This window comes from Vulpes lagopus, chromosome 11 (assembly GCF_018345385.1).
Source record: "Vulpes lagopus strain Blue_001 chromosome 11, ASM1834538v1, whole genome shotgun sequence".
Taxonomy (NCBI): Eukaryota; Metazoa; Chordata; class Mammalia; order Carnivora; family Canidae; genus Vulpes; species Vulpes lagopus.
In genome coordinates this window covers 38239276-38311364 of record NC_054834.1, presented here as the reverse complement: position 1 = coordinate 38311364, position 72089 = coordinate 38239276, and the positions used below count along the sequence as shown (strand labels likewise).

The 72089-nt window shown below is 38.0% G+C and overlaps 1 protein-coding gene across 4 annotated transcripts; it reads left to right on the top strand.

Annotated features, from left to right (window-relative positions):
• Positions 1 to 12578: 12578 nt before the first annotated feature.
• KCTD3 (potassium channel tetramerization domain containing 3) lies at positions 12579 to 68438 on the top strand. Of its 4 annotated transcripts, none has more exons than XM_041722482.1 (18): positions 12579 to 13230; positions 17671 to 17724; positions 18182 to 18227; positions 20266 to 20339; positions 24930 to 24988; positions 25270 to 25350; positions 26305 to 26445; positions 26908 to 26998; positions 31805 to 31995; positions 41668 to 41783; positions 52030 to 52117; positions 52235 to 52351; positions 54369 to 54539; positions 58093 to 58248; positions 62410 to 62506; positions 65365 to 65549; positions 65634 to 65766; positions 66767 to 68438. In XM_041722482.1, exons 1-18 carry the CDS (start codon positions 13148 to 13150, stop codon positions 67323 to 67325), a joined length of 2442 nt encoding a protein of 813 aa, XP_041578416.1. In that variant the 5' UTR covers positions 12579 to 13147; the 3' UTR covers positions 67326 to 68438. The 4 variants fall into 4 exon arrangements, with proteins under 4 accessions (XP_041578416.1, XP_041578415.1, XP_041578418.1 ...); XM_041722481.1 differs by having other exon boundaries at positions 12581 to 13230; positions 65628 to 65766; XM_041722484.1 differs by lacking the exons at positions 12579 to 13230; positions 17671 to 17724; positions 18182 to 18227; positions 20266 to 20339 and having other exon boundaries at positions 24943 to 24988; positions 25198 to 25350.
• The last annotated feature ends 3651 nt before the right edge of the window (positions 68439 to 72089 follow it).

Below are 72089 nucleotides of genomic sequence, written 5' to 3'. Positions count from 1 at the left end.
ACAGGTAATAAATTATAGCTATTCCTCTATTCATGGTGTGTAGACCATGATTCCAACCTAGTTATTTTTTAGACAGCATGAGAGAATTGCCATCAATGTATGAGATAAAGGAGATGATACTGAACACCAGAGATCTGCAGTCAATGTGACCATAAATCAGGATGATATGTTGCTAAAACAACTGTCTGGGTATGATGGAAAGCAGGTTATGACCACCTGCCCAGAAGTTAGCTGTGTCTGGAAATCAGCTTGGGAAGAGAACAAATCTCTGAATAGTTAACTGAATAATGACTCTCCTGGAGCACCATTCCCTATAATAATGCTGGTAGTGAGCTTGTTATCCCTCACTTGGGAAAAATGGTTGGATATTTTAATCACTATTGAATCTTCTGTCTTAAAGGTCAGTAGCCAGTTTTGGTAGAAATCAAGGTAAAGAAATGAGTCTGTATGTAAGCTACAATGAACATTAAGTATGACAGGGTGTGTGACGGGATGGTGAGGCCCTTAATAATGTTCTCTAATGAACCAACTGCCGGAGATCAAAAGAGAATTTATCGTCCCTGAGGTGTAAGCTCATTACATAATGACACCTGGAACCTGCATCTGTAAAGTCTTTACTACGATAGCTGGCATATGGTTCTGTCCACAAACCATATGTGGTCCAGAATTCAGGATAATGGTGGCCTCTAGTTGTTACCTTGGTCAATGGAGACTGTAGTATGTGAGAAAGGTCATTTCTGTTGAAAAAGAATGGAGAATCACAGCGTAATTTAAACTGTGATTGATGGGATGCCTGGGTGGCTCAGTGGTTGAGTGTCTGCCTTCGGTTCAGGGCATGATTCCAGAGTGCTGGGAACAAGTCTCGCATTGGGCTCCCTTTGGGGAGTCTACTCCCTCTGCCTAAGTCTCTGCCTCTCTCTGTGTCTCTCTTGAATAAATAAATAAAATCTAAAATAAATAAACAAACTGTGATCAATGTGTTCTTAATCCCTGCCAAAGCTATATGGTAAACAAATAATTATTATTTCATTGATTGAATTAAATAAATTCATTTAATAGTCACATAAGTAACAATGTTACATAAACAATTGTTACATAAGTAAACAATGGTCACCAGGATGAGACAGTATTAGTTAGATTAAAATCTACTTGGGCAGCCCCGGTGGCTCAGCAGTTTAGCGCTGCCTTCAGCCCAGCGTGTGATCCTGGAGACCGGGGATCAAGTCCCACATTGGGCTCCCTGCATGGAGCCTGCTTCTCCCTCTGCCTGTGTCTCTGTCTCTCTCGCTCTCTCTCTGTGTCTCTCATGAATAAATAAACAAAAATCTTAAAAATAAATAAATAAAATAAAATCTACCACTTGCTAAAACTCATAGAAAATTTTGGGCAAGGTTTCTTTATATATTATTTGCAAAATGGCTTTTTATGGCTTTTAGAAACCTCAAAAGAGGAACTTTAGTTCTCATACCTTAATAAATTGTTGTAAAGTAATATTAAGCCTGAGCAATTTGATCAACCAAAAAAGAATAATTAGGATTGCTGGGTGGAGAAAAGTTTGAAGTAATACCCTTCTCTGTACCCAATGGTGCTCAAAATAATGGTTATGATAAAATATGATGAAATTTTTCCTAGACCAGCCTTTCAGATTCTATGGTTAACTTTTGATGTTCTATTTGATATCTGTGTCACTCACTTTTTCTTTTTCATTATATAAACTCAGTCTGCAACTCAATGAAAGAAATTTCTGATAAAAAAGATGACAGTTTTAAACTACAGAGATATTATTTCTTATTTAAGCCATAGATTTAGAAAGCACTGTCTCAATGTTTCATGTATAATTGTATAGATTCTTGGTCCATATATTTTCTACAGTATTATACAATTAAGTACAATAAGGTGGGTTTTTTTGTTGTTGTTTGTTTGTTTGTTTGTTTTAGATAGTCCTCATCACAGAAACCAATTTTGGTTAAAAATCTTACTGAAATGACGTCCCTCAAGTTACTCTGCCTTCTTTTTATTAAGATATTCATTACTCTAAGACTCTCAAACTTTTAATAGATAAAAGAAGAAAATGTAGTACCTCTGAAAATAATGCAACTTGTTAACATTTTTCCAAGAATGTGAAGCAGAACTAATGCCCTATTAAATGATAAACAAGGAGTAGTATCAATTATAGAGGAGCTGCTTCTGTATTTTGTGCTTTTGTAAGAATACACTAAATCATGGGGCATAATATTATAATTTGAACACGTGATGAATTGTTCTTTTTAATTCCCCCTTTTTTCAAACCTGTGATGATGGGATGGGATTTGGATTTATAGTTTTCAAAGCACTTTCATATAATTATTTATTAACTTTTTATGAAAATTCAATATATATTGTCTAATGGTTATGAGAGGCTTTTACTCATTAATAATGTAAGGTTTTAAAAAGTGCTTTACTGGACATATTAATCAATATCACCATCAGAGAAATTGTTCCAAAATAGAAGTGTTAGTGTAGCCAAAGTAGTCTGTTTTAGTTCTTCCTACACGTTACAGAACTGTTGGTACACAATTTTGTATAAATAAGAATCATATATTTATATCTGGTTGTATCTAGGTTTCTAACTTTATGAGAAGTCACATATTTCAATTTCAGTAAATTTCTGATTTAAAGTTGCATAACATCAGGGGTAAATGTAAAGGACAACCAAAGCTCTGGGAATTTCCTCTGGATTAGATGAAAGAAAATTATTATATTGCTCTCCTTCTACCTATGGTGATAATGTGGGAAGATAGTCCCGCCTAAAAATTTGATTGCAGGGGGGAAAAAGCTAATCTCAAATCTTTTGCTAGTTATTTGTCTAAAGGTGATGATTGTTATGGTCTTTGGAAAGTTACAATAATGGGTCTGGTCTACGAAGCATTGGTAGGCACTGGGCATGGTCTAGGTTGAGAAACTTTCTCTATAAAAGGCTAGATAGCAAGTATCGTAAGTTTCAAAGGCCATATGATATCTGACAAGACTACTCACCTCTGTCATTGTAGTGCAAAAACTGCCATAGACATGGCTCTGTCCCAATAAAACCATGTTTCCATAAAACTTTATTTACAAAGAAAAGTAGTGAGTCAGATTTGACCTTTGGGCCATAGTTTACCAATGAGTGGTCCAGAAATAAGAAGATAAAGAAAGGAGAATTGAAACAGCTCTACCTAGTAATTGTGGATTCTTCCAATGTGGATGCGGGAAATTTTAGCAAATTATATTATCATTGTTAGGAGTATTATCACTGAGAACATCTTGTTTTACCTTAGGAGGGGTGTGTGTGTGTGTGTGTGTGTGTGTGTGTGTGTGTGTTGTATGAGAGAAAGAGAGGGGAGGAGGGAGATAGAAATATATTAACTAAAGAGTGTTAAATAAATGTACTCTTTAGAGAAGTGTGGGCAGATTTCAGGAATCCAGGAAGGGATGGTAAAGGACCAGAAACTACCGGAAGCCACTTTACCTTTTTTAAGGGAAGACATATTTTACTATGGGTCCTAATCAGAGATAGACCTCTGAAAGAGGGATAGCTTACATGAAATATGACCGTATAAGAACACAGACACTTCCAGAACTATGGAAAAATGGGGGAAAAATAAATGCCCGGGCCACTGTCTCCCTGTGTCCTGAATCCCTTGCCAGGAACCCCCTTTGGCTAACACCAATGGGAAGTCAGAGGGCAAAGGAGCCCAGGTAATGCAGTCCCTAATTTAAGTGTATCAAAGCACACAGGAATAAAGAAAAAGGCAAAAAATAAAATAAAATAAAATAAAATAAAATAAAATAAATAAAATAAAATAAAATAGGAGTGCTAGGGTGGCTTAATATTACTTCTAGGAGTTACCGTAGATGATTAGGTATTGCTGAATCCACAGAAACATTATTCCTGACAACATATTTGAGGTATAGTTAAAATACGATGAACTACCCTTAGTAAAGTGTTATAGTTTATTAAGTTTGGACAGACATATACATCCAGAAAATCATCACCACAATCAAAATGATGACCATAAGCATCACTTGAAAAGTTTCTTTGTACACTCTGGTAATTCTCGCCACCAAAATACCTTTTCATCTCTCATGCCCAGACACCCATCTGTCCACTTTCGATAACCAAAAACTAGTATACATTTTCTAGAATTTTACATAAATGGAATCACACAGTACCTACTCTTTTGTTTGTTTGTATGGCTTCTTACAGTTATATTTACATTCATTTAGTTATTTTTACACTCATTTAGGTTTTTCTCTGTAGTATTTCATTTCTTTTTTTGCTGAGTAGTGTTCCATTATAATGGAATGGAATTTGTTTAGCCTTTCGCCTGATGATGAACGGTTGAATTGTTTCTAGTTTTTGGCTGTTACAAATAAAGTTGACATAAATCTTTGTGTAACAGTTTTTATAAGAACATGTAAATGTGGATTGAATGATGGTCCCCAAAAGATATGTCCAAATCTTAATCCCTGGAACCTGTGAATGTGAGTTTATTTGGAAATAGAAATTTTGCAGGTGTAATTAATTTAGGGAATCTTGAGATGAGGTCATCCTGGATTTAGAGTCAGCCATAAATCCAATGATTGAATCCTTATAAAAGAAATGAAAGGGAGATTTGACACACAGAGAAAACCTGCATTCCTGGGAAAAACATCACCTCACTGTAGATATATTACTCTGTTTGCATTTTGTTGGATTCAGTTTGCTAATATTTTGTTAAACATTGATACATCTAGATTTATGAAAGAAATTGGTCTGTAGTTTACTTGTAATCGCCTTCTGATTTTGGCATCAGGGTAATTCTGTCCTCAGAAAGTGAGTTGGACATTCTTCTCAATTCTTAAGTTTTGTGGAAAGGTTGTAGAAAATTGATATTATTTCCTCTTTAAATATAAGCAGAATTCATCAGTGAAGCCATCTGTGCCTTGAGTTTTCTTTGTGGGAAGATTTTAAACTACAAATTCAAATTCTTTCACAGAAACAGAGATATCCAGGTTACCTATTTCTTTGTGAGTCTTGGCAGTTTGTGTTTTTTGAGGAATTTGTCCATTTTATCTAAGCTGTCAAATGTATTGGCATAGTTGTTTATAATATCTCCTTATTTTCCTTTAATAACTGTATCATCAGTGATGATGTCACCTCTCACTCCTGGAATTCATCATTTGTATCTTCTCTGTTTTTTCCAAATCAGTCTGGCTGGAGGTTCATCAGTTTAATTGATCTCAAAGAACCAGATTTTGGTTATTTTATTTTCCTCTTTTCTATTTCATTGATTTCTACTTTGATCTTTATTTCCTTCCTTTGGCCCATTTTTAGTTTACTCTGGTATTCTTTTCCTAGGTTTTTAAGGTTGACCCTGAAGTGATTATTTTCTAATATGTAAATTGAATGGCAAATAATTCAAAATATTGCTTCAGCATCATCCCATACATCTAGATATTGCTCCAAAACATCCTTACTTTGAATAATTTTTAATTTCCTTATAACCCACATATTATTTAGAACTGTGTTATGCAGTTTCCAAATATTTGAGGATATTCCAGATATCTCTCTCTTTCTTATTTATTTCTTACATAACTGCATTGTCACTGGAGACCACAATTTGTATAACTTGTATCTTTTTAAATTTACTGAGACTTGTGTTATAGTCCAGAATATGGTCTATTTTGGTAAATGTTCTGAGAGCACTTGAAAAGCATATGCATTTTGCTATTGTTGAGTGTAATGTTCTACTAATATCAATGGTTAGGCTAGTTGATAGTGTTGTTCAAATCTTCTATGTCTTTACTGATTTTTCATCTACTATTCAACCAATTATTGCAATAATAATTCTGAAACATCTGTTTGTAATTATGGAGTTGTCTATATCTCCTTGCAGTTTTATCAGTTTTTTCTTTCTGTATTTTTACATTCAGTTATTAGTCACATAAATGTTTTTATTTGTTATTTGCCTTAATGACATAGCTCCTTTATCATTATGAAATGATCTTCTTTATCCCGGGTAAATTATGGTCTTTGTTCTAAAATCTACTTTTTCCGATATTAATATATCTATTCCAGCTTTCTCTTGACTAGTTTTGATATGATATCTTAGTTTGGGCTACTATAACAAACTGCCATAGACTGGGAAGCTTATAAACAACAGAAATTTCTGATAGTGCTAGAAGTTGGAAGTATGAGATGAGGGTATTAGCATTGTTGGGTTCTGGTGATGGCTCTCTTCTGGGATGCAGAGTGCCATCTTCTTATTATACCCTCACATGGCCAAAAGAGAAGAAAAGACCTCTTTGCTGTCCCTTTTATAATGGTATTAATCCTATTCATGAAGGCTCCATCTTTATGACCTAGTTTCTTCCTAAAGGCCTCCCCCTAATACCATCATTGGGGGTTAGGACTTTAGCATATGAGTTTGGTAAGGGACACAAACATTTAGTCCATTGCATATGGTTTATTTTTAACTTGTGACTTTATATTTTAAAACATTATCTTTTAGATGGTCTATAGTTAGGTCTTGCTTTTTTTATCCAGTCTGACAAACCTTGTCTTTACTGGAGTGTTTAAACCATTTACATTTAATGTGATGATTGATATGGCTGGGTTAAAATCTGTCATCTTGCTAGTTGTTTTCTATTTGTGTCATCTATTCTTGCCTTACTCCTTTTATACCTTCTTTTGGATTAATTGAATATATTTTTTATGGCTATTTTGTTTCCCTCGTTGTCTAAGGAGAAAAAACCCTCTCTCTGTTAAGGTGATATTTGAGCAGAGTCCTGAAGAAGTGAGCCCTTTGTATCTCAAGGAAAAACTTCACAAGTAAAGGGAAAAACAAAGTGTAAAACCCTGAAGCTGGAGGATATTTGATATTTTGGAATAATAATAATGTGGCCAGTGTACCTGGAATGGAATAGGGAGGTAAGAAGGAACATGGCAAGAAGATAGCAGAGGAAGACTGAATGCTGATAAGTGGTGTATGAGATCATATTAGGCCTTAATAGTTTTCTGGGAGCATTCATTGAAATTTCTTTGCTTTAGGCAAAAGCCTTTGCTGTCATCCCACCCCAAAATTAAACAAAAGCTTTTCTGAATCACCACCACAATCTGCCTAAGGGAACCTCAAGACTAATCTGTTTGTGCCAATTGTCCCATTTTGTATTGTTCTGTATGAAAATCCAGCACTTACAGGTCATTTCTCATTCTCCACTCTTCTCCCCCCAAACACAATTCCAATATGAAATTTGGAATTTATGGTCCCTCATAAAGAAAACTCCCTTTACCCTCACCTTCTTTTTCAATGTTCCTGGCACAAACTAAAAGTAGGTTCTCCTCTGCAGACACTCACTCCCTTGCTTCCTTCTCAACTGTAGGCTACTTTCTTTCCCATAATCTTCATCCCACAGGCCTGTAGGATACATGTCATTCGGTTCATACACCAATCTTTCCAGATTATTGTCCTTACCTCTTCCCCTTAAACCACAACTTTGTTGATGAGTTTGCCATCAGATTAGGAATGTGCTTTATTTGTTCAGGTTTGAGGGATGGGATCCTGTGAACCTGAGTCCTCCTTTTTCAGTGGCTTGCCTTTCGATATTGAAAGTTCTGTGGGATGAAGTTTTCCCTATTATTGTTTGTAATCTCAAGCCTATGGTTTTAAAATCTGATAATAGAGTACATCAGTAGAGACATACTCAAATAGTAGGTGTATCTCTACTTAGAGTGGCTCAGAAGGTAACAGTAATAACAATGGCAACAGCAAACACTGGGCAAATTATCCTCCTTGTGGCTCAGTTTCTTTATCTTTGCTTATTGGCTAGATATGGTCTTCCTTAATCTACATAAAGACATAACTCTAATGATTATCTTCTTCCTCTCTTGAATTACCAGTTTTTGCTCTCTACTAACTGGTTTCTATCAGTACATAGTTATTTCTTTTACCACCTTCACAAAGCCTTCTCTTGACCTTACCTCCCCTGCTTATTTACAGTCCACTTCTTTATTCCTCTTTCCATTGAAACCCCACCAATCATACTGTTTCTTCTGTAGCTGCACTAGGACTATCCTTTCTTAGAAAATCACCAGTTTCCCTCATGTTACTAAATCCGATGGTCAAGTCTTAGTTATTTTACTTGACCTATTATCTCACTGGATCCCCTAATCCCTTGGTTTTCCTCCACCTTGCCAGAATTTCTCCTTGGCTGGAACTTCTTCTTCTTCTAGTCTCCCAATGTTGGATAGTCAAGAGCTCCTTCCTGATCCTTATTCTTATCTCATTCTTTGCTCTTCTGCCCCGTGATCTCAGTTAGTTCTATGGATTCTAAGAGCCATCTCAATAATTCTAATTCCCAAAGTTTTATTTTGGAAAATATTAAGAGTATTTTCAGTTTGAATCTCCCTTCCAAATGCCCAACATCTATATACATCTGTGTTTCAGGATTTCTTTTCCTTTAGTGCCCGTGGTTCTTAGTTACCTTGCTTTGAAAAATGAAGAGATAGACCAAAGAGTAGTGGGCAGCAAAGCAAAGTTCTGGGTAATAGTACAAAGCTCCCAAAGAGGGAAGAGGCCTGAGAGGGTTGTCATTTTGGTGTTTAAATCTAGGAGTTTTGGGCAGCCCTGGTGGCTCAGCGGTTTAGTGCTGCCTTCAGCCCAGGGAGTGACCCTGGAGACCTGGGATTGAGTCCCACGTCGGGCTCCCTGCATGGAGCTTGCTTCTCCCTCTGCCTATGTCTCTGCTTCTCTCTCTGTGTGTCTCTCATGAATAAATAAATAAAATCTTTTTAAATAAATAAATAAATCTAGGAGTTTTTATGGGCTTGTTGGCAGGCTGCTTTAATCTGATTAACTTCCCATGCACCTGTCACCCAATCAGGTTTTTGTTCACGTGCTCATTTACCTATCAGATAGTTGTTCACGTGGGACAAGGTGGAGGGCTCCTTCCAAGGTGGTGTAGAATAACAGAATGGGGTCTTCTTCCTTTTAAGGGTAGTTACTTCTCAGGACAGGGCCCCTTTGCCCTGCCTTTCTTCCACGAATCCTCCTATAACTGTCTACTCAACATCTCACTTGAATGCCTCCTAAGGGATCCTACACAAAATCCCACTGTGGGGAAAGGAGGGGTTCACCTGCCACCATGAACCAGTTTTCTGGACACCATTTGGGGATTCTACAATTCAACTCAATTCTGACACTATGTACCTGAATTCCATAGCTTATGGGCTCAGTCCTACAAGAGTGTCCTCTACTTCAGATGTCAGTCACAAGCATAGGTTGTTACCTGTGCTTCTGACTGATCGGCTATAGAGCAGAGGTTCCCTCAACTCACTCTTTGGACTTCAGACAGCAGTTGCAACTTGAGATTGTTACCTGTGCTTCAACCAATGGCCACAAATCACAGGTTCTCAAAACTCTTTCCTTGGATTTGATTAATCTGCTAGAGCAGTTCACAGAACTCACTAGAACATGGGTGTATTACAAAAGGATATATCTCAGGAATATCCAGTGGAAGAGATCTAAAGAGCAAGATATGGGAAAAGGGTACAGAGATTCTATGCCTTCTCAAGATTGCCACCATCCCTAAATCTTCCATGTTCAACAACCTGGAGGCTCTCTAAGTCCTGTTGTCCCTTTGGGATTTTACAAAGGCTGAATTGATTAAATCATTGTCCATTGGTAATTGATTTTTCCTAAAGGTGGGAGTTGGGGGTGGTGAGTGGGTGGGTAGGTGAACCACTAATCAACCCACTAATCACAGGCTTGGGTCCTTTAGCAAACAACCTAAAACTTAGGTTACCTAAGTGCTTTCCAAAAGTCACCTCATTAACATAATAAAAGAAACATTTATTGCTCTCATCACTTAGGAATTTACAATGGTTTTAGGAATTCTGTCCCAGAACAAAGGATGAAAACCAAACATATATCTTATTATAAATCACATATAACAGGCCTTAGTTTAACAACATGTTGCCTCTTGAATTCATTAAAAGCAACAATCTGTTAGTAAGTCATCTTTTACATTATTCCAAAGTATGGGCCTAGGAAAAATTAAAAGGCCCTTTTTACCACCTAATTCTATCCTGCAAATTTGAAAGAAAAGTTTTAGATTCTGGTAGGAGCAGACATTATGGGTTACAGCAAAGATAGCTAACAGTGTTTAAAGTATGAGGGATTCTTAATTTAATCTAAACTGTCACTCATCTCAGTAAAAAGTGAAAGTTTAGGGTACTGCAGAGAGGCCCTGCAATTAATTAACTGCACACCTAGAAATTCCTGCTATGCCACTTGCCAACTTTTTGATTTTAAGCAAGTTTCCTAATCATTTTAAGTCTCTTTTTTTTTATTTTAAAAATAATGATAATAACAGTTGTGAAGGAAAAAAAATGACAAAAAATACCTAAGCCCTCTAGCATGTGATAAAGCCATAATAAATACTGTTAAAAAGAAAACCACAGGCCCCAAATGGCATCACTTAGGCCAAGTCTGAGCGCCAGCTGGGTAGGCTTAATACCTAATCTGACTGCAGTGTCAATCTCCCCAGAAATGTAAGTTTTAGCCAGTCAGTCAGGAATTTTCTGACCAGCACCAATAAAATAATTTGTTACATGGGCCTTTTCCGTGCCCCAAAACGATGAGGTAAGTTGGATAAGACACCTTGTCCCTTGTAGTAAGGGAAGATGATCTTGCCTGAAACAATCTTTTCTTTTCTTTCGGTAATAATTTCCGTGCCCCACCTTCCTTCCTATAAAAACTTTCCATTTTGCAAAAATCCTCAGAGACTCCCTTCTATTGCTAGATGGGAAGCTCCCCATTCATGAATCCTTTAATAAAGCCAGTTAGATCTTCAAATCTACTCAGTTGAATTTTTTTAAAACAATACAAATTAATTATTATTCTTATCATCATCGTTAATTGAGGTAAATGATATTTATCTTGCAAGTAGTGCTATTCTCTTTTTAATCAAATTTGGATAAAGTCATGTTACTGGTATATTTTCCAGCAGTGTTTTTTTAAAAATTATGACAATGAAAATAAAGTCATAACACCATGTACGTCTTCAGTTTGAATTCTTATTGGTAAAACTATACAAAACCAACAATTCATGCTAAGAATTGCTAAACAAAATCCAACTGAGTAAAACTGAAGATCTAATTTGCTTTTTTCAACGGCTCATGAATCGGGCAGCTCCTAAGAGTGGTACAAAATAAAAGGTTTTTAGAGGCGAAAGGAGGGTAGGACTCAGAGGCTAAAAGACTAAATTATTTCAGGCAAGGTTATCTTCCCTTAGAGGAGGACAGGGGGCTGGACTGGCAGGTTACCTCACTAACCCTGATCTGGAAATTCCAAACTAATTGGTTTAAATTTCCACTCCTAGGAGATGCTGGAGCTGCAATTAGGTAGGTAGGGCATTAAGTCTTTTTTTTTTTTTTAAGATTTTATTTTTAAGTAATGTCTACACTGAAGCTGGGGCTCCAGCTCAGGACCACAAGATCAAGAGTCCTAGGCTCTTCCCACTGAGGCAGCCAGCGCCCCAAGTCAGGCATTGAGTCTTGATGGGGCTTAGCAAAGGTGACTCCATGTTGGGCCTGTTACCTTTCAACGCAGTTCAGTACTATGGATGAGTGAGCTCTGAAACCTAGTGCACCGCCTTTGTTAGCTAACATCAGGTATTACAGTGCTAAGATTTTTTTTTTTTTTAAGATTCTTATGTATTTATTCATGAGACACACAGAGAGAGGCAGAGACACAGGCAGAGGGAGAAGCAGGCTCCCTGCAGGCAGCCCCACGTGGGACTCTATCCCGGGTCTCAGGATCACAACCTGGGCGGAAGGCGGGTGCTTAACCGCTGAGCCACCCACGTCCCTATAAGGTCTTATTTTTGAAAAGGTTCAATTTTTAAGTAACCTCTACGCCTAAGGTGGGGCTTGACCCTGCAAACCCCGCAGATGAAGCGGTGCCTTGCCCTTCGACCTAGCCAGCCAGGCACCCCTCCTTGGGTTAAGATTTTTTATTTTTTTTTATTTTTATTTTTTTTTTTTTATTTTTTATTTTTTTATTTTTTTTTTTTGGGTTAAGATTTTTTAAATCACGCTTCAGCAGCCTCCACGTTTTCAGGTTCCACTACATATACTATTGAAAGCACACATTTATTTTATTTATATATATGTGTTTAGGTGTGTGACCTACTTTGGACGCTTACTGTATTCCAGAAACGCATAGCCCGGCTACGGGTCGTTGCTCGCTTGCCCTTTGCTTCCCTTCCCTGCTTGGCAAAACAACAAGCAAAACTGTTGGACCGGGGTTGACACTAAGAGAGTAACACGGTGAGGAATTATCTCAGGTAAACGCTGTTAAAAAAAAAAAAAAAAGTCCTCAAGCGCCCAGGTTGCGTTGGCTTTGCCCTGGCGCTCTCTCCGCAGGTCTAGGCACCGAGCACTGCCTCCCGGAGACCGCCTCCACGTCCGAGCCGCGTGGGGCCAGGAGCGCCGCCGGGCAGCGCGGAGTCGGGCCGAGAGCCAGCACGTCCGAGCCCGGGCGGGGCGGGGCGGCGCGGCGCGGCGGGCAGGGAGGGCGGGCGGCCGGCGGGGGGCGGTGGGCAGGGCGGGGGGCCGGCGGGCCGCAGCTCGTTCCCCACGTCCCCGCGCGCCGCAGCCGCGAGGCTCCTCCCCGCCCTTCCTGCCGCCGCCGCCGCCGCCGCCGCCGCGGGCGAAGCGGTGAGCGCGGCGGTGTTTTGTCCCCAGCGGCGACCCCTCGTCCCGCGCAGGCTGCGGCTGCGGCGGCCGCCGTGGCGGTGGCGGTGGCGGTGGCGGCGGCTGCCGAGCGCTAGGACAGGCCCGGGCCGGCCCTGCGGCCTGGAGGCCGTGAGAGGCGGAGGCCGGGCCGCCCCCCGGCGCCGCGGGAGCGGAGGGGACCAGGCGGCCGCCCGGGAGCTCGGCCCCGCCGCCGCGAAGGTGGGGGAGGCCCCGCGCCCCTCCCGCCCTCCGGCCGCCGCCGCCGCCGCCCCGCTGGCCCTGCCGCCCCCGCCCCCGCCGCCGCCGCCGCCCCCGCCGCCGCCGCCTCGGGCTCCCGCGGCCTCCGCCTCGGGCCCCACGGCCCCGGCCGGGGAGGGCGGGCGGCGTGCGCGGCCGGAGCCGCCGGAGATGGCGGGAGGGCACTGCGGCAGCTTCGCCGCGGCGGCGGCCGGCAGCGCCGAGATCGTGCAGCTGAACGTGGGGGGGACCAGGTGAGTCGGCGGGGAGGGGCGCGGGGCCGCTAAGGGGGGCGGGGACGGGTGTCTGGGGGGACCCGGTGTCGGGGGGCCGGGTGTCGGGGGGACCGGGTGTCGGGGGGGACCGGGTGTCTGGGGGGACCGGGTGTCGGGGGGGACCCGGTGTCGGGGGGACCGGGTGTCGGGGGGACCGGGTGTCGGGGGGGACCGGGTGTCGGGGGGACCGGGTGTCGGGGGGACCGTGGGGGGGTACCGGGTGTGGGGGGGACCGCGGGGGGGGACCGGGTGTGGGGGGGACCGGGTGTCGGGGGGACCGCGGGGGGGACCGGGTGTGGGGGGGACCGGGTGTCGGGGGGGACCGCGGGGGGGACCGGGTGTGGGGGGGACCCGGTGTCGGGGGTACCGGGTGTCGGGGGGGGACCGCGGGGGGGTACCGGGTGTGGGGGGGACCCGGTGTCGGGGGGACCGCGGGGGGGGTAACCGGGTGTCCGGGGGACCCGGGTGTCGGGGGAGAACCGGGTGTGGGCGGGACCCGGTGTCGGGGGGACCGGGTGTCCGGGGGGACCGCGGGGGGGACCGGGTGTCGCGGGGACGGGGACCGGCGTAGGTGGGAGGCGAGCGGGTGGGGAAGGCGGGGGCGCGGGGCGGAGCGGAGGTCTGTGCCCCGGGAGGGGAGGGGCGAGCGGGGCCGGTGCGCCGGGGGCCGCCCTCCTCGGACGCCAGCCCTTGCCCCCCCGCCCCCGCCCCCGACCCGCCCCCTCCGTTCTGAGCGCTCAGGCGCAGGCACCGGAGCGGTGTACTTGAGCGCGTTCTGCGGAAGCCTGGCCTTGCGGCTTGGCTCTTGCACCTGAGCCTGCCTCCGCCCCGGTGCCCCCTGACGCGGGGGTGCGGGGTCGGCGTGCTCAGGGTCTGCGCGGGGCATGGAAGGAGCCGGTCGCGAGCTGCGGTGGCCGCGGTTGGCCCTGCGCAGCCTGGCGCGCACGTGTGGCCCCCTCCTCCTGTCCCGGCCTTCCGCCCCCTGCCTCTGCCTTTTATTGAGCTTGGGGGGGGGCGGGGGGGGTCAGTTTTTGTGGATTTGCTATGGTTTATGACTCACCCTTCTCAGAAATGGGACTTTGCCAGCTCTGTTGGAAGGAAGGGGTTGGTGGAGTCTCAAGCTTGGTAGGAGATGAACGACGAGGTCCTTCCAGAATATCACGGGGTTTCAACATCCAAGACCTGACCAGTATTTTTTTTTAAGCGCGGAACAGCAGCAGTGTGAACCGTAGGAATAAAATGTGTCGTGTTTTAATCCTAAACATTCAGTCATTTTCTAAGTGTGCTAGAGAATTCAGTGCAAGAAACAGTAATTCTTCATTCCTTCCCTGTTCTTTCTTTTCCCGAGCACCGGGAAGCAAAACTGTTTAGCAGTGTAAGATGGGACATTACCGTGCCATATAGATACCCATCTTCTGAAGGTTTATGGCTCCCGATGGAAGAAAAAGAAAGACTTTTTCCCCCTAAAATCACATAACATTTTTGCAAGTTTGGTCATTTCTGGATGCAAAGAATGGAATACCCCACGAGAGCTGGCGTTCAGTGTTTGTTAATGCTGAGGAGCAGCAGTGCAGCCCCTTAAAATCCCTGCACACAGCCCTAATTTCTGTAGACTGCCGCTATCTTTTCAGGTATTCTAAAGGACGTACACCATTATGATAAAAATTAAATGTATTATTATTTACTGTATATTGAGAGTGGGTGATTTAATAATGAGTGAATTCTTGTTAATGACTGTAGAATTCAGTTTATACTTTTAAATCCTAAAAGGCAGCCATCTTGGAGCTGGAACATTTTATTTTGTTTTACTGTGTATGGAACTTGATGGTAACAGGTTCTAAGTTTCCTAAGTGATGATATTAGCAAAGAATACAAAATAAGGTGAATGTATTATTAGATTGAGCAATTTAGAAGGCATGAATGTTGTTAGATAGGAATGAGAAATAAAACCACAAGCTTTAAATTTGCTAGGATAACATAGTTTATAAAAAAAAGTAATGACATGGCCTTTACAAAAAATAGAACATAGGACTCCCTGTATGCTGAGGATATTTTCTTGAGTTACTTTGAATCATATACTCTTGGAGTGTTTTAGAGCTGGAAGGGATCCAGAGGTCATCTCTGTGTTGTACAAAACATATTAACACAGTCACTTAAACCATTGTAAAGAAAAAAAAAAAAAAAAGATCCTGATTTCATTGTCATTAAAGTTGAGGAATTGCCACTGGGAGAACCACCTGTGGCCTAGAATGGACCCAGGCTCTGGGGTGATAGAATAAAACTCAGGAGAGTATATTGTGAGCAGAGAAGCATATGCTACAGGGTAAGGTCTTTCCCCTCACCCACTCCAAGAGAGGAAGGATATGAAATTGGAAATACGCGAATTATAAAAATGAGCAGTTATTTTTTATGATTTATTTAATGCTTTGTGAGTGATTCAGGAAGCGGAGGAGATGAGCTTGCATTTAGGATTGGCATTGTTTACAAAAAAAAAACACTAAAGAAGTGAAAGAAACCTAATATGACTCTATTTGTGATTAATTCTGTTATGAATGAGTATGATTTGAGGCCTCACGAGAAAGGTTTGGGACCAGCTAGTGGGGGACTTAGAGACAAAGGACTTTGGAATCATGCAGATATGGGTACCAGTTCCCAGGCTTAAACTCTAACTCAGCAACCTAGGACAAGTTATTTTTTAGTGCTTAGTTTTCATAAGATGTAAATGACAATAATAACACCAACCTTATAGGATTGATAAAGGAATTTGAAGTAATAAATGAGAAATGCAAAGGTTGGTGGCATGGTAACATTGCAGAATAAATAATTTTAATTAGATTGCTTCCAAGTTAGAGGCAAATGGCAAGAGTCTAAATGTGGATATGCTAATGTTTTTAGTGACATTTTTGCTGAGAACAGATGGACATCGCCCTTTACTTGGCCCACTGTGGATATGCGATAAAAAACATTAGAAGAGGTTTTCATATATGTTGCAGAAAATTATGCTTATCATATGTGATTTTAAACATCATTTTTATAAAGTCATACTTGGAACTTAGTTTTGAAGATCTTTGAGTTTTTTTTGTCTTTGTTTTTCCGTATTTGCCTTCTTCTTGTTTGAATAAAGAAAAAATCGATGTGGGTGAAGATCTAGTTGCTCTGCCCAGAGATTTCAGATTACTAAACCTACCCAAACTGCTGATTATAATTGAAATTGCTAATAAACTGTAAGCAGACCTGTGTAATTTTCTAAGTAACACAAAATTTGAGTTATCTGGCAAACAATTTGCTGAACAGTCAGTAAACATGAAAGATCACAAATTATAATGACTTTATTTGGAAATTAATTTGTTAGCTTTCAGAATACAGGGTTTTTTGTTTTTGTTTTTGTTTTTGTTTTGCAGTGGATCCTTGTATCCTTCAGTTTGCCATTTACTGGACTTGCTTTTATTTATTTGGCCAAGTCAGTTTACCTTGGCTAGTTGTAATCTGTTCCTCATTTTTTAAGATTCTGCTAAAATATGCACTTGGGAAAATTTGCCATGGTTTCTTGAATAAACTACTTAGATCCTTTCTTAATTGATTAATGGTTAGAGACTGCTTTAAAACAGTCATATAATGCTAGATAATGAATGTGGAGAAAAACAAGTCTTTTAGGCTCTCCTCTGTGTGAGGACACAGGGTGATGGCAACAGAGAGTAAAATAATGCATAGGTTGTTTGTTACCTAGTCTGTGATAAAAGTCCCCTCCAGAATTGGTGGTAATAAGACAATTTGGACTTGATCAAATGGCAGTTAGCCTCAGGACAATGAGTTATTTACTGAGCAGTTTTTGAAGGAATGAATGCAGTAAAAGCTCAAAAAGCTACTATAGGATAGAATATTTGGAAAAGCCATTAAGGAGAAGGTAAAACCTGAGTGGTATCAAGAAAATAGATGGAATTTGGAAATGAAGAGGTTGCTCAAGTGGAGATAAAGATACTGAAATGGTAGTAAGCATGAATTGTCTGGGGGTATTGAAGTACTGTCTTATTAGATGAGAAAACATTCATGTGGAAGAGATGAAACGGGATCTGAGGATAATTTTGAATGTCATGTTGAGAAGTTTGGACTTGTGATGGGCTTACTGTTGATTCTTCACCAGATAGCCATGCTGGAAAGTAGTGTTTAAGAAGCGTTGTCAGTGAGTTAGTTATTTGTTTTCGTTGAGAGCTCTTTGAATAATCTTAACTCTGAATTGAAAGTGGCAAAATTTTTAAATAATAAATGTACATAATTGATACAGCTATAGCTGTGCAACAACTTGTAATTTATTAGTCGGCATATTAAAGCAGGAATTTAAATTAAATTTAAATTAAATTTAAATTAAAGCACTGAAATTTAAAATCCTCATTTATAATACCAGATAATTTTTAATTGCAGATTTAGTACCTCAAGACAAACTCTTATGTGGATTCCGGATTCTTTTTTTTCCAGGTATTTCATATATTTGATACCATTTTTTAAGAACTTGATCATTAAAATGATAAAAATTTCCTTTTTCTAGTTAATGTTTTTATTTCTTGAATAAAAAATCTTAGCTTGGGATCCCTGGGTGGCGCAGCGGTTTGGCGCCTGCCTTTGGCTCAGGGCGCGATCCTGGAGACCCGGGATCGAATCCCACGTCGGGCTCCCGGTGCATGGAGCCTGCTTCTCCTTCTGCCTGTGTCTCTGCCTCTCTCTCTCTCTCTCTGTGACTATCATAAATAAATAAAAAAAATTTTAAAAAATGTTTAAAGAAAAAATCTTAGCTCTTAGAATTTAAAATATTGTATTTTCTTTTGGAGATAGGATGATTTATTTGTGTTGGTCTTTGTTGATAAAGAATTGGTGCATTTTTTTATTCATACTCAGACTATAGAACTAACTCTGGTTTATTGTTCATGTCTTTTAGTTTGCTGAGTGGAAGAATTTCAACACTTCGAGATGAAACTGGTGCTGTGAGTATAAGATGTTGATATATGTTCCTAAATTGAATCAACTAATGCTTATAATGCTTGACCCTTATTGTATAGTGACTCTAAGAAAACAGATAGGAAAACTAATCTTTTAATAACCACTAAATGAAAGTGACATATATGTACTTAAAAAGTGTTTTATTTCTTGTATATAGTTCTTCTGTAATTAATAGAAGAGAACTCCTAAGTGGAAGTTATATAGTGTTTTAATTATTTATGATTAGATTTAAGGATATGAGCTTACTTTGTCAGGAAATACTTTTAATCAGTAATTAAAACTTTAGCAATAAATAGATGAATGAATATAAATACTAAAATATTTTGATTATTGAATTAGAATGGTAAGATATTGTAAATTAGAAAACCCTACGATTTCTTTTTTTTTTTTTTCTTTTTTTTTCGATTTCTTTATTTTGGAGAATAATATTAAGAATTTGTGCAGCTATGGCAAAATGAGGAAGGAAAGAACTATTAGGTTTTACTACAAAAATATTGGCTTATGAATGTAAAAAGCAGTTATGCTGCGTGCAACATTGAATGTAAATGGCTAGTACTCTCAAAACCAAAAAAAAAAAAAAAAAGAGCTTTCTGTTTGGAGGCAACAAACTGGCCAGAGGTATTTATTTGCCGTCATGGGATCTGGAGATGAAATAAGGCAGCAAAAACAAGTATTTCCATGTGAGATTATAAAAAAAGCCATCAGTAGTAAGCTCTCCACTGATCTGTGGTGCTTCTCCAACCTCTTATTCTAATAAAAACAAAAGCAAAAATTTATGAAGCTAGAACAGCCTCATTCATTGTATAAATGTAATCATAGTATAAAAAGAGCTTTACTGTTAAGCTGTCATTCCCCTATCTAATTGATTAACCTAAGCTTTAAAAAGTGTTCAGTTTTATGGTTCAGATTTTTATAATTGATTCAAAATAGTGTTAGTCTACATTCCTGAAGAAAATTATCAATTATATATTTCATATTTTCTAAAGCACTTTATTTTCTTGGTATGTATTCTATGGTTTTAATACATTTTTTTAAAAGATTTTATTTATTTATTCATGAGAGACACAGAGAGAGAGAGGAAAGAGGGGGCAGAGACACAGGCAGAGGGAGAAGCAGGCTCCATTCAGGGACCCTGACATGGGACTCTATCCTGGGTCTCCAGGACCACGCCCTGGGCTGAAGGCGGCACTAAACCACTGAGCCACCCGGCACCCCTCTTTTACAGTTGCCCAAGAAATGTTTCTTTGTTATCTCCCATCCCTACCTAGCTCTTGAGGAAATTGAGATAATGGGATGTATAAGTGTTATGAGAATAATATTCTTTTCCAATTTTTTTTTTTAAGAGAGAGAATGAAAGTAAAAGCTGGGAGAGAGGCAGGGGCAGAGGGAAAAGGAGAAGCAGACTCCCTGCTGAACAGGGAGCCCAGCCTGATGGGGGGCTCGATCTCAGGACCCTGAGATCATGATCTGAGCTAAAAACAGACCCATAACTGTCTGAGCCACCCAGGCACCCCCCTTTTACAGTTTTGACAGCAATGTGCAATATTGACTTTTCTTGATTACCAGTGTGTGTATTATAAAAGTACATTGTTCTAATGATTCACATATGAATCACAAATTATGTAAGTCACAATCACTGTCACCAATAATTAATGATAACATAAGGAGTTATTCATGATGTTCTAGAAGTATTTACTGAATTCTAGTATATTTCAGATAAAAATTTTCCCTCAGGTGTCACTCTTACCAAAGATATCAATAATAGATGCCATTTTCCCTACAAATTAAACTATTATCAATATACTAAGAGGTTTTTGGGGTGGGGAGCTAATACTACATTGAATGCATACAGTTAAAACTGCATTCCAGCTTTAGAAACATTCAAATTGAAGAGTGGAATCAGATATAGAATTTAAATCAGTATTTGTTCCCTACAGTTGTGTTACACATATTAAAGTTAAATTTATAATTTGCAAAAAGAACAATTCTTTAAAAAAAAATAAAACAATTCTTTATTTCCAGATATTTATTGATCGAGATCCAGCAGCATTTGCACCCATTTTAAATTTTCTTCGGACAAAAGAGCTAGACTTACGGTAAGAAATGCATTCTTTTAGAGTAAATTCTTAGTGATGTGGTTTTAGTATATTTTGTGAAGAGAAAGCTCCCCCCCCCAGATTATTTTTGATTGAAAGTTACCTCAAAATTAAACTCCCAGATAGAGGCCACCATCTTCTCTTCCTCTAGACTACTGTCAACAGCTTCCTAAACACTTTCCTGGCTTCATTCCTCCTTTCCTCTAACTCGTTTTCCACACTGTAGCCAAAATAATTTTCTAAAAGTATAAATCTTATCTGGTTGCTACTCTGCTTAAAACTCCTTTTTAGTATGTGCTTGGATTAATGGCTAGGGATTTGGGACTTCATTGTTCCTGAAGGCTCTCTATCATTTTGCGCCTGCATAATTTCTCTTGCTTGCTTTGATAGTTTCACCATTTTCTGGTCTTGGCTTAATCCTGACTTCTTCAGTGATCTTTGTTGCGTAATTTCTCTTGCTTGCTTTGATAGTTTCACCACTTTCTGGTCTTGGCTTAATCCTGACTTCTTCAGTGATCTTTGTTGTGTCCACCTGATACAGGTCTTCGTGGTTACCTGTCCTGCCACTACTACAGCATTCCTTACATATATTCCATTTTCATTAGTCTCTCTTCTTTTTGATTGTAAATTCCAACAGAGCAAGCATTGTACTCTCTATTTCCAGGATCTAACATGGGTTTTTGTAGATAAATGAATGACCACTTAAGTAATGTCTTTAATTTTGCTGTAGTCTGTATTCCTACCAAGAATTTAGTCTTAATTTGTATTTTATTGTTCTTTTATTCAGTATATTCCCAGTGAACTTTTACTGAGGATCTCTTTATACTTTTATACATAGAGTTTTTAAAATTCTAATTGTTTAGGGGTGCCTGTCTGGCTCAGTCGGTAGAGCATGTGACTCTTGATCTCAGGGTTGTGAGTTTGAGTCCCACATTGGGTGTAGAGATTACCAAAAAATAAAATCTTTTTAAAAAATTGAAAAAAAAAACCTGTTTATTTGAACTGCTTCTCTATAATACTGTATAATTTTTGGCTTACATTCACTGGAATTTGAGCTCCTTAAAGGTGACGATAATTTTTTAGTCTGGTTTGTTTCCTGTGATTTTTCCAGTGTTAAAATAGTACATATAGTAGCTTTTCAATAGGTATTTATTGAATGAATAAAATATAAAGTAGTTAATTGGAGCTTTTGTTTTTTTCTTGATGGAGACAGCAAATAAGTTACCTACTACTTCTTGAGTAAAGTTATTTTGACCCATAGCATTTGATCAAAGAAGCCTAAATTTACTTCTAGTCAGTATCCTAGTTGACTGATACACAATTTAGATTATTCAGGAAAGCAGAATTAGCTAGAAGTAAAAATATTTGTATTTATTGAGTGCTCTACTTATAAGTTGTTGCCTTATTTTATTTAAAGAGGCCTAGCAAATTAAAATTTTCTGAGTAGTACCTTTTTTTTTTTGTTGTTTTTTTAAAGATTTTATTTATTCATGAGACACACAGGCAGAGACACAGGCAGGAGGAGAAGCAGGCTCCATTCTGGGAGCCCGATATGGGACTGAATCCCAGGACTCCAGGATCACGTCCTGGGCCGTAGGCGGCGCTAAACCGCTGAGCCACCCAGGCTGCCCTGAGCAGTACCTTTCAAAAGAAGATAGGAAAGAATTTTAAAAATACTGTGTTTTGGGCAGCCCGGGTGACTCAGCGGTTTAGCGCCGCCTACGGCCCAGGGCGTGATCCTGGAGTCCTGGGATTGAGTCCCACATCATCGGGCTCCCTGAATGGAGCCTGCTTCTCCCTCTGCCTGTGTCTCTATCTCTCTTTCTCTCTCCCTCTCTCTCTCTCATAAATAAAATCTTAAAAAAAAAAAAAAAATACTGTGTTTTAATTCTCTACCTGCCATCAAATTCTTGTGTTGCCCTTATCACACTGTATATAACTTACCATATTTGTTTTCTTGTCCTCCTTAGGAGACTGGAGTTTTTCAAGAACTATTGTATCCTGAGCTACCTTGTAATTAGCCAGTACTATTGTACTGTTAACACAAATGGTTTTGAAATAGAATAAGAAAGTTGTAACTGTTTTTGTGTTAAACCAGTCCTAACCAATTTGACAAATAAAAGCAATTTAATATTGCAGTTGCATGTGTTTATTAAACACAGGGAATTTTTTCTCTCTTTTTGAAGACCTTTTTTTAGAAGAGTTTTAGGTTTACAGCAAAATTGAGAGTAAGATATAGAGATCTCCCATGCATCTCCAGCTCCCACACATGCATAACCTCCCCTGTTATCAACATCACTCACTGGAATGGATTTTTTTTTTTTTTAACCAAAGATGAACCTATAGTGACACATCATAAACCACCCAAAGCTCATAGTTTACATGATAGTTAACTCAAGGTGTTGTGCATTCTGTGAGTTTAGACAACTGTGAAATGACCCATGTCCATCATTTTATTACTGTGCTACCCTAAATATCTTTTGTGCTGTGCCCATTGATTCCCACTCCATGCAACCATTAATCTTTTTTACTATCTCCATAATTTTGCCTTTTCTGGAATGTCATATATAGGGAATAATATAGAGTATGGGCTTTTCAGATTGTTTTTTCTTTCACTGATACCACATTGTTTTGATTACTATAGCTTTATGGTAAATCTTGTAGTTGAATATTGGCAGTCCTCCAACTTTATTCTCCTATTGAGTCTTAAGTCTCCAAAGAAATTTTTTTTTTTTTTTTAGATTTTATTTATGTATTTGACAGAGAGAGAGCACAAGCAGGGGGAATGGCAGAGGGAAGGTGAGAAGAAGCATGTTCCCCGATGAGCAGGGAGCCCTATAAGGCACTTGATCCAGGACCCTGGGATCATGACCTGGGTTGAAGGCGATGCTTATCCATCTGAGCCACCCAGGTGCCCTCCATATAAACTTTAAAATCAGTTTATCATTATCTATAAAATAACTTGCTAGAATTTTGACTAGGACTTAATTGAATTTTAGATGAAGCTGGGAGGAACTGACGTCTTAATAATACTGAGTAATCCAACCCTTGAATATGGAATACCTTTCCATTTACTTGGTTCTTTGATTTTGTTCATTAGAGTTATGTAGGTTGCTTCATATAGATCTTACATATTTTTGTTAGATTTATACCTAACTATTTTAATTTCTTTTTGGTGCTAATGTAAATGGTATTGTTTTCTTAATTTTAAATTGCATTGTTCATTATTGGTACATAGCAATTGACTTTTTTATACTAACCTTGTATCCTGCAACCTTACTATAATCATTTATTAGTTCCAGGAGATGTTTGTCTGTTCTTTTGGGTTTTCACCATAGATAATCATGTCATCTGTGAATAACAGTTGTGTCTTCCTTTCTAATCTGTGTACCTTTATTTCAGTTTTCTTGCTTTATGGCATTGTTGAGAATTTTTGCACAGTGTTCATGAGAGATACTATTCTATAGTTTTCTTGTAATGTCTTTGATTTTGGTATTACGATAATGCCGACCTCATAAAATGAGTTAGGAAGTATTCCTTTGTTCCTTTCTTCTGAAAGAGATTATAGAGAATTGGTATGATTTCTTCCTTAAATGTTTGGTAGAATTCACTAGTGAATGCTTCTGGACCTGTTGCTTTCCATTTTGGAAGATTATTAATTATTGATTCATTTCCTTTATTAGATATAGGTTTATTCATATTGTCTCATTTCTTGTGTGAGTTTTAGCAAATTGTATCTTTAATGGAATTGGTCCATTCCATCTAGGTTATTAAATTTATAAAAACAGATTTGTTCATATTATTTCTTTGTTGTCCTTTTAATTTCCACGATATCTGTAGTGATACCCACTCTAATTTCTGCCCAGGCAATATTTTTTAAGTAAGGACAGATTATAACTGAAACCTAAAATTAATCATTAGTATTGTAAACTCTTAATTTCTTTTTACTTAATATTTTCATATTGTTTACCTGTACTATAGCATCTGATTAGCCTAGCCCTTTTTAAGGCTAGTCTTTTTCCCCCTACTTTTGCTTTATATTTTGTTTTTATTTCTGTTCTAATGAGGAGTCGTTGATAGGAATTACTTTGTTCAACAAATATTTATTACATAATTAATTGTGAACAAGCACTGTGCAAGGTATACAAAAATAGAAGTAGATTTGTACTTGTAGGGAGCTTTATAGTGTAATTGGGAAGTTTAAAATATGTATAGAAATAATTATGAAAATTGAAAAGCAGTTAATGCCATACAAGAATGGCTTCTACTCTTGGTTGTTTTATTAGATACTTCTTGATAATTTACTTGTACTAGTCCTTTGAAGCCCTAATCTCTCAGTCACCCAATTCACCTACATAGGAATGATTTTTAAGTGAGGAAATATTTTTGTTGGCATGAATTTTTATTTTATTATTTAGGCTTTTTAAAATGACAAAGATTTTAAGAGAAAAGTAAATTTTAAAACCTTACGACTTTGTTCACATTAAGAACCTAGTACTTTTTCCTTCTGCTTCAGATGATAAACTAAGTTGCTGGTGCTAGAGGATATATATCATTTATTTGTTTTTGTTTTTGTTTTTGTTTTTATAGGGGAGTAAGTATTAATGTTCTCAGGCATGAAGCAGAATTTTATGGAATCACTCCACTAGGTATGTGTTGTCTGATAGTTTGTATTTATGATTTGGCCTTTCGCATAGCAAACTTGCCTCCTGAAATGGATTTTATACCAGGTCCTATTTTTAGATGGATGAGTTCAGTGTGCTTCTTACATTTTGTGGTTTCTCATAGTAAATAGATGTCAACTGATTTAAGATTTAACTTAAACATTTTCTTTTCTTTCCTTACCCTCTCAAACTAGAGACAATAAAAATGGAGTACTATTTTTCTGTTTGCATGTACTCTTGACAAGTTTGCTTTGAAATGTTTTCAGTAAGAAGGCTTCTCCTGTGTGAAGAATTGGAGCGCTCATCTTGCGGCAGTGTCCTTTTTCATGGTTATTTGCCTCCACCAGGTACTTCTACTTTATTTAGTCTTTAAATTTTTTTTTTAATCAGTAAGCAAGGCACAAGCATACATAGAGGAAAGTCTCTTCCTCGATGATTGAGTTTCTCAGGTCTAAAGATCCCAGAAATGTCGAGAACTTTAACAGAAGTCATACTATCCTGTATGTCAGAGCAGGGATGTGCCAAACTTTTTCTTATCTGTAAAAGGCCAGACAGGCTCGCGAGCTAGAACATCTGCGTGGCAACCACTCCATTCTGCCATTTCTGGGGAAGTGAATAGATGATACCAGAGCAGCTCTGTTGACATCAACAGCCCTGGCCCATAGTTTGCCAGCCCCTTTGTTCCAGGACTGGTTGTCAGTTGGCTGTCCTTTCTGTAGAACCGCAGGAGCTGTGCAGAGAGATAGGTCAGTGTACAGCAGAGAGGCAGGTGCAGCGCGTCCTCCTTGCCCCTGCCTTGGTCAGCTGCAAGACTTTTGCCTTTGCCTGTGTTAAGGTGGGCTTCTGAGCAAGATTTCCTTCCAAAAAAGATTCACCTGTCAAATAAAAGACACTGGAAGCAAGGGGCAATTTATCTGTAAAGAAATTTCCATGAGTATGTTGTACCTAACACAAAGCAACTGTACTATAAACACTGGTGACAGACTGGATGGATTAATGGCTTATTTCAGGAACCTAGAGCGAGCTGAAAATGGAATATAATAAAGTAAAACTTATTATTTTTATTTTATTTATTACATATAACATGATAAGTATCAGAAATCTGTTAAAAGAATTTATTTCATTTTCATTTTGTTGTTTTTTATGATAATTAAATCACTTGCCATAAATTGCTATATTGGAAGGTGTAGCATGGCTGTGGTGAAATTCACATTTATATGTTTCTTTGTTATAATGTGAAATTTTGAATTTTTAGTACCTGAAACTTAGAAATAAATGTATCTTATGATTTCTTTTTATAGGTATTCCCAGTCGTAAAATAAACAACACAACTAGGTCCTCTGCTGGCTCTAGGAATGGACTAAATTCTACAGAAGGTGAAGCTCGGGGAAACGGAGCCCAGCCTGCTGTCTCCGGTACCGGGGAAGAGACTGTTCGGCTAGGTAAGCAAAGACCCCAGAAACAGACAAAAAACCAAAACAAAACCAAAAAAAAAAAAAACATATGTTTTTAGTTCTGAGTAATACCAAGTAATTAGTTTTTTAGAATGTAATCTTTGCCTCGTCTTTCTTTTTAATATTTATATCTTGAAAAGTCTCCTGTAAGATAATTTTTACTTAAAAAGTATGTGATATCAGTTTGCTCTCAATCTCTAGACTAGGGGTTGGCAAGCTTTTTATATAAAGAAGCAGACAGTAAACATTTTAGGCTCTGTCAGAACTGTTCACCTCTGCCATTGCAGCGTGGAAACGACCGAGGACAACATGGAAACAAATGCGCGTGGCTGTTTTTCAGCAAAACTTTATCCAGATAGGTAGAAGTGATTGGAAACGGCCAATGGGCGGGCCATAGTTTACCAACCCTTGCTTTAGAACCTAAAATACTTCTTTTTCTAAACCCAACAGGATTTCCTGTGGATCCCCGAAAAGTTCTCATAGTAGCTGGCCATCACAACTGGATTGTAGCTGCATATGCCCATTTTGCTGTGTGTTACAGGTACTGTAGAACTAGTAATGGTTTACTTGTGGAGAGGGGGTTGTTTTTAATTATTGTGATTTTGGGACGCCTGGGTGGCTCAACGGTTGAGTGTCTGCCTTTGGCTCAGGGTGTGATCTCATGGTCCCAGGATCGAGTCCTGTGTCGGGTTCCCTGCATGGAGCCTGCTTTTCCCTCTGCCTATATCTCTGCCTCTCTCCCTGTGTCTCTCATGAATAAATAAAATCTTTTTAAAAAATAATTATTGTGATTTTATATTTATGGACTTAAGAGTTGGCTAGTCATCGTATTTTTTTCCTGCATATTTTGCTCACTTCTGTATCTCTTCACTAAGTTTAGTTTGTTTTTATTTTTGTAACTAAGTTGGTAAGTATTACTGATAGCCTTTGTCTACTTCCCACTTGATATCAACTGTGATATCACTGGAGGTATCTTGAAGTTATTTCTTTTTGCTTATTATTATGTTCAGTTTCTGAATCATTCAACTATTATATTAAATGACTAGGCAGTATTATTAACATGAGCCCTGTGATTTTCTGTCTGTAATGATTTCAGTCCTTTGTACTCCGTAGTTGGACAGAGTAAGACTCTCCACTCCTCATGACTATCAAATAGTTGGGAGTGAGGTAGTGAAGTGGGACAGTTGTGGGCAGAAGTGATACAGTTTAATATCTATATTGTGTGAGACTTACACGAGGTAGTTTTTTTTTTTTTTTAAGGTAGTTTGGTTTTATTAATTCTTGCATGCTCAGAAACTAAAAGAGAATTAGGAAGAGTGTAGACTGGTGATTCTGTTTTTTAAATTGAAGAAGGGATAGGATTCTTAGTTCAGAATCACTGTATACGATGATACTGATGATAGAATGGTATAGTGGTTGTGGTAGTCTAGCCTGGACTGTGATCCCACTTAACTGCTGAAAAATAAAAGAATATATAACAATTTGTCATTACTAAGTTTAGATTTTAAAAATACCCACAATAGATTAAAAATATTTAAAATGTCTTCTAAAGTTTACAGATAACATTTTAAAGGATCCCAGATATACTTTTCTAATCTGACTTTATGATAGGTTTGCCATATGTGTAAAAAAGCCTTTTGTAACAGTAATCTATGCTTTTTCTCTTTTCTTTTCTCTTCTTTTTTTTTTTTTTTTTTTAAAGATTTTATTTATTTGCTCATAAGAGACAGAGTTAGAGACATAGGGAGAGGGAGAAGCAGGATCCCCGTGGGGAGCCCGACGTGGGACTCCATCCCAGAATCCCGGGATCACAACCTGAGCCTAAGGCAGACTCTCAACCACTGAGTCACCCGGGCATCCCTCTGCTTTATATTTTCACTGTAGTAGGGATTCAGTGCAAACTTCATTTTGAGAGCATTCTGTTTTTTATTTTAATTAGTAAATGCTATGGAAATGACTTTGGATGATTTCTTTGGGGGATGACTTTTACTATTTTTTAAAGTTTTTATTTATTTATTCATGAGACACACAGAGAGAGGGGCAGAGACATAGGCATAGGGAGAAACAGGCTCCCCAAGGGGAGCCCAGTGTGGGACTCAATCCAAGGACCCCAGGACCACACCCTGGAGCCTAAGGCAGATGCTCAACCACTGAGCCACCTGCGTATCCTGGGGGATGACTTTTATATATGAAACAAGACTGATTTGAAAGAAGGAATTTTTTTTTAGGAAGTGTTTTGAACTAAACTTACGGATCTAAAAAAAAAATAAATAAACTTACGGATCTAAATTGAAGAAACTAAAAAAAGATAAATAATAAATAATGTGAGGAAACTATTCTAGACTTCACCTTTTTATTTGCTTAAATATTACGTACATATTTTTATTGATAAATTGCAGAGGAATTATGTAATAATTATAATCAGTTTTCCAGGTATAGCTGATGTTATTGCTCAGCAGTGCTAAAGATTGCTGCTTGCCAGACAGAGATGGAGTTTTGCACAGTTTTACTCACTGAGTGACAAATAGAAGAAGGATGCTGTTACATTTTCCATTCTTTGTGTTTGCTTTTGACCATGACCTTTTGCTTTCTAATATGCATAGTGACAAAAGAAAAAGAATTGAGGACATACTCCATTTCTTCATGTACAGTTAAGTCATTTAACACAGTGGCAATAAAAAGATTTCAAAAGAAATATTCAAATTATTTTAATAGTATAATCTTTTCCACAAGTTGTTTTTCCACAGCTTTTTATATTAATAAATTTAAAACCCTAAGAAATGAAATAGTACATGGAATCCCTGTATGTTCTCAACTAGATTCGCTAATTTTCTACATTCTCAGGCTTTACTTTTATGTGTCTTTATTAGTGAAGAGTAGTGGTTTCCTTTTTTTTTTTTTTTTTAAGGTTTGTTTATTTGAGAGAGACAACCAGCACGAATGGGAGGGGCAGAAGGAGAGGGAATCTCCAGGAGACTCCCTGCTGAGCACAAAGGCCTGACAGGGGGCTTGACCAGGGCTTGATCTCACAACTCTAAGACCTGGACCTGAGCTGAAATTCAGAGTCCAATAGATGCTCAACCAACTGCACCCCTCAGGTGCTCCAGAGTTGTGTAAATTGCTGCCCTCTTTGATCTTGCATTTCTCTTTAGATCTTTAATCCACGTGGAATTTACTTTTGCTTTATGGTGTGAGATTTAGGAATCTATTTTCTTTCAGATAGGTAGTAGCTAATTATGTTCTGATTATATATCACATAAATTATACTTTTGCATTGAATTTGAATGCCCTCCTTTATTTTTCTTTATGTTTATATGTATACTGGGATCTAATTTTAGACTCTCTTTTGTTTTTCTCACGTTTAATATATTCCCATAAATTTGAAGTACAGTATTTATGTAGTAAGTTTCAAAATGTCATCAGGCATGATTGTTCCACTATATTTTTTTGAGATTATAATAAGGAAGATAATCCTATTCTTTGCATAGCTGTCCTGATTTCATAGTGTTGGTCCAGTGAGCAGGAGGAAGAAGATGGAGTGCTTTTCAGAGCTCATTCTGTCTTACTTTACATATTTTTACTTTTGTATTACTTGTTTGGAAAATCATAAAGTGTATATATATATATATATATATATATATTCAGCTTTGTATTTAATTTTACCTTAAAACAGAAGTATCGCATATCATATTGAATCAAATTTTCTAATGTTATTCTCGAGTACGTTATCTCAAGTCTTGTACTCTTTTTCAGCATCTCTTTATTTCATAGTACCCTAATTTTTACAGAGAAAGATAACGTAGAAGTATGATCTCTGCAAAAGACTATATCACATACAGTTTTATTGTATTTCTAAATTAATGATCACAAAATCACATTGTTCACTTCATTAAATCAATACAGCATCTCTTTATTGAACACTGTTAAGAGCTGAGTATACGTCTGCATCCATGTAGCAGCATATTGTCATTCTTAAAGTTCTGGCAATCCCTGCTTTGTGTCCAGCTTGACAGTTCCTAAAAGGATCTATATTTCATATCTCAGTGTTGGTAAATGCTTAGAGTTTATTAAAATGATTATTTTCATGTCTGTCATAACACATGATGCCATCTGGTGGCCGAAGTGGGTAATTGCAGACCATATAATGCTTAGGAAAAATTGTACATTTTCTTTAAAAGTATTGTACATTTTCTATGTATTCCTTTGGAGTTACAGAAATAATTAGTTCTTGCAATTAGTAAGAAGGCTGAATTGCATATTTTTGTGAATTGTGGCTGTATTTTTAAACAAAAACGAAGCTAAAGTGATTCCAGTTAGGTCTTTAGGTACTTCATCATTTATGAATACTGAAGTTTGTTTTTTGTGATGAATATGTCAAATAGTATATAAATAAACGGGTACTTATTTTCCTCATGTTGTGTTTATTCTCTTTAGGCAAGGCAAATAAAAGCTTTACAGTTTTGTTTTTGCATATTTGTTTGGTATAACTTTAAAAATAGATACTCATAGTTAAAGTTTATGTCACTCATTGTTGTGATTGCATAACTCTAAGTTCTGAATGTATGAAGGCTGGCTCTATAAGCATGTAGAATACATGTCTGAAAGACTTAAATTCAGATAAGGCAGAAAAAAAATTATAGGTATGTTTATCACAATGAAATATTAAAGCATTTATATTCACTGAACTGCAAATCTGAACCCTGATAGGTCTTTATTTATGGGGAAAAATAGGCTTATGAAATTTTTTCATTTAGAAAGAAACCTTTTAAAATCTGAGGGTTTCCAAAGCCCTACATTTTACTCATTTGCTTGTCTAAGATACTGGAATGCATAATGGTATGTATACCAGATTACTACTTTGTCTTGGTTTGCTTGGATGGACTATCACCTCTGTCACCTGAAATACCAAAAAATAATAGGTTGATTGTAGGTAGTTTCAGTTAGTAACTGAATAACTTATTAAATCACTGAAAGGAATAATTTTCCTAAAATTCTGATTTTTGTTGGCCATTCGTATCCATAGATAATGATTGTAACACTTTTCTGTGTAGAAAAGTGAAAGAAACAATCTTTTATTTTAAGCTGTTAAAACTTTTTTCAAACTTAAAGGATTTTTCTGAATTTTGGAGAAATACAGAACTCTGATCTCTTTTTAAGTGGTTTATATGTCCTTTGTATGTAAAAATAAGATACCTTAGGAATAATGTTCTGGCTTTGTAGAGGAAATATATTGGCAAAATTTTATATTTAATAAATATAGCTGTGATTAAAATTTTTGGTACATTCCTTTGTATTGTTTGCTTAATTGCTGCTGAGTCTCACATATGTTTCTATTCTTACTTAACAGAATTAAAGAATCTTCAGGATGGCAACAAGTGTTTACAAGCCCATATTTGGATTGGACTATTGAGCGAGTAGCTTTAAATGCAAAAGTAGTTGGAGGTCCGCATGGAGACAAAGACAAAATGGTTGCTGTTGCTTCAGAGAGTAGCATCATCTTATGGAGCGTCCAAGATGGAGGGAGCGGAAGTGAAATTGGTAGGGAAAATCTTTTTATGTTTATGCTGCAGTTTGATCTGGTATATGTAATATTCTGAAGTTTAAGAGGGATTGCCCATCTTTGTAAGAACCAACCCCGCTATTACTTAGCTAGAGCTGCTGCATCATCTTTCCAGGGTTCAGTGACAATAGGACCACTCAATACAAGAGGAAAGATCTGGTAAGAAGGGAAAAAAAAAATGATGTTTTAGAAAAGGGGAAGAATATTTTTCCAATATGCTCCGACTGAAACCTGGCTGCTTTATGAGAATGTGCTTTTCCTAGATCCCAGGTAGTGTTGACTACTTTTTCTCCATTTTCTTATACTATGGGGCCTGAAGGTAGGGTAAATAACTTTCTTGATTTTCCTCATTTGTTGTACTTAGACCAGAAATTTCTCAAATGTTTTAATCTCGGAACTACTTTGTATCCTTAAAATGTTATTCAGGACTATCAAGAGATTTTGCTTGTGTAGATTATACCATTACTTAACATAATGGGGATTAAGACTGAAATCTTTATAAATATTAATCAGTTTAAAAATAACAATAATAAACCCATTGTATGGTAACATTGTATAACATTTTAATGAAAAATAGCTTTGTTTTCCAGAAACGTTTGTGAGAAGAGTGGCATTGGCTTATAGTTTTTAAATCCCTTTACTATTTTATTGAATTCTGATGTCTGTGTTTTTAGTGTGCTGCGTTATGGTTTTTTTGTTTTTGTTTTTTAAAGATTTTATTTACTTAAGAGAAAGGGAGAGTGTGCTCATGCATGAAAGAGCACAAGCAATGGAGAGGGGTAAGCAGGCTGCCCATGAAGCAGGGAGCCTGACGCGGGGCTTGATACCAGGACCCTGGGACCATGACCTGAGCTGAAGGCACCAGGCGCCCTGTGGTTGAACTATATGAAGAAAGTTTGGCTTTATGCAGATACGTAGTTAGGAGAAACATTTTTATAGTCTTTTCAGATAACCATGGCTATGCTTTTTTGCTATTGTCCTAAACATTTGAAATTGTATCAATGAATTTTGCATACTCTGTTAAATTAAAATTCATCCATCTATTTTGTACTTTATTTATTTTTTTTTTTTTAATTTTTTTTTTTTTAATTTATGATAGTCACAGAGAGAGAGAGGCAGAGACACAGGCGGAGGGAGAAGCAGGCTCCATGCACCGGGAGCCTGATGTGGGATTCGATCCAGGGTCTCCAGGATCGCGCCCTGGGCCAAAGGCAGGCGCCAAACCGCTGCGCCACCCAGGGATCCCCTATTTTGTACTTTAAATGGATCTTTTATCCATGCATGATTTTGTCACATCATGCATTGGTCATTTGGAAAATGTTGGTTTACTGAGTTATGTAGATCTTTCAAGTGTTGATATCTTTCATTGTACAACATCTCCAAAAAAACCCCAAATCACACTTATTACTATAACTACTGATCACATCCCTAAACTTCTTTGTATTGGGAAACCATCATATTCACTATGACAGATGAAAATTTTCCAAAATTCTAATTTTCACTTGAAACCATGAATTTTTATCATTGAAGTAACCAGCTTACTTTGTTCACTTTTGTGGTAAGTCTACCAAATACTCAAATCAGAATTGGAATTGCTAGTCCTCCTTTCAGATAAAAATGGTATTCTGTGAAAAGAACAGCTAGGTTAGCTCTCAGCTCTAGCATGCAAGGAAATAGTTTTCCTTGACACAAACATAGTACTTAGTCACACAGAATATTAAGAACGCGTAGTAAATTAAGTTTTAGTATTTACTAAATTAAGATTTAGTACAGGTTTTTATACTCATTGCTTCATCAAGGCCATTCTGAAGTTAAATTGGCCTTTTTTTTCTTGAGAGCATGTGGCCAAGAGGAATGATTATTGGTACAGTTTGGTGTCCTTCCTTTCATTGGTGCTGAGGTACCCGCTATTCTCATCCACCTTGCATTGCACCGTCAGCACAAACGTCAATACAGACGCTTAAGGGCAAAGCATGAGATTCATAAAAGTTTTGAACACCATGGGTATTCCGTCTGTGGCCAAACATTCACACCAAAGATCTTTAATGACAGGTTGGTGCTGATGCCAGATTACAGAAGCAAAATACCAGGTCCAGCTACATCTGTATATTTATCTGTTTGTAGGACAAAAACATCCTGCTGGCAGGTATGTCTGCCAGGTATCTAATTCAGGGACTTACTGTGCAATTGGAAAGTGCCAACAAGGTGATTTCTTTTATCTAGCAGGCAGTCAGCATTGTCACGTCTTCAAGGCCTTCTGAGCTTTACAGCAATTGGGTGCACCTCTCTCGCCAGTGCAATGTCATAACGTACCCTGTAAGGTGCTTCAGTGCCTTTTTCATTCCCAGTTTGAAATTTTATAACAGTGTCTGGCTTTTAAAGACTTTTCACATCTTTATTTATATATTTTTTTCCACTGGTACCCCTGGGTGGATCAGTCAGTTAAAAATGTCTGCCTTCAGCTTGAGTCGTGGTCCCAGGGTCATGGGATCGAGCCCTGTATCAGGCTCCCTGCTCAGCAGGGAGTCTGCTTCTCCCACTCCCGCTCTCCCTGCTTGTGCTATCTCTGTCTCTGTCAAATAAATAAATCTTTAAAAAAAAGTCTTGTTTCATAGGCATAAATAAGGCAAGTTATCAACATTTGAAGTTGTTATTTCTAATATTTATTTCTTGTTTTGTTCAGTGTTTCCCAGTCCCCCTTTCATATTACACATATATTTGTCAACACCATTAGACTTCGATGGTGCAGCTGTGGGTTGAACAGGCAAATATTCTAATTTTTTCATTTTTAAAGCCAAAAATAATTAGATGAAAACTATATTAGAATAAATTTATTTTAGAATAAAGTATTTTATACAGTTTCAGATAAATTTTAAAAATTTATGAGTGTTTCCAGAGCATTTTTAATAGCAATACTGCAAAACAGAACAAAGTGTATATTTCTTTGTAAGCTCAAGGAAAGTTTAGATTTTAAAATAACTTCTTGAACAATAATTAGCTTACAGAGATTATAGCAGCTAAAACTGAAGATAGCAGATTAAGAACATAGTGGAAGTATTTAGAACAAACTAAGTTAGTCTTGGGGAAATTTACAGTTATATCTTAAAGCTACCAACAGGGAGGATTCTAGAAAACATAAGAATAAATACATAGATTTTGTTAGCTGTCATAATGATGATTCCATGATATCATGTAGTGTCTGGAAAACTCCCCTGTACATTCTTGAGATAATAAGAGCAAAACACTCCAATAATTCTTTAACATTACATAAAATAGTCTTGACCTCTCCGACTTCTAGACTGAATCTTGGAGACCCACAGAGATTCACATACCACACTTTGAGGATTATTGTTCTAGACCATTTTGCTTCCCTTCTCCCCCAGCTTCCCACCCCACTTCCCCAAATTTCAAATCTCATGTCATCTGGCCTTGTGCTTGGGGGATAGTCTTCAGCTTCTTCTGGGTCACTGTCCTTTATTCTTTTGAAGTTATGGGCTCTAGTTCCCAGCTCAAAAATTCTTTAACTCCATGGGGATCTTTACTTATCACTTCCCTTTTTATCAGGTTTCGATTCTGTCATTACATTCACACTAGCGTGACCCTCAGGTTTTTTTGTACCACTTTCTTCGCTGTGAAAAACCTGGAGAAACCGCAACCCTGGCCAAATCCGCCTTTCCACTTGAATAACAAAATATGACTAGGGAAAAGAAATGTGCTCAGTACTTAGTCTCAATTCATGACCTCTGCCCTCAAGTGGCCTTTAAAAGCTACCCAGAAGTCCTATTGCATTATCCTTGTCATTTCTGTCACTCTCCTAAATGACTATTTCAACTGATTGCCTTTCTTTAGACTTCATGGTCATTCTCATTGAGAAAATGGAGAAGATCAACATCTGTCCATCTTGGTGTATCTGTGTTCACATAGGGTACATGTTGGTTACTCTGATCAAGTGGTCTCTACTCTAAGGCCAGCTCCTTATATGTAATTGAATACCAGATCCTGTTTGCTTTCACCTATGCAAGGACATTGTTCCAGTGGCTCTTCTTCTCTCTCTTTCACTGTACTGTGCACTCTGTTGGATTTGGATCATTTCCACCAGCATACAACCATGCTGAAATTCTGTTAAGAACAGCAATAAAAACTACCCTACAGTCTCTTCCGGTTTTTGCTCCATTTTTCTGTTTTCCTAAAGCAAAAGAAAGGAGTCTGATCTTGGTTCTGTGTCCTCCTCTGTTCTTTTTTGAAGTTGCTCTAATCATTCTTTTGCCCTCACCACTTCATGAAACTGTTCTTGCTAGTATTACCTGTGGTCTGTACTCTGCTGAATCCTATGGTCCTTTCTTGGTCTCATTTTATTAAAACTTTAGAGCTGTCATTTGATACATTTAGTGAGTCATTTTGAAGACTTTTTTCCCTGGGTTTCCAGGAGACTCTATAATCATGATTTGTATCCTACCTCTTTGTTTCTTCTCAGTTCCTTTTAAAATAGTTCTTCCTCATTTGACTGACTTCAAAATGTTGGAGTATCCTGGAGCTCAGTCCTTGGATTTCATCTTTCCTCTATATTTATTCTGTTGATGATTTCATATATTCTAATGGCTTTGGATTCTGTGTGCTGATGACTTGCATGTTCATATAGCTAATCTGGACCCCTGCTCTGAACTTCAGAATTATGTTTCTGTGAGGGGTCCCTATAACCATTTCCAGGTTCCATGATTTACTAGGAGGACTTACAGGATGCAGCAAGAACTACTTAGAGTTAGGATTTATTACAGTGAAAACACACAAAGCAAAGTCAGCAAAAAGACATGGGGTGAATTCCAGTGGAAACCAGGTATAAGCTTTCAAGAGTTCTCTTCCAGTGGTGTCTCAAAGGACAGGCTTAATATCTCCAGCAATGAATTGTAACGATACCTGTGTGATGGCTACCAGGAAAGCATATTAGACACCTGGTGCCCAGGTTTATTACTGGAACCTAGTCACACAGGCCCCCTCTCCCTAGCACATATAAAATGTCCAGATTTCCAAAAGGAAACCAGGCGTTCATCGCTTCTCAGCCTTTTGGCTAAGATCAAGTGTAGGAAACCAGGCATTCAGCATAAACCCCATTGTGTACACAGTTGAGTTTTTTTATCACCATGGATTAGGTTTCTTGTCTGGGATTTCCTGAGTGGAATTACATAGTATGTATTCTTTTGTGTCTGGCTTCTTTCATTTAACATAGTGTTTCTGAAATTCATCTATATTGTATGTATCAGTGGTCTGTTCTTTTTATTGCTGAGTAATATTCCATTGAATTAGGATGCCAGAATTTGTCTATACATTTATCTGCTCATGGACATTTGGCTTATTTCCAATTCAGGGGTGTTACGAATTCAAGAAAAAGTCTTTCTCTGGACATGTTTTTTTTTTTTCTGTTTTTGTTTTGTGTATATGTTTTCTCAAGGTAAATAACCTAACAGTGGGATTTTTGGGTCATGTGAAACGTATGCTTAATGTTATAAGAAACAACCTGGCTTCCAGAGTGGTTGTATTATTTTACATTTCTGCTAGCAGTGTATGGGGTGAGTTATGAAGTGATTTTAATGCTGGTTTTAATTATATTTCCCTGTTGATTAATGATAATTGAATATCTTTTCATGTGCTTATTGACCATTTGTATTATTTCCTTTGGGAAGTGTCTTTAAGTCATTGTTCTCTTTTTTGAGTTTGTCATCCTATTGATTTATAATAGTTCTATATCCCAGATTAGAGATGTGCAACTAAGGATAATAATTATCCCCTAGGGGGCATGTGGAAATGTCTGGAGACAGTTTTGATTGGCACAGCTAAGGGAATTCTCAGTGTATGTGTCTCTCTGTCTCCCTCCCTCCCTCCCTCCCTCCTTCCCTCACCTTCCCTTCTACTCCAGGGCCTATCCCTTTCTCTTCTCCTTTCTTCTTTCTGGAACTAGTTTTCTATTAGACCACGTGATACTGGCCTAGAGATCACTGAAACATTATTTTGTTGTTGTTTTCCATTTCTTTTTCATTCTTTAGATAAATTTTTTAATCTGTCTTTAATTTTCTTTAGCCTATTTTCTTCAATATTCACTCTGTGGTAAAGCCCATGTAGTGAGTTTTTCATTTGAGATATAGGACTCCTAAGCTCTAAAATTAACTCTGGATTCCAATTTAGTTTGTTTCTCTGCTGAGATTTCTTATCTTTTTACTCATTATGTTCTACTTTTTATTAAATCCAACATATTCATTACAGGTGTTTCATTTTTTTTTTCACTTTAATTCCAATATCTAGATCATCTCATATTTTAATTTTGGGTCACATTTTCTTGCCTTATATGTCTAGGAAGTTTTGATTATATGTTGGACATGTATGTGATACTTTATGTAAGGGACATGGGATGCTGTCTTCCTTTAAAATACACGTTTTATCCTGGCAGGCACTTAAATTACTGCAGGGTCTTCTGATCCTGCTAGGCTAGTTGTTATGCTTTGTAAGGGATGGTAGCCTCCCGCTGCTTTATTTTTTGTTTCAGGGCTTGGCGGCTTTTCAGGGGTGTGGTCCTTATTCCAAAGGGCTGTGTTTTGGGAGTCTTCACTGAAGGAATATCTGAGGTGTTCCTCAAGGGTTCTCTACTCCCACTGAGCCCGGATTCCTGGCATCTGCCCGTGTAACCTTTGTCATCTCCACTCAGTGCTCAGTCCTCTAGCAGCCTCTCTTCTGTTTTGGGGGATTCTTCGATTCTTCCCCTGCCTAGGTGCAGTCCGGCCTCTACCAGGGCATAGGAAACCCCTAGGGGGCATGTGGAAAGTCTGGAGACATTTTGAAGTCTCCTGTGCAATTTCTGTGCCCTCCCCACACCCACCCTGGTGCAGTTGCCCCTTCCTTCTAACTTGCTCATCAGTTCTAGCCACCAGGGGCTGTGCACTCTGATCTCAGGCTCTTCATGATTCAGGGAAAGCATCTGTCTGCACTTGAGTTTCACCTCTCTGTGATAGGGCCAGAAAGCCAGGATGAACTCAGGACTTCTCTTGGCTATTTCTCATCTCTCCGTCTTCTGCTGCCTGTCATCTGGTATCTGGAAACAGCTGCCTCAGGTGTTTTGGCCAGTATGTTGTCATTGTGGCCCCATGAGGAATGATCTGATGCCAGTCTTTATTCCATATGACTGGAGTGGAAGTCCTCCCTAGCAACTTTAGAAAAAAAGTCTTATGGTTAAATTTTTAAAATTATGATACAGTGAAAAAAAAAAAAATTATGATACAGTGGTAATGATACAGAGAGAAAGTAAGCGGTGTTTTTTCCCCCTCTTTTTACAGGTAGCCACTGTAACATACCAGCAAGGGAAGGAGATTTTATGCCTTGCTTTATTTTCAAAGGCTAGTGTGGCAGGGAGCTATGTTACAAGATGGTACATAGTAATTTGTTCATGTCCAGTAAAAGAAACCATTTATTATTACAAATGTTCTTCAGAACTTGACAACACCATTCAAAGAGAATTGCTAGGGCTGGTATGTCTGTGATGGAGTTCTTCCAGAGGCTGAACTCCTTTCATTATAACTTGTATAAGGCCGTGCTACTAGATTGCTGCTATAAGCAATATTGTGCTGAAAGGGTCCCCGAAGACAGGAACTTGTCATTACTTAACACTGTGTCTTCCCTGTGGATAGTGGCCAAGATTGTTGAGCCTAAGTAGGAGTGACACTTTAAATTTCTTGAGATCATTCAGAATGTCTTCCTTGATTTCCCAGAACCTCATCCTTTTCTATAAAGTAATGTTAGATGTTAGTTGGTTTTCTTGTTTTTATGTCTATTTTTCACGTGGGCCATAGTCCTGAATATAGGTGGTTTCAGATGTTCTAAATCATTGTTTGGCCTCAAAATTAAAGCACTTCTTAAAATTGTGTGTGAAATGAGGATTTTTTTACTCTGAAGTGGAAAGTTTATTTCTCAGACAATCTGGTCAAAGAGTTTATTGGCTTTTTGTGTGTCTTATTTTATTTTTTATTTTGCTGAATTTCTTTTTGATTGGGCTGAGATGGTATATTCATGTGCATAAATACATATTTATATACAAATTTTAAAATATATATATAGAAAATATTCCTAGCAGTACTCATCAATCTTTTTTTTCTTTTCTTTTTGTCCAGTGTATGTCGTTTTTCCTCTTGCAAGGCGCTTGGCTTTTTCAAGATTGTTTAAGCATTTCTTTTTTTTTTTCTTCTTTTTTTTTTTTTTTTTTTTTTTAACTAATCTCTATACCCAGCACAACTCAAATGCACTACCCCCAAGATCAAGAGTCACACTTGGCTGACTGCCAGGCCACCCCTGGTTAAGAATTTTTAAGGTGTTATTTATTGCTGCTCGTTTTGTCTTAGATGTAGTAAAGTTCTGAACAGAAAGAGAAATACCCTGCACTGGTGTAAAAGTAACAGAAATCTGTTATCTTTTCTGGCTTATGCTTTTTAAAAAAAATTTTTTTGGCTTATGTTTTTTTTTTTTTTTTTTTTGGCCTATGTTTTAATACATGCTGCAATTGGAATTAATTGATTTGTTTCTTCAAAGCCTTATGCATCATTTTTCTCTTATATATTGTCCAGAAACAACTGTAAAGGCCATAATGCCATACCACAGTGGCCCTAGAATTCTCTCCTTTAGATACTCTTGTGTCTTTTGCTCTTAATGTGGTATATTTGCTCCCTGCAACCTCCTTCCCCTACGTCCTGTCTTCCCTTTTCTCTAATTCCCTGGGCTTGGCCATTCCTGGCCCCCATTTGACAGACTGTTTACCTTTAAAAAAAAAAAAAACAACTCAACTCAGTTGGCTTTTTTTCTGAGAAATATCCTTAACCCCGTTTTACCGTCCTTTACTCCTCTGGATGTTGCTTGACCTTGTATATCCTTCAGCTATTGTTGCATTATGTTATAATTGGTTGTTTGCATTTTTTTGCCTTTTAAACCATAAGTACCTAGTAATATCCTGTCTTTTCATGTTGTTTAATCCCATGGCCTAATATAATGTCTTTTGAATGAATTAAATTGAGATCTGCAAAGCTGGGAAACAAGGAGTTTATTTATATAATTTCTGAATAAAGGCCTGAATGTATGTTTTTAGTAAGATTTCTTGCTGCTTTTTTTTTCTTTTCTGTGTGTGTGTGTGTGTCCAGATTTCTAGAAACATTCTAGGTAGTTGAGGCTGCCAAGTTTGTGTCTTCAGATCTGTTGTCCCCAGATACTGAGTTCTTTAGCAAGCTGTAGCTAAATGTCCTATAGATTTTATAAAAATGTAGTGGGTTATCTGATTTAGCAGGCTTGGGATGAATCTTGGGAATCTTTTTATTTTGTTCACTTTAAATCTACCTGGTTATTTTGCTGGTTACCCAAGTGTGGGAACCATAGCTTCAGATAATACAATGTTTTATCAGTGTGAGATTCCTTAGGGCAGATTTTATCTGTGTTAGGAGTTTTGCAAGCTGCTTAAGAGCTTACTGAGTTTCTTATTTTTGGTCCCCAAAGTGTCTAGTTTGTATAACTTAGGGAATCAAAAACAAGTTTAAATTAGTCACCTTCACAATGTTTTTGATGTGGGTTTTGATTAATTCTAAAGATAGTGACTGTTTAACCTCTTTATTTTTTTCTTACCATTTAAGGAGTGTTCAGCCTTGGCGTTCCTGTAGATGCTCTCTTCTTTATCGGTAACCAGTTGGTGGCTACGAGCCATACGGGGAAAGTGGGAGTGTGGAATGCTGTCACTCAGCACTGGCAGGTTGGTTTTCACTAAAGCCTACTACAGAAATGAAAGTGTTTCTGAAACTCATGCTAATTATGCATTTGCTTTATTTTTGTGAAATTAATAGTGTTGTACATACTTCTTATTGAGGTGTAATTGACATAGATTCGTTTCAGATGGTACAGCATAATGATTTGATATTTGTCTGTATTGCAAAATGATCACAATAATTCTAGTTAACATCTTTTACCAGATACAGTTAGAGAATTTTTTCTTTATTGTAATGAGAATTTTTAAAATTCACTCTCCTAGCAACTTTCAGATATACAGTACTAGAGTTGTCAGGCTGTGTATTATATCCCCATGACTTATTTTATAAATGGAAGATTTTTGTTTTGTTTTGTTTTTCTTTTTTCCTAAGTAGTCTCCACACCTTACTGTGGGGCTTGAACTTAAGACGCTGAGATCAGGAGTCTCATGCTCTACTGACCGAGCCAACCAGACACTACCTTTTACTTGCTTGTTTGTTTTAAGTTTGTACCTTTTGATTTCCTTCGCCCAGTTGACCCACCCTCCACTCCTGCCTCTGGCAACTACCATTCAGTCTTATTGTATTATTTATCTATTGTTTGGTTTTTATTTTATTTTGTTTGCTTGTTTTTAGTTTCCACATAAATGAGATCATAGGAATTTGTCTTTCTTTCTCTGTCTGACTTATTTCATAATGCCTGCGAGGTCCATCCATATTATTGTAAATGACATGATTTCTTTTCGTGATCGAATAATATTCCATTGTATATATTCTACATGTTTTTTTAATTAATTTATTTTTTATTGGTGTTCAATTTGCCAATATATATAATAACATCCAGTGCTCATCCCATCAAGTGCCCCCCCCCTCAGTGCCTGTCACCCAGTCACCCCCACCCCCCGCCCACCTCCCTTTCTACCACCCCTAGTTCATTTCCCAGAGTTAGGAGTCTCTCATGTTCTGTCTCCCTTTCTGATACTCCCCACTCATTTTTTTTTTCTCTTTTCCCCTTTATTCCCTTTCACTGTTTTTTATATTCCCCAAATGAATGAGAACATATAATGTTTGTCCTTCTCCGATTGACTTATTTGACTCAGCATATTACCCTCCAGTTCCATCCACGTTGAAGCAGTGGTGGGTATTTGTCATTTCTAATGGCTGAGGAATATTCCATTGTATACATAGACCACATCTTCTTTATTCATTCATCTTTCAGTGGACACTGAGGCTCCTTCCACAGTTTGGCTATTGTGGACATTGCTGCTAGAAACATCGGGGTGCAGGTGTCCTGGCGTTTCACTGCATCTGTATCTTTGGGGTAAATCCCCAGCAGTGCGATTGATGGGTCGTAGGGCAGATCTGTTTTTAATTAACTCTTTGAGGAACCTCCACACGGTTTTCCAGAGTGGCTACACCAGTTCACATTCCCACCAACAGTGCAAGAGGGTTCCCCTTTCTCCACATCCTCTCCAACATTTGTTGTTTCTTGCCTTGTTAATTTTCCCCATTCTCACTGGTGTGAGATGGTATCTTATTGTGGTTTTGATTTGCATTTCCCTGATGGCCAGTGATGCAGAGCATTTTCTCATGTGCTTGTTGGCCATGTGTATGTCTTCTCTGATGAAATTTCTGTTTATATCTTTTGCCCATTTCATGATTGGATTGTTTGTTTCTTTGCTTTTGAGTTTATTAAGTTCTTTATAGATCTTGGATACTAGCCCTTTATGTGATACGTCATTTGCAAATATCTTCTCCCATTCTGTAGGTTGTCTTTTAGTTTTGTTGACTGTTTCTTTTGCTGTGCAAAAGCTTCTTATCTTGATGCAGTCCCAATAGTTCATTTTTGCTTTTGTTTCTCTTGCCTTCATGGATGTATCTTGCAAGAAGTTACTGTGGCCAAGTTCAAAAAGGGTGTTGCCTGTGTTCTCCTCTAGGATTTTGATGGAATCTTGCTTTACATTTAGATCTTTCATCCATTTTGAGTTTATCTTTGTGCATGGTGCAAGAGAGTGGTCTAGTTTCTTTCTTCACGTGGATGTCCAATTTTCCCAGCACCATTTATTGAAGAGACTGTCTTTTTTTTCCAGTGGATAGTCTTTCCTGCTTTGTCGAATATTAGTTGACCATAAAGTTGAGGGTCCACTTCTGGATTCTCTGTTCTGTTCCATTGATCTATGTGTCTGTTTTTGGGCCAGTACCACACTGTCTTGATGACCACAGCTTTGTAGTACAACCTGAAATTTGGCATTGTGATGCCCTAGCTATGGCTTGCTTTTTTAATGTTTCCCTGGCTATTCAGGGTCTTTTCTGATTCCACACAAATCTTAAAATAATTTGTTCCAACTCCCTGAAGAAAGTCCATGGTATTTTGATAGGGATTGCATTAAATGTATAAATTGCCCTGGGTAAGATTGACATTTTCACAAGATTAATTCTTTCAATCCATGAACATGAAATATTTTTTCATCTCTTTGTGTCTTCCTCAATTTCTTTCAGAAGTGTTCTGTATATTCTACATGTTATTTATCTTTTAATCCATTGATGAGCACCTAAGCTGTTTCCTTATTTTGGCTATTTTAAATAATGCTGCATTGAACATGGGGGTGCATGTATCTTTGTGAGTGTTTTCGTTTACTTCAGATACATACCCAGAAATGGAATTGCTGGATTATATAGTAATTCTGTTTAAAATCTTTTTTTTTTTTTTTAAGATTTTATTTATTCATGAGAGACCCACAGAGGCAGAGACATAGGCAGAGGAGGAAGTAGACTCCATGTGGGGAGCCTGATACAGGACTTGATCCTAGAGCCCTGGAATCACTCCCTGAGCTGAAGGCAGATTATCAACTACTGAGCCACCTATATGTCCCTGTTTATAATATTTTGAGAAACCTCCTTACTATTTTCCATAGTGGCTATGGAATTTACCTTCTCCAGTGCACGAGAGGCCCCTTTTCTCCATATCCTTGTGAACACTTGTTACTTCTTGTCTTCCTGGTAATAGCTATTTTAACAGGTGTGAGGTGATAACTCATTGTGGTTTTGATTTGTATTTCCCTGGTGATGAGTGGTGTTGAGCATGTTTTCATGCACCTGTTGGCCATCTGTATATCTTCTTTGGAGAGATGTCTACTTAGATCCTCTGCCCATTTTTTTGTTTCTATTTTTGATTACACAGAATATAGTATATATTTGTAGTGGTAATTTACTTCTAGGCACAGATTTGGTTATGTTTTCAAGAATTTTAAGTTACTTTGGAAGATTAATATTTAAACTATGGTATGACATTTCTTCATTTCTTTGAGATGTTTTAAGTTCTGTACTTTTGCAATAGTAGTCCAGGCAAACTTCATTTTCTGAGTGAAGCGCAGATCTGTGTGAAAGTACTGAGCCTGTTCAGAGAAGATAGCAAGCTAAATGATCTCAAATACTTGAGAGGAACAAGAAGAAGAGAAAAAAAGGGTTAGTACCTGGTTCTGAAGGAGAGAGGAAATATTAAAGGACTTGAAGTGGAGAGGAACGTGGTGAGATCCATGTTTTAGGAAGCCACACGGGTAACCAATATGAAAGCTGGACTGGAGGTGAAGGGGTTGATGCAGCAAAGAAGCAGATAGATTTGACTAAAGACAGCGGTGGTAGAGTTGGGAAAGATGAGACTATTTGAAAAACATTTTATAAGCCTTCCTAAAATTAACAAGATTGGTATCTGGTTTGAGTATGGAAAATTAAAGGAGGAGAGACAGATGAGATGTACTTCTAGTTTTAGATTCTTAGTGACAGTCAGGTGGATAAGTAATAAATTGAAAGAGAATATAGGAGGAGAAGCAGATATGGTGGGGGACAGTATGAAGAATAATTTGATTGATTACATATGTTTACTTTGATATTCCTGCAAGTGTCTGAGTGCAGGTGTTCAGTACACATTTGGAAGTACCCCTTGGGAATTTAGGAAGGATAAAAGGGCTAGAAAGAAATATTTGGAAACTACAACACTTCAGTGACAACTGAAAAATAAGAATTGATCAGTTTTTCTGTTAAGAGGATATATGTAGGAAGAAAAGAACTCTGGGAAATGTTAGCATTTAAGGGGACAAGATAGGAAACTAAGAGCCAAAAGCATATATATGAAATGATTGAGAAATGACACTATTCTAGGATATGATTTGTGAATGTACGTTAATTAGGTTTTGGTTGGGAAAAGCCAGATGGTGGGAACTGAGGAATTAAAAGATCAAAGATTAGAGACAGCCAATTCAGAGTTACCTTTCAAAGTGTGGTGGCGAAGGAAAGCAGGGAAACAAAGTGATAGCTTAAGGATCAAGGTTAGATGGTAGAAAGATGTTCAGTGCTTTATTTTTTTTTTTTTCTTTAGAATAGAAAAACCTTGAGCATGCTTATAGTCGGGGGGGGGGGGAGTTGTCAGAGAAAGCACATGAAGAGTGAAAGAATGGAGATGATTTCTGGTCCCATGGAAGTCAGGAGTATATGAGATCTGAAACAGTTTAGAGGGGTTTACTTAACAGAGACTAGAGACACTTCTTTCTCTGATGGAAGAGTAAGAAAAGGAGTGCCAAAGAACATAAATTCAATGAAAGAGAAAGACAGTGGAAGTATGTATCAAGAATTGCAGAGATGGAAAAAAAAAAAAAAAAGAATTGCAGAGATGATAAATCGTACGTTTGTAGTGGACCCGGGTCATAGAGCTATGTGAGTCTCTCTCCATTAGTGCTCAGGACCAGGAAGGGGGAGCAAGAGGAAAGAGCAATATTGGACTGATCCAGGATCACAGATGTAATGAGGTGGATATGACACACCAAGGGATGAGAAAACATGAAGACGCAAAGTAGTGGAGAGTGAGATCAAGAAGTGAGGAAGTGCCAGGTAGAAGGATGCAAGGATGTCAGGGGACTAGAGGGATCTTAAAGCAGATTGATGGCTTGTAAGGAATGAGAATTAGTGGAAAGATAGGCAGTTGTGGTGTCAAAGATTTAATTTAAAGTTTTGAAATTGGGACAGTTCTCAGTGATCATAATGGAGAACTGACTTGAATATGAAAGTATGGGATACCGGACTCGGAGATCTGTGAGGATTATCAGTATGTACATTAAGGTGCCAGGAGAGTAGTAGAGAGTAAGACAGAAGTAAATCATGATCCAGATGCCAGATCCTTAGCAAAAGTGATGGGTTGATCTGGAAGTTTCAATCTGAGTAAAAAATGGTGGTTGAATGTCATGATGAATTGAGCTTGTGGAGCAGCATTCTTGAGATCTTATGGCCCCTTAGATTCAGGGGTGATGAGAGAATGAAAGACTTCAGTGAAAGGGATTAGAAACAAAAAATTTGGTTTTATGTTAGATGTGGGATAGAAGTCCTGCTTGTGGGGAAAAAAGTATTAGAGAAGGCCTTCCATATAAGCACAGCAAAAGGTATTATAATGGTTGTTACCATAGATGTGATGGACCAAGGAATGTAGGAAAGAGCTGGTCTCAGTGGATCCAAAGTGTAAGTAGAAGAAAGCTTATCAGAAGGATTCTTCAGCTGGTAATATTCTGTATTTCTGTAAAGAGTCATGTGAATTTTAATGATTAATGGAAAGTCTGCTTTTAGATAGGTTATGTGACTAATTATGTCAAGTCTGAACTTTTAGTGGGTGGGGGAAGCTATACTATCTGTAAAACCTCTAAAGTAAATTTGGGTTCCTAAAGGAATATGCTTCTTTATTACCTTTTTTTAACCAGTGTTTTCAAAACTACATATAAAAGTTTTCCTATCTTTGGGATCCTAAAGACTGTACTAGCATCCTAAAAGTGTCCTTTATTCTTAAGCTTTTAGTTCTTTGTGTAACTTCTTGTTTGGCATACGCATGAACTGAAATGAAAACCCGTTTACAAAGTGGGTTTGTTTCTACATTTCAGAAAGACCTTAGGAAAGTTGAGTGTTCACGTAGCAAACAAGCCTTATATGCCAGCTAGATGAATTTCTTTGTAGTGCAGAGGAGAGATAGTATGTTATGAAATCTAAGCATCTGAAACACAGATCTCACTGGACAATTCTGACCCGAGGCTGACTCCTGTGGCGGCTGTGACACTGGTTGAGTAGGTTCTGATTTGGCTTTCAGCAACAGTTCTGCCCATGAATAACACACCTAGTACAAAGGACAACTGTTGTATAATCCAGATTGATTTGAAGTATTTAAATCAGATGAATAAGAGAGAAAGAGGGTGAGTGTGTATATGTATGTGTGTTTAAGTTCTACAAGCTGTGAAATATTTATTGGGCACCAGTTCTTATTAGAACAGCTTCAATAAGATTTGGGGGTGGGGCAAAGGGAGAAGAAGAGAATCTTAAGCAGGCCCTACACCCAGTGCAGAGCCCCATGCAGGGTTCCATCATAGAACCTGAGATCAGGACCTGAGCCAAAATCAAGAGGCAGATGCTTAACTGACTGAGCCACCCAGGTGCCCTAGGACAGCTTCAATAAAATTTTATTTTACTGGGCAGCCTGGGTGGCTCAGTGGTTTAGCACGACCTTCAGCCCAGGGCCTGATCCTGGGGACCCAGGATCGAGTCCCACGTCAGGCTCCCTGCATTGGAGCCTGCTTCTCCTTCTGCCTGCATCTCTGCCTCTGTGTGTGTGTGTGTGTCTCTCATGAATAAATAAAATCTTTTTAAAAAATTATTTTACTTAATTTTTTTAACTTTTAAAAAGATTTTATTTATTTATTTGAGAGAGAGAGTGAGGGACAGAGCACAAGTGGGAACATAGAAAGAGGGAGAAGAAGCGGACTCCCCGCTGAGCAGGGAGCCAGACTTGGGGCTTGATCACAGGTCCCTGAGATCATGACCCGATCTGAAGGCAGATGCTTAACTGACTGAGCCACCCAAGCACCCCTCATTAAGATTTTAGTGAAAGTTTTATACAAGCATTGTATATGATTTGAGTAAGAAAAAAGAAAAAAATATTTTTAAAAAGAGATGTTTCAGGTTTTTGTTCTTTTTTTGTTGTTTAAACTTATAATCTTCAATAAAAGAGGCACTAAGGAAGTTCCCTTTGGGTCACCTAGGTGGCTCAGGCAGTTAAACTTCTGACTCTTGATTTTTGCTCAGGTTATGATCTCAGGGTCTGAAATCAAGCCCTCATCAGGCTCCCGGCTCAGCAGGGAGTCTGCCCCTGCCCCCCCCCACCCCCCCATGCCTTTCCCCCTGTTCGTGTTCTCTCTCTTTCTCTAAAATAAATAAATAATCTTTAAAAAATGCCCTTTAATAAGAAGGATATTTATAAATATCAGCAAATAAATTGATAGGCTGGTAAATCTGAATAAGGGATTACTTAATAAGTAATGGATGAAGGGTAAAACATCCTATTAAAAATGATGATTATCTAGGTAGAGGCTGTGGTTGAAAGACTCTAGGGGCCTTGTGTTGCTTAGGAACATAGATGGATTTTTTTTTTTTTTTGGACTGATAATTTTGAAATTGTATATCATTTAAGAAATAATAAGAAACATAAGAAAGATAACATGTGCACATATTTCTAATGCACATAATAAATAATAAATATGTGCTACCTTAGCAGAGAAAATCCACCTGCATAGTAGATTTGTGACCACCATGACTCAGCCAAATACGTGAATCAGTACAGTGTCTCAGATTCCTGATAGGACATTGTTAGGGTAGAGAAGAGGAGGTCGCCGAAGAACTGACTCTCACTTATGCTGGGAGGGAAGAACTGAGTCCTGACTCCTCTGTAACCTTCCTCATCCTCTGCTTTCTCTGTGCTTGTACTGAGGGGTACGCATGAAGGAAAAGTAGGAAGGATTTGGGTCAAGAGTTGCAGAAAAAGAAATAGGAAGGCTCTAATCCCATCTTTCCAGAGAACACATGGTAGAAACGTTTTCCCTAGATATGCCATGGGATGCTCCAGGCTGCTGCCCCCTTCATTCCTGGGGAAGGAATCTCATGCCCATATCTGTCCCCATCCTCCTACTCTGAAGATTCTGGTGTAGCAGTTGAAGCTCTTTCTAGAGTGCTAGAACTAAAAAAATGAACTTGGTATAAGAAAACTGGTCATTGGTTTAAAGCAGCCTTCCCTCCATTCTTCAGACATCTTTATCACTGAAAAGCTCTCAGTGTTGCCCTGCTGCAAAACTTGTTGGCTCTACTGAAACAGACACCTGAGCTGGGGTTAGCACAGGTGGGTGGAAGTGGGGGTTGGTCATTGAATCTCGACATTTCTATGTAGGACACCAGAAGGCTCACGTAGAACTCAGGGTCATACAGCTTTATAGGAATCATTACTTCCGAGTTTTAGCTTTTGGTTAAATTTGTTCCTTTCACAAAGAAGGGACCCAGATGGTGTGTTGCTTCTGTATTTGGTGTACTGCCAGGCATGCCCTTCCTCTACCTCATTCATAGTTGATTTTCTCAGTTTCCCGGCTTCACTCCCTTTTCAACTTTTCCTTGATCTTTGCCCTTCTCCCCACGTAGGCCTAAGCTAAGGATCCTCCCTCCTCGCTGATGGTATCGCAGCTCTTTCCATGCCTGTCGTTCTGTGATGCTCTTTCTTCCCCTCTTTTGCCCTCAAGTTCACAAGCTCCTGCAGAGCAAGTGTGGTATCTCCCATTGCTCATCCGGGCCAGTTACTTGTTCTCTCAGCTGATAGCTGGCATGTGGGAGATACTTCATTTAAATGTCATCTGTGAAGTTACACATGCATCTCTTGCCCGGCTCTGCACAAGGAAGATTCGTTTCAATCTTACTGGCACTGCTCTAAAAAACATTTTTTTTTTGTTTGTTAATTTGTTTTGTAGTAGAATTATGCCTTTTGCTTTTCTTGTAGCACAAATGCTGTCAGTTAATAAATTTTTTAACTAATTTGTTTGAGAAGCTGACTTTTTTATTTTAGTATTTGAAAAAACAAAAGTTCAAAGGAACTTTTTTATCTTACTGTTTCCTAAGAAACAGAGGTAAGGTCTTGAGCGGAAGAATGAAGATAGGGAATACCATCTTGTCAAAAACAAGGTGACAAATGGTCCAGGGAGAAAGTGCTATTTGGCAACCAGTCCATCTGTTTTCTAGCTCTAACGCTGTTCCTACTTACTGTGTGAATTTGGGCAGGCCATTTAATCTCTTCTGTGAGAGAGAAGGGGAAAGGAACCTGGTCAGATTAGGCCTTCAGTTTAAAGTGGCTCTGAGCTCACAGTCTTGTGAAGAGAAAGGAGATAATCCACCGGAATTCTGAAAGGAAAGTGCTACTGTTGGAAATAACATTTTTATTTTATTTATTGACAGCACAGGCAGGGGGACCAGTGGGCAGAGGGAGAAGGTAAATCAGGCTCCCCTCTGAGCTCTATCCCAGGACCCTGGGATCATGACTTGAGCTGAAGGCAGATGCTTCACCGACTGAGCCACCTAGGCACCCTAGAAATAAAAAATTTTTGAAAGGTTTTAAAAGGAGCTATATTAGTTCCAGGGCAACATAACTTTATGCACCTTGGGGGTGATTAATTGATGTTCGGGCACATTTAATAGCATTTGCTAAAATCCAATCACACGTCCTAGACAGGCGAAGCACAGCGCGGGCCTCAGCATTTGGGCATTTTCACACATAACTTGAAAAGTTTACTTTTTCTCTGTACGTGTTTTTTGGGACTTCTTTAAAAAAAAATTGTCCTGTCATTCTGCACCTGAAGTCCTGGCTCCTTGGCGGCTAGAACTCCTCCATCTGCAAACCTGGTTAGAAAGCGGGAGGAAACGGGGTCTCCAAGTGCAAAATCACGAACACCTCTCTCCTCCTCCACCGGAGAACATATGAAAAAAAAATTGACAATATAATCCGCCCTCCCCCACCCCCTTTTTTTTTCTCTTGGTGGCTTGGCCAAATAAAATTATGTAAGTCTTTAAAAAAAAAGAAAAAAGAAATACACACACACACACACACACACATATATATATACACACGTACATACACCAGGGCACGTATATATGTAAATAAAGTAATTTTCTAAACCCTATTTAGTTATTAGTGGATTCTTTTTTTTTACTTCCTTAAGTAATCTCCACACCCGGTATGGGGCTCCAACTCATGGGCCGAGATTAAGAGCCATATGCTTTACTGATTTAACCAGCCAGGCACCCCTAGTTTTGTTTTGTTTTGTTTTATTTTTCTTTGTTTAAAAGAGTCAGATTTTGAGGAAATTGAGCAGGAAATATAAATGATAATATCTAACATCTAATAATAATCTTCATCAGGTTCAAGATGTTGTTCCTATAACAAGTTACGACACTGCTGGCTCATTCCTTCTACTGGGCTGTAACAATGGATCAATATATTACATAGGTAAGTTTACAGATGCTTACCCTGGTCCTATTTAATATGATTTTTTAAAAATAATACCTTTTTTAGTTTTAAATAGATACACTATTTTAACATTATTTAAAATTTTAATTTTTTTAGATATGCAGAAGTTTCCTTTGCGAATGAAGGACAATGATCTTCTTGTAACTGAGCTTTATCACGATCCTTCCAATGATGCCATCACTGCGCTCAGTGTTTACCTCACACCCAAAACAAGTTAGTACATGGCAAACTTCTTACAAGTTCTATACCTGTTTTTGGGAATATATATTTATTTATTGGCTTATTATGCTAAAACTAACCCAGTCCTTTTTTTCGGAGAACTGCAGTTGGAAGGATATCATCTCTTAGTCTAAAGTTTATATTTGTGTTGAAGTCAAACATGACCCATAAACAAGCATAAGTTGAGATGGGCAATTAGAACTTTTCCTCTTCTGAATTATATTTAAATTATTAAAATAATGATCTGCACATTTACCTTCCTATTTATTGTAGCTGACTTTGTTTTGAAATTAGAAGCTTTTATTTTTTTAAACAGAAGTGAGAAAGCTCTTACTTAGACTGCTAGTCTCTGTTGGAAATTGCCTTATTTCTTTGGAAAACTTATAATTTGTTTTAGAAAAGGACATTTTATTTGAGGGTTTACTGTCTGTAGCTTTCATTCTTTCAGAGGGCATTGCAATGAAATTAATTAACAAGCTTGTTCTGTAAATTATTAAGAATTTTTGGGATCCCTGGGTGGCGCAGCGGTTTAGAGCCTGCCTTTGGCCCAGGGTGCGATCCTGGAGACCTGGGATCGAATCCCACATCAGGCTCCTGGTACATGGAGCCTGCTTCTCCCTTTGCCTATGTCTCTGACTCTCTCTCTCTCTGTGTGACTATCATAAATAAAAAATAAAAAAACCAAAAATTACAAAAAAAATTTAAAAAAAAAGAATTTTTATATCTTTTATATTCTACATTGAAAGATAAAACATAAATGTAGAATTTAAAGTTTATCTATCATGAAAAGAGTTACAGGAAATATTGACATGTGTCCAGTAATATTAATAAATCTTTTTTTTTTTTAATATTAATAAATCTTAATGTGTTATAGAACATCATTATTTTATTGAACTCATGAAGGAAATCATTTTCATTGTGAAATAAATATTGTAATGTATGCAGATGATTTTGATTAAAATTACAGTGGGATTTCAACTATATTGTGCTAAGATGAGTCCCTAAACTACTTTCTTTGTTGATAGTCTTATATGTTGTCATTGGCTGCTTTTGTGCAACAGTTGATAGTGTGGAATGGGAAGTTTGAAATATTTCCCATCTAGCCTTTTACAAAAGGTTTGCTGACCTCTGCTCTAGAATGAGGTGTGCTGCTTTTTTCAATCTAGTTAAAAAGAAAGGAAAGAACTTCTTTTGCAGTGGCAGGGGGAGGATGGAGTCCCCTTTTAGGTCATGAGAAGTGTTTCCTATGTTACTGCTCTTTCTCTGTTGAGTCAAGTATCTTCAGGTGAATCAGGAAGAACAACGATTAAAATTAAAAGGTTCTTAACTATGAACCTTCTTAAGTACATGGGTCACTGACGTCCATTCTTTCTTTAAATATGTGGTGGAATATGGACACTTGGGTTTTTTTGTTAAAAAAAAGTCACAGGTGAACTTGACACAATGAGCTGTACATAATAGAAGAGACACCGCATGATGTAGGCAATGTAATGGGTATATTTGTTTCAGAGCTAAGTATTTTGAATCTGTTAAATGGTATGTGCCTAATTATTGAAGAATCAGTTATATAGCAAAAGTAAAAGTGAAACACATGATGGAATATTACTCTAGGAATACTCTTATGCGAGTGGCATTCTTAGCATGGCAGATTTACTAATTATTTAAACATTTATTGACCTGCCACGTCTCAGGTACCCTGTAAGGTGATATAAATAAAAAGATGGTTGTGATTCAGTCTCTGTCAATAACGAGTAGAGAGAGACTTGGAAATCGAGGAGTGGGGTTGTAGTTGCTGTGATAGAGCCTAACAGACAGCCCAGGTCTATCTGGGAGGGAGGCGTGGGAAATGATTTGTAACGGAAATGACTTTAGTACAGCTACTGTGCCAGGCTGGATTTGGGGCTCATAAAAGCACTGAATCCAGCTCTACTGCTTTTATCACAGGGCAGCTTTTTTTTTTTTTTTTGGTCATCCTCTAATACGCCCCCTCTCAACTTCTGACTTCGTGTAGGTGTCTCTGGTAACTGGATTGAGATTGCCTATGGTACGAGCTCTGGAGCAGTGCGAGTGATCGTGCAGCACCCCGAGACCGTGGGATCAGGCCCGCAGCTTTTTCAGACTTTCACAGTTCACCGAAGTCCTGTTACAAAAATCATGCTGTCCGAGAAGCACCTTGTATCAGGTAAAGCACTGGTGACGAGGTCTGCCTCCTGTAAAACCTTGTTGCCCTGTGTGTAATTTTCTAGACTCCTACAAATGGAAAGAATGTAAAAGCACTGCTTTATAAACAGAAAAACATACTAAATGAAATGGTAGAAAAGTTGAATAAATGAAGAAATGTTGTCTTTTAAGAATTTTTTTTTTAATTTTGCCTGGTTGTAATTACAGGAATTTAGGCAAGAGTTGGCCGTATCTTTTATTTATGCTCTATTCTAGCATTTTGTTCTCATGGTATATTTTAAAATACTTACCATAATCCTATTGAGGTTTAGGAAAGTTTGCCAAGTATGAATTTAATATAAGTTTGGTCGTGTTGTCTTAAGGTTTAAAGCTGAAGTTGTAGATTTATGTGTGTATTTGTTGTCTTATCATTTTCTAAAATTACTAAAAACTAGTAGAATGCATACAAAGATTATTTGAAGAAAATTACATTTTCATGATTTTGTTGTTCCTTAGTCATTAGATTTTTTTTAAAAACGTAGATACTAATTACTTAGATGACACAGATTTTTAAGCTCAATGAGTATGACACAGAGTATGATGGTCACACAGTAAAATTCTATTGATAAGATTCATTATCTGAAGATTTCTAAAAGGCTTTAATTTTATTTTGAGTCAGGTGTATCAGTAGAGCTTGCTTTTACATTAAATCTTTTGTAGATCAGTTCCTGCCTAACTTAAACTTTTTATAAGCTTTATTTTCATCTGTCAAGTTTGTTTATATGAAGACTATTCTATATTAAAAGGTGATGCACCTTTCACTAATTTCCAGTTGGAGTGAACACTAAATGGAACCATGGATGGGTGGGTGTGCTTTTATTGGTATTTGATTGTTTTGAGTATAAAGTCAGATTGTTCTGAGGATAATTATGTCCCCCAACCCCCGAAACAGTCTGTCTCCTCTTTGGTTTTCATAAAGCACCTCACCTCCCTCACTGAGGAGTCTTTGTCCCATTCTTGCTGGTTCCTCCTCTTTTGCCTGGGTACTAAGGGTAGGGTTCCTCAGAGCTCTTTCCTTGATTCTCCATTCTTCCTTGTCTGTAGTTTTCCTGGCAACTTGACTATTACCATCTACATGCCAGTGACTCCCAGACTTTTTTCTGCACCTGTGACCATTCACAGAGTTCCAAACTTGAATATCTAGTGTCTGTCTCTGGTTGTGTAGACGTGTCAAAATTAACCTGGATAAAGAGTCCTTTTGATATTTCCCTCGGAAGCCATGGTAGTCCACAATATCACCATCTGCTCATTTCCTCAAGCTGAAGACCTAGAACCACCCGTGGTTCCTCCCTTTCTCTCCTCCCGACCAGTGTGTAATCTATCAGTAAGTCCTTTTAGCTTTGCGTCAAAGTATGTCCCAAATCTGATGCTCGGTGTTCATTGCCGGCATACTTGGGAGCTTCTGTCATTTCTCCCCTAGATCACTGAGCTCAGTTTTTTGGCCTCCTCCTCTCTTGCCTCTGTGGTACTGAAAGCAAGAAATACCTTTTAAAAATGTAAACCGTATCCAGTTCCCAATGGCTTCCTGATGAATGCAGGTCACTTAACTAATAGGATTCTTCCTGCTATGGTCTTGTCTTCTTGTCAAGCCTCCCTACCCTTCCTGTCACTTTCCTTAGGCTCACAACACCCTAACCCTTTGGCTTTTTCATTTCTTAAAATTGCCTCAGAACTTTTGCACCACTTCCTTTCATTTGCCTGTGTTTTACCCCTAGATATTTGTTTGGCTGCACTCTTGTCATTCAGGTCCCATTTCCAGTACCTTCTCATGAGGCCATCCCGGCTCGATTGGCGAAACATCTGTCCAGGCCACTTTCTCTGTCATCCTCTTGACTTGTTTTCTTCATAGACTTAACACTGGGTCATTTTGCTTTGTTTGCTTGGGTATCATGTGTCTCTCTCTTCTAGAATGTGAGTTTTATAATAGCAGAAGCTGTTTTACTCTGTTCTCAACACATACCATACTTCTTGACACATAAAAGATGCAGAATAAAATGTAAAATGAGATAATTTGATCCTGTGAGAAAATAAGACCGTTGTGCAAGGTTATTGTGATGTTTATTTTTTTATTTTTTCTTATTGTGACATTTAAATGACCATACTTAAACTCAGTAGTAATTGTTATCATTTTGATGGTGATGATGTTATTGCAGGAGGAGGTACCAGAGAACTGTTAAAATCTGCATTTTAACATCAAATATTTCAAGAAAAATATCCAGTATTTTATGTATACTCAGTTACGTTGTCCTGCCACCTGGTGGACATCAATGTATATGCACATTCTTTCTCTGATAGTGTTAGTTTTCATGTCTTAAATAAAAACTTTAATGATTAATTTTAACAAAATAGCCATAATTGCCTATTGAATCACCTAAAAGTGTTTACGGTATTTTCTTTTCTTTTTTTTTATTTTTCTGAGTCCTAGTAAGCTTAATAGTGAAATCAGGAAATTATTTTCCATGAAGCTGATTAAACAGCCTAGAACTAAATGTCTCCTTTTTCACCAGAAAGTGGCATCCTGAGACATGGGAATTTTATTACATAAGTAACACTTGTATACATTGAATTTTTATTGCTGTTTGTCAAAATTAAATTTCTAAAGTTTTGTTTAAAATTTGCAACTCTGGCATTTTGCCCAGTAGGAAAGGTGTGTATATAGGAAAGTGTGGATACTTCCCTAGTACTTACTGGTGAGATCATAGCTCATTGTGGATAATAACACATGCTCTAGAATCCAAATAAATTGTACTTTTCCATTAAAAAGGACACTTTTTTATTAAAGTGTGTCACAAAAGTACATTTTTTTTGCATTAAAAAGTAAATTGTCAGTTGCTGGTTTAAATTTTTTAAAGTTGTAGCTACTTAGATCAGAAAACAGCAGAAGTCAGGTACTTGTTAGATATCTCAACATGTATCCTCTTAATGTTACCTACATGAAAAAAAGCTAGACTCTCTTATACAAAAAATAGTTTCTTAAATGCAGACTCTCTTATCTAAAAATAGTCCTTAATTTTTCTTACTATGAGTGGGCAATACAAGCTTTTTGACAAGTGTAATTTATATCAGTAAATTTTCAGGAACTCCTAATCTAGCTTGTTTAATATTTAACATAAGCAGAAGCAGTTGTGATATTGGGGAAAAAAAAAAAAAAAACTAGGCAATTCATTTACTATGTAGTTTAGCCACAGAAAAGAATAATATTCACCATCTTTTCTCTTGTACACACTTTTTTAAAAAACCCTTTTTACATCTATACAGGCTACTTTTATAAGGACCCATGGATTTACTTACATACCTTATATTTGCAACAAGGTAAACTGTGTTCTGTTCTCATTTCTGTTGGCCGAGTACAGATTAAGTATCATTTTAGGATAAATATGTCATTTGCCACTCAAAATATGCTATGATCTATTTAATATAGATCACAGTTTAAAAAGTTAAAATGTGTTTATGAAAGTGATTTTGTTGGTGTTTTTATAATCTATATGTAACAACTTTTTTGTTCTCTTTCCTAGTGTGTGCAGATAATAATCACGTCCGGACATGGACAGTAACACGATTCAGAGGAATGATCTCTACTCAGCCAGGTTCTACTCCTTTAGCATCATTCAAGATATTGTCTCTGGAGGAGACAGAAAGTCATGGAAGCTATTCCTCTGGAAATGACATAGGTGGGTTAGATAATTTGGGGCATTTTCTTTTCTTTCTTTTTTAAGATTTTATTTATTTATTCATAAAAGACACAGAGAGAGAAGCAGAGACACAGACTGAGGGAGTAGCAGGCTCCCTGTAGGGAGCCTGTTGCAGGACTTGATCTCAGGATCCCAAGATCACAACCTGAGCCAAAGGCAAATGCTCAACCACTGAGCCATCCAGGCATTTGGGGGCATTTTCAAATACTTTGTGGGCAATGCAGAAGTAGTATGTTAACTATGGTAGAAACCTAAAGATGAGTTTCAAATATAAATTATTCAACTTAATTTTGAAACTCATTTAAAACAGAAATTTAATGTGTTGCTTACTTAGTTCTATAAATTTACAAATTATGGCAATTTTTGTTTAAAAGTTGAGAGCAAAGCTTTCATCTGTTTATCATTTCCTTATTTAAATAATGTCTCCAAAAGCTAACCACTTTTTTTTTTATTAAAAGCCATGATAGCTATGCACATTTGAAACTTGAAGGTTTTTTTCTTTCATTGCTAATAATCTGAAAATAAAATTTGAAGCTAGGAAAGAGCTGATGGTGTTATGCGCTAGCAGTTGTTTTGATGGTGTTGTAAGGACTTTCAGGAAATGATATAGCACATCTCCGTCGATATGCTCTGATTTCAGCAGAAGTATACAAAATTGGTTTGATTTGTCCCTCAGTATACCATATGACACATGCATATGGATACACACACATATGCTCAGTCTTCACAGAGACCGATCATTTTCCCTAGGGACCCTTTTGGAAGAATCTCTACCATATATACATTGTATCTCACTGTACTTTTAATAGTTCTACAGGGCCTGCTCATTGACCCATGTGCCTTTCTGATCCCTTTTTTAATAAGCAGAAATTATAGCACTGATGGAGAAAAGGGAGTACATGAGAGTTGTTAGAATTGTTTTATGTGAAACATGTAAATGTATGTTCATCCAGAATATGCTCCCACAGTAATAGATTTCAAAATAGTTAATCTTTAAACAATACAAGCTACTTAGAAGAAAAAGAAACACATTCAGTTTTGTTGATTTTAACAATTGCTCTGGGATCCCTGGGTGGCGCAGCGGTTTGGCGCCTGCCTTTGGCCCAGGGCGCGATCCTGGAGACCCGGGATCGAATCCCACATCAGGCTCCCGGTGCATGGAGCCTGCTTCTCCCTCCGCCTGTATCTCTGCCTCTCTCTCTCTCTCTCTGTGACTATCATAAATAAATAAAAAATTTAAAAAAAAAAAAAAAAAAAAAAAAAAACAATTGCTCTGTGACTTGGTTTCCTTTCTTTCTTTCTTTTCTTTTCCATGATCTGACTCTTTTTTTAAGATTTTATTAATTAAGATTAATAAGATTAAGATTAATTAAGATTAATAAGATTAATAAGATTAAGATTAATTAAGATTAATAAGATTAATAAGATTAAGATTAATTAAGATTAATTTATTATTAAGATTTTATTTATTCATGAGAGACACAGAGCAGAGACACAGGCAGAGGGGGAAGTAGGTTCTCTACAGGGAGTCCGATGCGGGACTTCATTCCAGGACCCTGGGGTCCCCACTTCAGCCAAAGGCAGATGCTCAACCGCTGAGCCACCCAGGTGCCCTGTGACCCACTTTTCTATGTGACATAGGCACTGGAAGTTTAGTTTTATCTCATCAATGAATTATTTTCCTGATTTATTGGGATATAATTGACATATTACATTGTAGAGGTTTAAGTTGTAGCATCAACGGTATTGTATTGGGTGCCTTTGCTCCAAGCATTAGAAATCTTAAAAAAAAAAAAAAAAAAACAGTGAACCTAAAAGTTACAGTGTAGTGACGACTGGGAATAAAAAGTAAACAGTTGCATGGGGCAAGGCACCCAGGGGAGGTAGTGCTAGTCTCCATGCTAGGTATTGTAGCATACCGTCTCATTTATTCTTCTTGACAATTTTATGAAGTATATTGTCCCCACTTAACATTAACAGAAACTGGCACTTAGTAGAAGTCTTATATGTTTGAACTAAGACTTGAACTGAGACATGTAGGTATAGAATGTTTTAGGATTGGGACATTGCTGGCAGAGAAAATAGCATGCTGGAAGGAAAGAGGCCCAGAGAACCTGGCAAGTTTAGAAAATGTCAAGATCATTAGTTACTGGTTTGTGGGTAAGGATAGTAGGACATGAGACTGGGAGGAAGGGCAGGAGTCAGATCATGGAAAGTCAGATCAGAGAGGACATGTTTGGAAACAGCCCTGTAAATTACAACAGCCTTGTAAAATATTTGAAAGACAGCGGGGAGATTTTTTTTCCCCCTTTTATAGTTCTCTTTAAAAAAAATATTTTAAGAGGTAGACATTCAGGTTATTGGAACAGAATAGAAAGTCCAGTTTCAGAGGCTGCTGTGGGTGGTATCTAGATTGCAGTGGCCAGTCGAGTAACAAATACTAGAGGCAGTCATGAAAGGAAGAAATAATGGAACTAATTAGAAGGCAAGAGGTTGAGAGGCCATCTTTCTTCTTTGTTAGGATTTTATTTATTTATTTGAGAGAGAGAGAGGGAGAAGCAGACCCCCATCTGAGCGGGGAACCCAATGTGGAGCTTGATCCCAGGACTCCAGGATCATGACTTGAGCTGAAGGCAGATGCTTAACCAATTGAGCTGCCCAAGCATCCCACCATCTTTCTGATTCTCTCCTCCCCTCTTCACCATTGAAGATAGCAAACACCTGAGAACATTTTGTGTTCTGAATGAAAGGAGCCAATTTGGGGAGAGGAGTTGGGGAACCTTTAAGTGGGAGGGAGTTGTGGATAATTAACTGAGGTATGAAGAGTAAAGTTACATGAGAATCTCACATGAAGGTAAAGATTGAAAAGAGAAGAGTTCCAGAGCCTTCATTCTTAGTTATTTTATTCATCACTATTTTGACTTCGGTTACGGGTCATTAAATGAGGACTATCATTTCATCTCAATAGAATCAGACTTCAGAAAATTGTTCAGTAACTGAGCAACTGCATAGCTTAGAGGGGAGCCAGACATCTTGGGTGAGAACTCCAGTTCCATTAGGTAGGACCTGTGAGATCTTTGGTTAACTAATCTCTTGATGCCTTACTTTTCTCATCTGTAAAATGAAGATAATAATAGTGTATCCCTTATGTGGTTATCATTATGATTAAAATGAGTTACCTGCAAGCATAATATGGGTATTTGCTAGCTAATCAAGATGTTCCATTTATTAATGAGGTATGATTCATATAAGGTAAAATTATATATCACATGCTATTTGTGAATAATGAGTTGACATTTTAGCTAATGAGTGTGATAATGAGAATTACTCGAATTTTTAAGTTTTATATGAAACACTTTTTTTTTTTAAGATTATTTATTTATTTATTCATAGAGACAGAGAGAGAGAGAGGGCAGAGACACAGGCAGAGGGGGAAGCAGGCTGCACGCATGGAGCCTGACATGGGACTTGATCCTGGGTCCTGGGCTGAAGACAGCGTTAAACTGCTGTGCCACTGGGGCTGCCCGAAACACTTTTTTTTATATTCAGAATCTTTCTGAAACATGAGCTATTTACCTGCCTTGCCAAGTACAATCACGTAAAAATAACTGAATCTTTCTTTTTAGATTGAAAACTTTGCAGGATGCAGTAGGCTTCTGATTAAGTAAATTCTGTGTAATGAAGTTGCACTTTATTTCTTTGAGATTTTGCATTTGGCTTTGCAAAAAAAGTAAAATCCATACATAAAGTAATTTTATTTATATATCCTTTTTCTGAAGTTACAAGAAACTGAGCACGTTCTGAAAGATACTACATGTAGAGCCTATATTTTAACAAGCCTCATTCTAGTACTGTCGTGTAGTCTTATGCAAATTAATGCCTTCAGCTTTGATAGCCTTAGTGCATAAAATATAACTTGAAATATTATGTATTTCTTTTAGAAATGTTTAATGCAAGTTGGAGTACTTGGAGTACTGCATTTTGTGTCTGACTTGGACATGGAATACACAATGCCACATATTGATAGGCATGAAAAAAAATTCCCCCCCCCTTTGGTATTGATATTAACGTCCATTTTGTTCAGTGAAACCAACTGAATTTCAGTTAAGTTCTTTTGACATTGTCTGTTTTCTGACCAAGGGCCTTTCGGAGAGCGAGATGATCAACAGGTGTTTATCCAGAAAGTTGTTCCCATCACCAACAAACTGTTCGTAAGACTCTCATCTACTGGGAAAAGGTAAAACTTTACTACTATAGAGGTATTATATTCAGAAGCAACTTTTGTCTTAAAAAACCTATTGAATGATTTGGTGTATTGATATAAGTACTACCAGAAACAAATTGTTGGAGAAAGAAATCTAGTCCTTACCTTGTGACCATTTTAACTTAAAATCAAGGCAGTCTATTTAGTGCTTATATTCTAGGATTTATTTAAGATTTTCACTGATGCTGTGGACAGTTAAGAAGGACCAGGATAGAGCAAGAGCCCATGAATTTGATGGCAGACAGCTGAACTAAATTCTTACTTTGGCACTTGGTCTTACTAGCTATGTAAATTCACTTGTTACTTTGTTTCCCTGAGCCCCAGGTTCTTTATAAAATAAGGTTCACCTGCCTTGGCAGGATGTCAAAAGATAAAATGAGTTAAAAACCGGAAATATCTTGTGTAGTCCCTGACACTAACAGATGCACAATAGAAGCTAGTTTCCCCCTTCCTTTTCCATTTGAGTGAAATTTTAATTCTTTTTAGTTATTACATATAGCTTCAAACAGATTGAGCTATGCATTTCTTTTCTTTAAAAGCATAGGATTTTTTACATGCCAAACAGGTGAAAACAGTAGAATTCTTAAGAGAAGTCATTAAGGAGGTTATGGGTTTTCATATTAATGTGACTAACACTGCTGATACTGTTCAGCATATGGTCTTTAATTTAATATTTTAATGAATAATGTCTTGGAGATATATTTTCTTTCTAACAAAGTCCATTGCAGTAGTCATCAGGAATTGTAAAATGAACGGATTCCAGAAAATGATTTTTATGTACTAAACTATCTTTTTGTCACTTTTTTTTAAAGAAATTGTGTTAGAAGCCTGTAATGTAGTTAGAAGTTAAATTATTATCTTGAGAAATGTTAAAATCTTTGTGATTTATTGTGTTCTCTGCATATTCAGTGAAGGTGGGTGCCAAACATTTATTAAAACTGCTGCATAACATCCTATAATGATGTAGTATTTCATATCCTTGTTCAATTCTAGTGTCTTCCTTTTCTGTTAAAGATTTATTTACTTATTTTAGAGAAAGAAAGTGCAAGCAGGAGGGGGAGGGCAGAGGGAGAGGGAGAGAGACCTGAGCAGACTCCACACTGAGTGTGAAGCATGATGAGAGAGGCTCAATCTCATGGCCCGGAGACCTGAGCCTAAACCAAGAGTCTTAAACCCAGGCGCCCCTCTTCTGTAACTTTATATAGTAGCAGTGTGTTCTAATCAGTTATGACCTCTGTATAACAAAACAAATTTTGTAATATTTTCATTTACAATTCCAGAGGAAACGTTTATGAAAATGAGAAAAATTGCTTTGTAGAATTAAATAGGAAATCAACCCTTTATGAAGCTGTGATGTGAAGCAGAGAGCTTTTGTTTAAAGACAGGTCAGATTGTTAATAGAAGTTAAATGAACAGGTTTTTTTTAAAGTGGGCAGCAGCGGGGACGCCTGGGTGGCTTAGCGGTTGAGTGGCTGCCTTTACCTCAGGGTGTGATCCTGGGTCCAGGGATCAGGTCCCATGTTGGGCTCCCTGCAAGGAGCCTGCTTCTCACTCTGCCTGTGTCTCTGCCTCTCTCTCTCTGTGTGTCTCTCATGAATAAATAAATACATCTTTAAAAAAAAAAAAAAGTGGGCAGGGAAAAAACTTTGTCAACATTTTAAAGGAAGAAGTAATTCTAAGGAATCTAGCCCATGGGAAAAACAAAAAGTGAAATCATGTTTGTTGTCAAGCACATAGATGTATATTGTTTTATTTTACTTTATCTTAAGTGTAAGTAATCTAAAGGAACCTTAGTGCTTAAGACAAAAGGACAGATTTTTTAACCTGAATATAATACTTATAAAAACAGTTATAGTAAACTTTATATTCAGTGGTGAAATATTGAAAATGTTTCTCTTAGATTGAGAATGAGACTAGGATAGCCTCTATCACTGTGTGTAGGCATCTAGTAATTAACCCTCGCCTATCATTTTTTTTGCCCTGCCTGCTAGGAAGCTCAGCTATGCTTCATACTCTACTTTTATGTTTCTCATATTGAGAAGGATTTTCCCTTCCTCCTTTATTTTTTGAGCTTGCATTTGCCTGGTACTAATTGTTCTTAATTTTTTTTAATAAGCCGCCTCATTTTGAAGTAGTCTGGAATAAATAATTCAATCAAGTACAATTTAGTCAACTCTTACTTGACTTTGGCAGATCATTTGCTGACATTATTTCTTGGTTTCCTAATTTGTCAAGTGTGGATAATGCTCTTTCTCAGGTTCTTTTATCCTTTATGAAAATCAATGAAATAACCCTAAAAATGCTTTGAAAAAGTTAAGAATATTATCCTAATGGAGGTTGCTACTTAGACTTCTCCATACAGCTTTCTTTTTCTTTTTCTTTTTCTTTTTTTTTTTCTGGTTTCAGACTTTAAAAATTTGCACATAAATTTTAAATGACTTCTCAAGATCTTTTCTAGTTTCGTTTCTTTCTTTCTTTCTTTCTTTCTTTCTTTCTTTCTTTCTTTCTTTCTTTCTTTCTTCTTTCTGCCTTTTTAGTTTTGGAACTTTCTTTTAAAGAATTACTCAATTCCCATTAAGGTTCTTTCTGTTTTTCTTTTAACGTTGACTTAAATTATTTGCGTTATTTCAGTTATTTAAATACATTGTTTTATAAGAGCCTGTGTTCTACATTCAAAGAAATAAGGCTTGAATTTTATTTTTGTCAACCTGCCTTGAGCTTTTTAAATGTTTTACATATATGGAATACTCATAAGTAAGTAATTTCAAAAATCTGAATTATAAAGTGTTATTTGTTCCTCATGGTTTACAACTATATGATATCTTTTGCAGAATCTGTGAGATCCAGGCCGTTGACTGTACAACAATATCCTCATTTACAGTGAGAGAATGTGAGGGGTCCAGTAGGATGGGCTCCCGGCCAAGGCGCTACTTGTTCACAGGCCATACAAATGGCAGCATTCAGATGTGGGATCTGACCACTGCTATGGATATGGTTAACAAAAGTGAAGATAAGGGTAGGTTCCATGTGGAAAGTTGTTTGTCACAGGGTAAGCTTTTGACATAAGTGATGGTAATTTGTGTGTTTTCCTAAGATGTAGGTGGTCCAACTGAAGAAGAGCTGCTCAAGTTACTGGATCAGTGTGATCTGAGCACATCTCGCTGTGCTACTCCTAACATCAGTCCAGCAACTTCTGTGGTTCAACACAGCCGTCTCCGTGAATCAAATTCTAGGTAGGTTAAAGAGTTGTATATTGCCTCATAAGTTCAGTTGATTGCTTTTTGGGAAATTGGCTAAGATGTAATCACATAGGTGTTGAAAGCCATGTTGTTCAAGGTACATTTTTAATTCAGACTTTATGTTGATACTCAGTTTTCTAAAAATTTTTTTCTAATTTCTCATCTACAAGCATATCTGATAGAAAAATATTTTTCCTTTTTTTTTTTTTTAATATTTTTCCTTTTAACTTATTTTGTGAATCACTGCCAATCTGGATGCCTATTATGTGATCAAGAGTTTATTCAAAGGAAATTAGAAAAACCACATGTCACCTTGGATTGTATATGGAACTTTTTGTTCCTATTGCCTTAGGGACATATTCATTAAAGGGATTACATCATCTGTCTAATCTTATATTTAGTTATTCTGCACTTTTAGTATAGTAGCATAGTATATCTTCCAGTTAGAGAACATTTTAAAAAAACAAAATTTGGGATGCCTGAGTGGCTCAGTGGTTGAGCATCTGCCTTCAGCTCAGGGCGTGATCCTGGGGTCCCGGGATCGAGTCCCACATTGGGCTTTCTGCATGGAGCCTGCTTCTCCTTCTGCCTGTATATCTGGCCCTCTCTTTGTGTGTCTCTCATGAATAAATAAATAAAATCTTAAAAAAAAGCCAAAATTTGAACTAAAGACCATGTATTAAGTTATATCAATTCTTCCTTGGTTTTAAAGAGTTTATCCTCCCTAGCTTTTTTCAACTATTCAGAAATCCAACTAGACTGAATATATGTATGATGTATTATTTGCTTTGGTAATTTGATACACAAATACACACCTGCACACACACTAGTATATAACATAGAGAGTACTTAAGTAAATTTTTATATATAGAAATAAGGATATGTCACTCTGCATATAATCAAATAACGTCTCTTCATTGGTCATTATTGAGATGTGCCCCTGAAAAATCCCAGGAAGAAATCTGAATTATAATTTTTAAAAACTGTATTTCAGCCTCCAGCTCCAGCACCATGAAGCTACCCACGAAGCAGCGACATATGGTTCCATGAGGCCTTACAGAGAGAGTCCTTTATTAGCAAGAGCGAGGAGAACTGAGAGCTTTCACAGTTACAGGGACTTCCAGACTGGTAATGTGAACAGAAATGTAGAAAGAGCTGTCCCTGAAAATGGCAACTCTGGGCCAATACAAGCAGAAGTAAAGCGGGCAACAGGGGACTGTAATGCATCAGAGAGAAAGTCTCCTGGAACGGAAATGAAAAGTTTGAGAGAATCAGATGGTGGATTGGAAGTGCATAAAATAGCTGAAGGTCTAGAATCCAAGAAAAGGTCCTCAGAAGAAGAAAATGAAAATAAAGCGGAGTTGCGGAAGAAAGGGGGATTTGAAGGAGGAGGATTCCTGGGAAGAAAGAAAGTTCCCTACCTGGCGTCATCACCGAGTACTTCTGACGGAGGGACGGACTCACCCGGTACTGCATCCCCATCTCCTACGAAGACCACTCCATCTCCTCGGCATAAAAAAAGTGATTCTTCAGGTCAAGAGTACAGTTTGTGAAAACGCACCAAAATAATAATTGTTTGTTAATTTAGATGAAAGTTTATAACTTTACTGGATTTCAGTACATTAGCTTTTACACCAAAACTTTACAAATTTAAACTGGAGTTCATTGAGTCTCTTTTTAACAGAATTGCCTGGAGTAAGGAGAGAAAATAATTATATCTCTTTTGACCTTTTGGAAAGTTTTTGTTTCTGTTTTTTTTTTTTTTTTTTTTTTTTTTACAAGTGCATTTAACAGATCATTTGTAAAGCAAGAGTCCATTTCAATGTTTAGCTACTCTGGATTTTGGAAGCAAAGTACCAAGTCTTAATATGATGAGGGTCTTTAAAGGCATAGGGACCAACAGATTGTGTTCCTAATCTTGGTTATGCTTGAGATTTGTCTCGCATTGTTATGTTAAGTGAATCACATTAAATCTCTTTGGATAGTCTCCCAACACTTATCATGATTGCCATGTGTTTACCAGGTAATTTAATGAGGTGCTATGTTTGTGAAAAAATATCATCTAATTCAAAAACACTATTGATGTTGAACAGCAGATTACACTGTGTAGTAAGCCGTCCCTTTGGTGTTTTTTTCAAATCGTCGGTCATTTTCTGATTCTCATTCTTGGAGTTCTTAAATCTTAGCAAGTGTCACCAACATTAAATACTCAAAGTCCATTTAAACTTTCTTTAAAGTTGGAGTAATTGTCTGTGTTTGAACAGATGAAATAAAAATAATAATCAAGGCTAGAGCTTTGAGTGTCCAGAAGGAAAACTGTACTAATTGTCTGTCTTGTTTTATTTAGGGGCCACCATGCCCCCCCCACCCGCTGCCGTTAATAACGAAGATTATTAAGTCTGAATGTGGCCATTTTGTTGTTTTTGAGACTGCAGTTCTCAACTTTTGGTTAAAGGTTTTGGCTGCTGTACAAATGTTATTTTAAGATATATTTCGAATTGTGACAACAAACATTTTTTGTACTTTTTTTTCATTGGAATAATTTTCAAGTTTCTGCAAATAGGACAACTGTAAATTTAAAGCATTAAGCATTTATTGGTGGATAATGTATATATTCCCCTTCCAAGAAATGTGAGTGAAATTGAAATAAATTCTTTAAAAGTTTACTATATTGCTAGTGGTTTCACAACACTTCTCTTGTATTTATTTATCAGTTAAGTCTAATAAAAATGATTAAGACTCTGTGTTCTCGGTTAAGGAGTAGTTATGCTGTTTGAAGTACACCTGCAGGAGTTGGTTCGTGTCTTCTTTCCTAGGTAAGAAGTGGGGAGGGTGGAGAGAGCAGAACATGCATGAAGGCTGCCTTACATGGTCACTAGGGGAAGCGTCAGGTACAACATCATTGCCATATTACTAAGGATTTGCCATCCTTTCCAGCCTTCTTTCTCATCATCACAGTCATGTAGAAGGTGGGTGGGCAAGTAAGAAAATGAACAAAAAAGTCGAATTTACCCAGCCTTTTCCAAAAGTGAAAGGCCATGGCTGAGGGAGGGGCTGGAGGAGACTATTTTATAGTAAAATCCCCATAGAAAGGCAACCCACTCGAGCACGGGTTGCAGTATACCACGAGTCCGATCTCCTTTTTTCTCTCACAAGAGTCTGAACCTGGATGCTGTGGCAGGGGTTTGAGGCTACTCTGGCACTTTGTAACCTTGAGCAGATTATCCCTGCTAGGCCTGTGCATTTTCCTAACACCTACCTCATTCGGGTTTTTGTGACCGAAAGAAAAAACTTGAGCTGAGTCCATATACTTCGTGTTTGATGACGAACGAGAACAGAATTCTAATTCTCATGATGAGTTTTTCAACTAATTCTGTACTTCTAAGTCCTCAGAAGTACTGTCATGCCAGTTGGGTGGGTACGGTTACCCTCATTTCCGAGATGAGATCACTGAGGAGAAGTAACGTAGCCACAAGACTTCATCAGCTACCAAGCCAACTTTTGAACCCATGTCAGCCCGTTTCAACTGTGTTCTAGTTCCTGGCCTTCTCATCTAGACGGATAACCTCGCAATCACCTCAGGTTGTGTATGCACATGACACTTGCCCAGGCCTCCCTCCAGACCTGCTGAATCCGAATCTGGTGGGTGGGACTCCCCCTCTGAAAAAAAGCACCACAGTTGACTAACGTACATCCGATAGTTGAGAGAGTACCGAGAACATCCTGTTTTCTTCAATGGGTTCCCCTTCATCATCATGAGCTGTTAGTGTTTCAGAAATCAAACTTGGTTTATTTGTTTTAAGATTTTATTTATTCATCAGAGACACAGGCAGAGACACAGGCAGAGGGAGAGGCAGGCTCCATGCAGGGAGCCTGACGTGGGACTTGATCCTAGGTCTCCACGATCAGGCCCTGGGCCAAAGGCAGATGCTAAACCGCTGAGCCACCCAGGGATCCCCCAAACTTTGTTTACATTGAAAAATTAAGCAAACTGTCCTTTACATATCTGTGCATTGGAAATAAACTACTCATAGGTGACATAATTAAGTTCTTATCACTGAATTATTCCATCTGGCCTATGTTTTATTTACAGGTTGTTCAAGTTGAATTATATTGATGCCAACATGATTTTTAGATCAGCATGAGGTACACTGACATTCAAATTGAGGTTTTCCATTTAGTGGAAATGACAACAGATCATGTCTAAGTACAGTTCTTGACAGAGCTTATAAAAACATCGCTGCGCACTCTTACCAAACAGCTAACATCAGGAATAGCAGTAGTTCTGAAGCCGAGAATGTGGCTCCTGCAAGTGGTAAGACCTGTGTCAGGAGACTTAGAACCAGTTGAAAGCAATTTGTAGAGAACTGCTCTCCGTTTGCTCTGTACAGGAGAAGTGGTGCCAGGAGGACAGTCCCTGGGCACAGCCTATGGCTCCAGCCCACAAGTTCTACATTGTTTTCCATCCCTGGCTCTCGACACTGGAGCACACCGATGCCCAGCCGTGTGGCAGACAATTGACTCAATGTCTAGGGAAGAGTCTACGCTTAAATGAGGCTTGGCACACAATACCATTTAAAATAACAAAATCCTGGGCTTCTCTGAAATACATAAAAGTAAGGTTAAGAGTGTTGCAGGGGACAGTGTCCTTGGTGGGAGCCATCCAGGCTTTTTTGTCCAGTTATGGGATCGAAATGTAAATGATGCAGCTAAATGAACTCATAACTGTCTAATTCGATTAAGTGGAGAATGATTTAATATCAAATCCCCCCCAGTTCTCTATTTGTGTTAAGTTTACAAGCCGTGATAAAGGTATCTAATTTTTCAAAATGAGGAAGACCTCAATCTCCTAAATCCACCTGTGACTAGCAACTCGTATTTGCAGAAGAGTACACCAAGGAAAAAGATGCAACTTTATGACTGGAAAAGACCACTTTTTCCCTCTATACCTCAGGCAGCTCGTGTGAATCAGAAACTCAGCCGTGGTGAAGGCTCACTTGTGCCAGCTTTCAATGACCACTTGACCCAGGATCAACAAATGGAATTAAAACCAGTAAAAATTAGCCAATCCTGTGTTTCCATTTTAGTAAGTATAAAACTTTTGGTGAGGAAAAAAAAAGTCTTAAAATCTGTACATCCACTGCCCAGCGTGCACAGTTATTTCAGATTTGTTTGCCTATAGTAGTTCCAACAAGGGAGCAGAACTTCTGTTTAATACTGGTCTGTGCTTTTGACACTAAGAGTTGGCAAGTTTTGTCGGGAGTCCATCGATCTGAGGAGCTGTTCTTCCACAGATTTGGTTAGAGTCCCCGTAACCCCGAAGCCCACAATCTGACTTGTGTTGAACCAGAATAAGGTTATTCCTTTTTTTTTTTTTTTTTTACCAATTTTTGCCAGTTCAGCTTTGGGGGAATCTATGTCCCTTTGGATTAACTCACAAAATCCTTCCGAACAATGTAGGAGACCTATAGATACAAAATAGCTTTCTGGAGTCATTCAGTAGACCTGTAAGAATAAGGAAAACAGGTTGTTGTTGTTGTTGTTGTTGTTGTTGTTATATTGTTTTCCATGAAGAACAAACAAATACCTTCGATTTTATGTTGATGACTTGGGGAAAAAAATCTCCCTTGCTGTGGGACTTTCACCAACGACTAATCCAAATAGAGCAGGTGACAGAAATGGAAATTGGGACTATGGGATTTCATCAGCACGTAGTGACCCTAGGGCTACAATAGTGAGTTCTCGAAAATGAAGGGATACAGTACAGAGTCCTAGACACATAGGCTATATATACGTGGGCGGCTTATGAGCATCTTGTGTTTACATGGAAATGGTCACTTACAGGGCTTCAAAACTGGAAGGAACACAAAAAGTTTCCTTTTTAAATTCCACAAAGGCTAATGAAATAATGCAAATAGAACAATGGTTTCCCAGTGGAAGACGCTAAATTGAAGATGTTGGTCATTATTACTGGGTATTCAGCCAATTGACAGATTTTTATGGGAAGTACTGGAGCTTCAACACCGTGTAAAATACATGGGAAATAGCTCTTTAGGCCTTTTCAGAAGATTCATAAATGCAAGAACAGAGGTCTGTCAAAAGTTTGGTGGAAACTTTTTTTTTTCAATTAAGGTCGGTAAATATTTATCCCTAAACATTGTCATTAAATTGAACTTTTCGTCCAGTGTGTCTCACCCAATGCAATTTTTTTTTTTCCTAACAGATTCATCTTGGCCTGAAACTAGGATTTTATTTTGTAGCTATGACCGTTAGAATTATTCCTGCAGGATCATGTCACTGAATGGGAATAAGGGGCC

Bases quoted from the DNA above. Each gene is read 5' to 3' on its own strand.
- KCTD3 (XM_041722481.1), top strand. From the start codon at position 13,148: ATGGCGGGAGGGCACTGCGGCAGCTTCGCCGCGGCGGCGGCCGGCAGC. The intron at 52,118-52,234 runs GTAAGTTTACAG...TAATTTTTTTAG, and splicing joins TGGATCAATATATTACATAG to ATATGCAGAAGTTTCCTTTG. The intron at 65,550-65,627 runs GTAGGTTCCATG...TGTTTTCCTAAG, and splicing joins TAACAAAAGTGAAGATAAGG to ATGTAGGTGGTCCAACTGAA.